Raw genomic sequence first — 72,089 nt, forward strand, 5'->3', positions numbered from 1 at the left:
GTCATTGGTTCTGTAGCCCCAAAATGTCATCCAAAAATAGGAAAAAGGAAGGAAAAATAAGTAGATAACTAATATAGATAAAACAAATCCTTACATATAAAAGTAATAAAGATCTGCTGGGAGAGCTGTAATCACTGTCTATGTAGAGGACAGGAGCTTCTTCAGGGTCCTGTACAGTACACACAGGGTCCTTAAAAAAAAAAAAAAAAAAAAAAAAAAAAAATGGACCTCACCTGGTGCCCAAAGGAGCAGCTAACCAAGGTAAAGAGTAGTGCAGAACATGTAGAACAACCCTGTACAGTAGGGGGCACCACTAGACATCAGTTAGTGCGGGCACATCATTAATACAGGGGTTTTACCAGTGAAATGCCCATTCTGATTGGTCAGATCTTTCATCCATTGACACGTTTCACAGATCTGGACTGTCTGTAGAATTGTATGTTGAGTCTGGTTTTAAGTTACAATGGTCCAAAAAGATCATTAAAACTATCATAATCATGCTGAAACTATTGTAAGTTGAGAGATCACTGTACAAACAAAACAGCAAACTTATGGACAGCAGATTTACACACCAGGGGCACCTTGGTTTTGTTCCATGTCCTATGATATATGACGTAGCTACTGCCAACCAAATTGATAGTTGGGATGGGTCACTTTGCCAATTAGGTGAAGCGTTTTCATGATATATGTGTGTCACGATGCCGGCTGGCAGGTAGTGGATCCTCTGTGCCAGAGAGGGATTGGCGTGGACCGTGCTAGTGGACCGGTTCTAAGTCACTACTGGTTTTCACCAGAGCCCGCCGCAAAGCGGGATGGTCTTGCTGCGGCGGTAGTGACCAGGTCGTATCCACTAGCAATGGCTCACCTCTCAGGCTGCTGAAGATAGGCGCGGTACAAGGGAGTAGACAGAAGCAAGGTCGGACGTAGCAGAAGGTCGGGGCAGGCAGCAAGGATCGTAGTCAGGGGCAACGGCAGGAGGTCTGGAACACAGGCTAGGAACACACAAGGAAACGCTTTCACTGGCACAATGGCAACAAGATCCGGCAAGGAAGTGCAGGGGAAGTGAGGTGATATAGGGAAGTGCACAGGTGAAGACACTAATTGGAATCACTGCGCCAATCAGCGGCGCAGTGGCCCTTTAAATCGCAAAGACCCGGCGCGCGCGCGCCCTAGGGAGCGGGGCCGCGCGCGCCGGGACAGGACCGAGGGAGAGCGAGTCAGGTACGGGAGCCGGGGTGCGCATCGCGAGCGGGCGCTACCCGCATCGCGAATCGCATCCCGGCTGGAAGCGGAATCGCAGCGCCCCGGGTCAGTGGATCTGACCGGAGCGCTGCAGCGGGGAGAGTGTAGCGAGCGCTCCGGGGAGGAGCGGGGACCCGGAGCGCTCGGCGTAACAGTACCCCCCCCCTTGGGTCTCCCCCTCTTCTTAGAGCCTGAGAACCTGAGGAGCAGACTTTTGTCTAGGATGTTGTCCTCAGGTTCCCAGGATCTCTCTTCAGGACCACAACCCTCCCAGTCCACTAAAAAAAAAGTTTTCCCTCTGACCTTTTTAGAGGCTAAGATCTCTTTGACAGAGAAGATGTCCGAGGAGCCGGAAACAGGAGTGGGAGGAACAGATTTGGGAGAAAAACGGTTGAGGATGAGTGGTTTAAGAAGAGAGACGTGAAAGGCATTAGGGATACGAAGAGAAGGAGGAAGAAGAAGTTTGTAAGAGACAGGATTAATTTGACACAAAACTTTGAAAGGACCAAGATAGCGTGGTCCCAACTTGTAGCTAGGGACACGGAAGCGGACATATTTAGCGGAGAGCCATACCTTGTCTCCAGGGGAAAAAACGGGAGGAGCTCTTCTTTTCTTATCTGCGAACTTCTTCATGCGTGATGAAGCCTGTAAGAGAGAATTTTGGGTCTCTCTCCATATGATGGAAAGGTCACGAGAAATTTCATCCACAGCGGGTAGACCAGAGGGCAAGGGGGTAGGGAGGGGGGGAAGAGGGTGACGGCCGTACACCACGAAAAATGGGGATTTGGAGGAAGATTCAGAGACTCTGAAGTTATACGAGAATTCGGCCCATGGAAGGAGATCTGCCCAGTCATCCTGGCGGGAGGAAACAAAATGTCGCAAATAATCACCCAAGACCTGGTTAATTCTTTCTACTTGTCCATTGGACTGGGGATGATATGCAGAAGAAAAATTTAATTTAATCTTGAGTTGTTTACAGAGAGCCCTCCAGAATTTAGACACGAATTGGACACCTCTATCCGAGACGATCTGCGTAGGCAACCCGTGAAGACGAAAAATGTGTACAAAAAATTGTTTAGCCAACTGAGGCGCTGAAGGAAGACCAGGAAGAGGGATGAAATGTGCCATTTTGGAGAATCGATCAACGACCACCCAAATAACAGTGTTGCCACGGGAAGGGGGTAAATCAGTAATAAAATCCATACCAATCAGAGACCAAGGCTGTTCGGGGACAGGCAGGGGATGAAGAAAACCAGCGGGCTTCTGGCGAGGAGTCTTATCCCGGGCACAGATAGTGCAGGCTCGCACAAAGTCCACAACATCCGTCTCCAGAGTCGGCCACCAATAGAAGCGGGAGATGAGTTGCAGAGATTTCTTGATGCCCACATGACCTGCGAGATGGGAGGAGTGACCCCATTTGAGGATTCCGAGGCGTTGGCGTGGAGAAACAAAGGTCTTTCCTGGAGGAGTTTGCCTGATGAAGGCAGGAGAAGTGGAGATCAGGCAGTCAGGTGGAATGATGTGTTGCGGAGAGAGTTCAACTTCTGAGGCATCCGAGGAACGAGAGAGAGCATCGGCCCTAATGTTCTTATCGGCAGGACGAAAGTGAATCTCAAAATTAAACCGGGCAAAGAACAGAGACCACCGGGCCTGGCGAGGATTCAGCCGTTGGGCAGACTGGAGGTAGGAGAGGTTCTTGTGGTCGGTGTAAATAATAACTGGAAATCTTGATCCCTCCAGCAGATGCCTCCATTCCTCAAGTGCTAATTTAATGGCTAGAAGCTCTCGATCCCCGATGGAGTAGTTCCTCTCCGCCGGAGAGAAGGTCCTAGAAAAAAAACCACAAGTGACGGCATGCCCGGAAGAATTTTTCTGTAGAAGAACAGCTCCAGCTCCCACTGAGGAGGCATCAACCTCCAGTAGGAAGGGTTTGGAAGGGTCAGGTCTGGAGAGCACGGGAGCCGAAGAAAAGGCAGACTTGAGTCGTTTAAAGGTGTCTTCCGCTTGAGGAGGCCAGGACTTGGGATCGGCATTTTTTTTGGTTAAAGCCACGATAGGAGCCACAAGGGTAGAAAAATGTGGAATAAATTGCCTGTAATAATTGGCGAACCCCAAAAAGCGTTGGATAGCACGGAGTCCGGAGGGGCGTGGCCAATCTAAGACGGCAGAGAGTTTGTCTGGATCCATTTGTAGTCCCTGGCCAGAGACCAAATATCCTAGAAAAGGAAGAGATTGGCATTCAAACAGACATTTCTCAATTTTAGCATAGAGTTGATTGTCACGAAGTCTCTGAAGAACCATACGGACATGCTGGCGGTGTTCTTCTAGATTGGCCGAAAAAATTAGGATATCATCCAGATATACAACAACACAGGAGTATAACAGATCACGAAAAATTTCATTAACAAAGTCTTGGAAGACAGCAGGGGCGTTGCACAGGCCAAAGGGCATGACCAGATACTCAAAGTGTCCATCTCTGGTGTTAAATGCTGTTTTCCACTCATCCCCCTCTCTGATGCGGATGAGGTTATAGGCGCCTCTTAAGTCCAATTTAGTAAAGATGTGGGCACCTTGGAGGCGATCAAAGAGTTCAGAGATGAGGGGTAGGGGGTAGCGGTTCTTAACCGTGATTTTATTAAGACCGCGGTAGTCAATGCAAGGACGTAGGGAGCCATCTTTTTTGGACACAAAGAAAAATCCGGCTCCGGCAGGAGAGGAGGATTTACGGATAAAGCCCTTTTTTAAATTTTCCTGGACGTATTCAGACATGGCAAGAGTCTCTGGGGCAGAGAGAGGATAAATTCTGCCCCGGGGTGGAGTAGTGCCCGGGAGGAGGTCGATAGGACAATCATAAGGCCTGTGAGGAGGTAGAGTCTCCGCTTGTTTTTTGCAGAAAACATCCGCGAAGTCCATATAGGCCTTAGGGAGACCGGTTACTGGAGGAACCACAGAGTCACGGCAAGGGTTACTGGGAACCGGTTTTAGACAGTCCTTGGAACAAGAGGGCCCCCAACTCTTGATCTCCCCAGTGGACCAATCCAGGGTTGGGGAATGAAGTTGAAGCCAGGGAAGTCCAAGGAGAATTTCCGAGGTGCAATTGGGGAGGACCAAAAGTTCAATCCTCTCGTGATGAGATCCGATGCTCATTAGAAGGGGCTCCGTGCGGAAACGTATGGTACAGTCCAATCTTTCATTGTTTACACAATTGATGTAAAGGGGTCTGGCGAGACTGGTCACTGGGATGTTGAACCTGTTGACGAGAGAGGCCAAAATAAAATTTCCTGCAGATCCAGAGTCCAAGAAGGCCACAGTAGAGAAGGAGAAGGCAGAGGCAGACATCCGCACAGGCACAGTAAGACGTGGAGAAGCAGAGTAGACATCAAGGATTGTCTCACCTTTGTGCGGAGTCAGCGTACGTCTTTCCAGGCGGGGAGGACGGATAGGACAATCCCTCAGGAAGTGTTCGGTACTAGCACAGTACAGGCAGAGGTTCTCCATGCGGCGTCGTGTCCTCTCTTGAGGTGTCAGGCGAGACCGGTCGACCTGCATAGCCTCCACGGCGGGAGGCACAGGAACAGATTGCAGGGGACCAGAGGAGAGAGGAGCCGAGGAGAAGAAACGCCTCGTGCGAACAGAGTCCATATCTTGGCGGAGCTCCTGACGCCTTTCGGAAAAACGCATGTCAATGCGAGTGGCTAGGTGAATAAGTTCATGAAGATTAGCAGGCATTTCTCGTGCGGCCAGAACATCTTTAATGTTGCTGGATAGGCCTTTTTTAAAGGTCGCGCAGAGGGCCTCATTGTTCCAGGATAATTCTGAAGCAAGAGTACGGAATTGTACGGCATACTCGCCAACGGAAGAATTACCCTGGACCAGGTTCAACAGGGCAGTCTCAGCAGAAGAGGCTCGGGCAGGTTCCTCAAAGACACTTCGGATTTCCGAGAAGAAGGAATGTACGGAGGCAGTGACGGGGTCATTGCGGTCCCAGAGCGGTGTGGCCCAAGACAGGGCTTTTCCAGACAGAAGGCTGACTACGAAAGCCACCTTAGACCTTTCAGTGGGAAACAGGTCCGACATCATCTCCAGATGCAGGGAACATTGGGAAAGAAAGCCACGGCAAAACTTAGAGTCCCCATCAAATTTATCCGGCAAGGATAGGCGTAGACCAGGAGCGGCCACTCGCTGCGGAGGAGGTGCAGGAGCTGGCGGAGGAGATGACTGCTGAAGCTGTGGTAGTAACTGCTGTAGCATAACGGTCAGTTGAGACAGCTGTTGGCCTTGTTGCGCTATCTGTTGTGACTGCTGGGCGACCACCGTGGTGAGGTCAGCGACAACTGGCAGAGGAACTTCAGCGGGATCCATGGCCGGATCTACTGTCACGATGCCGGCTGGCAGGTAGTGGATCCTCTGTGCCAGAGAGGGATTGGCGTGGACCGTGCTAGTGGATCGGTTCTAAGTCACTACTGGTTTTCACCAGAGCCCGCCGCAAAGCGGGATGGTCTTGCTGCGGCGGTAGTGACCAGGTCGTATCCACTAGCAATGGCTCACCTCTCAGGCTGCTGAAGATAGGCGCGGTACAAGGGAGTAGACAGAAGCAAGGTCGGACGTAGCAGAAGGTCGGGGCAGGCAGCAAGGATCGTAGTCAGGGGCAACGGCAGGAGGTCTGGAACACAGGCTAGGAACACACAAGGAAACGCTTTCACTGGCACAATGGCAACAAGATCCGGCAAGGAAGTGCAGGGGAAGTGAGGTGATATAGGGAAGTGCACAGGTGAAGACACTAATTGGAATCACTGCGCCAATCAGCGGCGCAGTGGCCCTTTAAATCGCAAAGACCCGGCGCGCGCGCGCCCTAGGGAGCGGGGCCTCGCGCGCCGGGACAGGACCGAGGGAGAGCGAGTCAGGTACGGGAGCCGGGGTGCGCATCGCGAGCGGGCGCTACCCGCATCGCGAATCGCATCCCGGCTGGAAGCGGAATCGCAGCGCCCCGGGTCAGTGGATCTGACCGGAGCGCTGCAGCGGGGAGAGTGTAGCGAGCGCTCCGGGGAGGAGCGGGGACCCGGAGCGCTCGGCGTAACAATGTGATTGTTCTATAGAGGCTGTGAAAATGTCTGAGCCCGTTGTATTTAATGCTGAACAGTGTGAGAATAGAAAAAGCAGAGCTGAAACGGGAGTGGAAATTTCCTATACTTCTGTATCCATAATGCATGAGCAAGTGGGTGAAGGGGGCAGGAGAAAGAGCCTGAGAAGAAACAGATGAAGCAATTCTGCAATAAACACGTTTTCTGGAGAGACCCGCCGGCAGCTGGGCGGAATGTGTGTGAGATCGTGCTGGGGAGGTGTTAATAAGGGTCATTTATTAACAAGCACATGGCAATATTGTACTTGGATGTGATATAGAGAGCGTGCTCCTCTGCTGTGGAGGTGCAGGGAATCACTGGTACCGACTTCTGGGCACTAGACACCCTCAGAGACAAATAAGATAAAAAAAAACATGGATTGTACCATTGATCTCTTTATTATGATAGGGATTAAAAGAATGACCCTCCTCCCTATCTCTTAAAGGGGTACTGCCGTGCCTCAGCCTTCTGAACATCAGGTTCAGAAGGCTTGGAGCAGAGGTCACAACGCCAAGGACATGCCCCCTCGTGATGTCATGCCATGCCCCCTCCATTGATGTCTATGGGAGGGGGCGTGACGGCTGTCACGCCCCCTCCCATAGACATCAATGGAGGGGGCATGGCTTGGCGTGACATCACGAGGTGGCGTGACCGTGACGTTGCGACTGCAGCCGCTGCTCCATGCCTTCTGAACTCAATTTCCACTTTTTTGCCTCACATGTGCTTGACATGTCTGCTACATCTTCTGTCGTGCTCCAAGTAAGCTCTTTATACTACCACTACTCCATGTTTTTTTTTTTGCACTGTTCTCCACTGAAGACATCCTGGTAACCCAATGAAAGAAATACGTTGGGAGTAGTGGAGGCTACATTTTTGACACAAACACATTGGGGGAGATTTATCATTATGTGTCTATTGTAGACACAGTTCTACCCCTTAACACTGCTTGTCTATTGTACACTCTTGCTCAGAATGTACTAAGGCTGTGCACTCCTTTGAAAAATCTTGTGCAAATATAGAAACGCCCCCCCCCCCCCCCATCGCTCCAAGCTATTTGACCGCCGGCGGAGACAAATTTGCGAGCTAAGTGCCTCACTATCTCATAGTTTCACATTTGCATTTATTACACCATAGCTGTATAGCTCTCCATGTTTTAACTGCATTTTCATGTTTCACCTATATCCTTGTGCTGGCAGTGTGCTGCTGCATTCTTCTGTTGCTATATATATATATATATATATAAAAACTCATAGGGTTCCCCCTATTTTTAGTATCAGCCAGATACCAACCAAGCAGCAACAGCCTGACGTTACCAGGGCGGGCGAAGACCATTGTTACTGGCCCTCCCCAGCCTAAATAACGCTAGCCTGTTACCGTCTAGGCCCAGGAACACCATTTTTGATGCTCCAGGCCTGTTGGTACCGGCTCTTCCCGACACCTCTGTGGTGGTGGGTACTGAGGTAATAATTAGCGGTTAGCGTTAGGTGATTTTGGGGCTAATGCTAAGCCCTGGCTTAGTATAGTATAATGAAAATTCTATTATAAAAAACACAACACATTGAAAAAATGTGTTCCTAAACATGGAGCCTCCAATTGTTGCTAAACTACAACTCCCATCATGGGGAGGCTGTAGTTAAGCAACAGCTGGAGTCTCCCTGTTTGGTAACACACTGCCAGAAAGGCTCTGTTCCCATTATGAAAAACGCATAATGTGAACAGAGATCTGTCCCTCTGCCCTTGGACTACTACTCCTATCATGGGACATAGCCTGTCCCATGATGGGAGTAGTTGTCATACCGCACCGCTGCTGAGGGATGGCACTTGCACATCCCCCGGCTGCAGACTCTGTCCATGATGGGAGTTATAGTACAGGGGCTGAGGTGCAGATCGCACCGGGTCATTCTGCAGAGACCCGCTGCGATCCGCATTTAAGTAAACAAGCCGGGGGTACATGCGACTACACTGCGCTGCTGCCGACTTCTATATACACTGTAATAATTCATAATCCCCGCCGGGAGATGGGAGCTCTGATTGGTCAATAGCTATTCACCATTCAGAGCTCCTGTCTCCCAGCGGCGGGGATTATGAATTAAGAACTGTATACAGGAGCGCAGTGTAGCTGCATGTACCGCCGGCTTTTTAACTTAAATGCGGATCGCAGCAGATCATTCTCTGGAGATCTGTTGCGATCCGCATTTATTAACTATACAAGCCGGCGGTACATGCATCTACACTGCGCTGCTGCAATATACACTGTCATAATTCATAATCCCCGCCAGAACATGGGAGCTCTGATTGGTGAATAGCTATTGGCCAATAAGAGCTCCCCTCTCCCGGCGGCAGGGATTATGAATTATGACAGTGGATATAGAAGGCTTGGAATCCACACCTTTTTGTCACTTTTGAATGCTGGCGGTGCTTTCACTCTAGTGGTAGCATGAGCCAGAGTCTACAACCCACACAAGTGGCTCAGGTAGTGCAGCTCATCCAGGATGGCACATCAATGCGAGCTGTGGCAAGAAGGTTTGCTGTGTCTGTCAGCGTAGTGTCCAGAGCATGGAGGCGCTACCAGGGGACAGGCCAGTACAACAGGAGACGTGAAAAAGGCCGTAGATGGTCAACAACCCATCAGCAGGACCGTTACATCCGCCTTTGTGCAAGGAGGAGCACTGCCAGAGCCCTGCAAAATGACCTCCAGGAGGCCACAAATGTGCATGCGTCCACTCAATTGGTCAGAAACAGACTCCATGAGGGTGGTATGAGGGCCCAACGTCCACAGGTGGGGGTTGGGCTTACAGCCCAACACCGTGCAGGACGTTTGGCATTTGCCAGAGAACACCAAGATTGACAAATTCACCACTGGCACCCTATGCTCTTCACAGATGAAAGCAGGTTCACACTGAGCACATGTGACAGATATGAGTCTGTAGACGCCATGGAGAACGTTCTGCTGCCTGCAACTTCCTCCAGCATGACCAGTTTGGTGGTGGCTCAGTAATGGTGTGGGGTGGCATTTCTTTGGGGTCCCACACAGCCCTCCATGTGCTTGCCAGAGGTAGCCTGACTGCCATTAGGTACTGAGATGAGATCCTCAGACCCCTTGTGAGACCATATGCTGGTGCTGTTGGCCCTGGGTTCCTCCTAATGCAAGACAATGCTAGACCTCATGTGGCTGGAGTGTGTCAGCAGTTCCTGCAAGAGGTAGACATTGGTGCTATGGACTGGCCCGCCCGTTCCCCAGACCTGAATCTGATTGAGCACATCTGGGACATCATGTCTCTCTCCACCAACGCCACGTTGCAGCACAGACTGTCAAGGAGTAGGCGGATGCTTTAGTCCAGGTCTGGGAGGACATCCCTCAGGAGACCATCCGCCACCTCCTCAGGAGCATGCCCAGGCGTTGTAAGGAGGTCATATGGGCATGTGGAGGCCATACACACTACTGAGCCTCCTTTTGACTTGCTTTAATGACATTACATCAAAGTTGGATCAGCCTGTAGTGTGGTTTTCCACTTAGATTTTGAATCTGACTCCATATCCAGACCTCCATGGGTTGTTAAATTTGATTTCCATTGATCATTTTTGTGTTATTTTGTTGTCAGCAAATTCAACTATGTAAAGAAGAAAGTATTTCATATGATTAGTTCACTCATTCAGATCTAGGATGTGTTATCTTAGTGTTTCCTTTATTTTGTAGTTAAGCAAGTTAAAGGAGAACTCCAGAATATAAAAATTGTCCCCCATACTGCCGGCAGCAAAAACATAAAGATGTACATACCTTCCTCCGCAGTGATCCTCTTCCTGGTTGCCGGTGGTCGGAAAGTCTTACTGCGCTCAGCCAATTACCGGCCGCAGTGAAGTCCCAGCTTGGCCGGCGATAGGCTGAGCGGCAGTGTGACGTTTTCGGCCCCGGCAGCAGGTGCCGGTGTAGTGAAAAATGTTGTATCTTGAAGCGTTCTCACACTGCCGCTCAGCCTATCGCCTGCCGAGTCGGACTTCGCTGTGGCTGGTGATTGGCTGAGCGCAGTATGATTCTCCGACCACCGGCAACCAGGAAGAGGATTGCAGCGGAGACCGGAGCTGGTTACCGGAGGCCCCGGTGGAAGGTATGTAAATCTTAATTTTTTTTTACTGCCGGCAGTATGGGGGACAATTTTTATATTCTGGAGTTATCCTTTAAGCTATATGCTCCAAAGGAAGTTGTGTAGTTCTTTCCCGTCTGACCACAGTGCTCTCTGCTGCCACCTCTGCTCGTTTTAGGAACTGTTTACAACAGGAGAGGTTTGCTATGTGGATTTTCTCCTGCTCTGGACAGTTCCTGACATGGACGGAGGTGGCAGCAGAGAGCATTGTGGTCACACTAGAACTTGGACATATGTTTGTTTGTATTTTTTATAACCCATATTATGTAAGTGTGGTGTCTGGGGTGTTGCAATGGTGTTGCGGGGTCTGGTGGTATTAATGCAGCACAAAAAGACATACAGGGGGGCACTCAGAGAGTCCACTCACGGTTACGGTGCCAGGATCATCATTATTCAGGTGCAGTTAAAACATCAGCTGGACGCCAGGTTCCTGTAGCAGGGTAAGCAGCTTTCGCGCCCGCACAAAGGGCGCTTCTTCAGACCACACCCCCCTGCTGTCACCTGCTCCAGGTAAATACACCTGCCTTAGTCACGTTACCGTAAACCTACGGCCTGTAACTCCCTCCTGCACTTCGAAAGTTACCATCCTGAACACGTTAAGAGGGCTGTCCCATATGGGCCGTTCCTAAGACTCAGAAGGATAAATTCCGAAGAAAGGGATTTCGAGGTGCAGGCGGGAGAATTACATGCCAGACTCTCACTACGCGGATATCCTAAAAATATTCTGGATATGGCCTTGAACAAAGCTAGGAGTAAAAACAGGGATACACTGTTGAGAAAAAATAAGAATAAGAATGAACATAAACATGGTAATGGCAAAGATAATCGGGATCGATTTTCTTTTGCCTTTACATATAGCCCTCTAGCAGAAAAAAAATCAAAAAAGCCATCCAAAATAATTGGAATTGTTTGCAGAACGACGTGGACCTCCAGAATTTTACAAAAAAACCTCCACTCATGACTTTCAAAAAAATGTAAGAATCTAAGTAATGTTTTAGTAAGTAGCTCCCTAAAAAACCCTAAACCCAGTACTAACTGGCTGACTAAGGATATGCCGAAGGGCAATTTCAAATGTGGAGGGTGTAATTGGTGTAGCTTTTACTGTACAGACAAGTACATCAATATAGGAGGTATAGAAGTGACGTGTAAGGATTTTTTCTGTTGCAGAACAAAAAATGCTGTCTATGCCATCCAGTGCCGCTGCAACCGCTTTTACATCGGCTGTACCATAAGGGCAGTCAATGTACGGTTTTGGGAACACGTAAACTCGATCAGGATGGGGAAAGGTTCTCCCCGCCTGATCGAACATGTATGCGAGGTGCACAATAGTGATATTCACACCTTGCGTTTTTTTGTTATAGAGCGCGCTCACCCTAAAGCGGGATTGGATACCAGAAAGACGCTACTACAGAAAGAAGGACGTTGGATCCTTAGGACGAACGCCCAGGGGGGCCTTGGTCTTAATGATAGACTTGATATGAGCGTGTATTTATGATTGCTTAGTAGCATTTTTATAACTTTTTACTCTGCAATTTTGTATGTTGATATACTGGTTTTACGTCCGCATCCCGTGTGTGTGTTTTTAATAAAGTTGTTTGTAAACACGCCCCCCTGCCATCACGTGACTAAGGCAGGTGTATTTACCTGGAGCAGGTGACGGCAGGGGGTGTGGTCTGAAGAAGCGCCCTTTGTGCGGGCGTGAAAGCTGCTTACCCTGCTACAGGAACCTGGCATCCAGCTGATGTTTTAACTCCACCTGAATAAAGATGATCCTGGCACTGTAACCGTGAGTAGACTCTGAGTGCTCCCCTGTATGTCTTCTTGTGCTGCATTTGTACCTATGCTAGTGAAGCTCTTCTTTGGGGGTGTTAGCACCTGAACAGAGGCTACACGGTGCCCCGCTATATCGGGACATTTCTCGTGTATACACAAGTTGGTTACACATACCTAGCTTCTAGTCGTGAAGGGAGTGCCGATCGCTGTATCTGCTGCTGCTATCTGGTGGTATTAACCCTGTGGGGTAAGGTGTTATTAAAGGACATCTGCAGCGTTACAAATACTTATCCCCTATCCCCAAGATAGGGGATAAGTGTTTGATCGCGGGGGGTCCGAACGCTGGGGCCCCCGGCGATCTCCTGTACGGGGCCGCGGCTCTCCCATGCAGGGGGCGTGCCAGCCGCAGCATGACATTGCGGCCAGCACGCCTCCTCCATACATCTCTATGGGAGAGGTGGGGAGGCAGCATTCGTGCCTCCCCGCATCCCCCATAGAACTGTATGGGGACGGGGAGGAGACGGGGCGTCACCGTTGACCTCTAGGTCGACGCTACGCGCCTTCAGCGCTCACCATGAGCGCTAATGGCGGCGCCCCGTTAGGGAGATTGGGGGGGTCCCAGCAGTTGGACCCCCCGCGATCAAACACTTATCCCCTATCCTGTGGATAGGGGATAAGTGTAATGCCGCTGCAGTTGTCCTTTAACCCCTGATTATTCATGACGCCAGGATGTGGTTGTTTTCTGTATACGGCCTTGCCGACAACCAAGCCAAAAACGGCAGGCAATAAAGGAATGTCCACAGCAGGAATTGTGAGATAACTGGAACTTTTACTTAAACTTCTTATGAAACAGTCTTTACAATTATGCAGTTTCTCTAGAGGCAACCGGGATGCAGGATACCTCGCAGACTTGCTGGGACTTGTAGTATTGAGATTTATGCAGACCACTGTGCTGCTAATTGTATGCTTGAGTTGAGTAGTAGTCACTAGAAATTGTAGGTAGAGCTTGATAACTCACGTTTTGAAGTGGCTGCAGGTTCTTTAGGCTTTGGCCTAGATGAAATGAATTTAGTAGATGCAGAGATTGTGCTTCCTTTGTAGCCACGAACTAAGAGAGTGAATTTAGAGACTAAAGCCCCTTAAATACTAAGGAGGCTGGACTAAAGCCAATTGGTTGCAAAGCCTGTAGGTCCTGTACCCAGGAAACTCTGAGTACATCACATGACAGTAGATCACATGACCCAGGAAGGTCCTATACATTTGTACAACTTTATATACAATGAACAATATGCACAATAAATTTACAATGCATTTATATGAAGCAGTAACTGATGAGCAAGGGGGTGAAGCCCTACACTAGAGACCTATGGACTGTTGGGACTCTTCCTGAGGGGACTTAAGGCAGGAACAGGACAAGGTCCTGTACCAGGACACCACAAACCCCCTTACTTAATAAGAGTCGTTCTCGAAGTAGGTCCCCTTAGGGAGAGGAACGAAATGGCCAGAGGGCTGGATGCAGTCCTGAAGCATTAATCCAAATGTCCCAGTTCAGGCTGATGATAACATAAATATATAGAGTCTCTGTGCATTTAAATAATGTCCATACATGCTCTGGAACTTATTCACAAACAGGATGGGATAAGTAAATTTTTTTCTTTTTATAGCTCACTAAATAATACTAGCAATAACACCAATAACATGACAATAGTGTTATATTACATTTTATACCGTTGGATTCTCCACTTTACTTTAGTTTATTATATTATGCATCTCTAATGGCTATGCATGAAATATAATTAGTTATATCCTAGCTATAACATCCGTCTATAGCTGAAAACTTTATCAACACATTGTTTCGGGCCGAGCCGCGTCCCGCTGTCCCTCACGGGGCCGCCTGCGGCTTCTCCCCCGCTCTCGTGTCCCCGGGTCTCAGCGCTCTCCTCCCCGCCACTTACCTTCTACTTCTGGCTCCTCTTCCCGAGTTCTCACCGCTGGGTTGCCACCTCGTCCCTCTCGCACGGGTGCCGCGTCCCTGGGCTCCTCTCTGCGCACCTCCCGTGCTTCCTCCAGCAGTGCTGGTGCGCGCGCGTCTCTCCCCTAGGGCGCGCGCACACCACTCAGTATGATTTAAAGGGACAGTAATCATTTTCTATTCATCACCTGTTTATGCCCAACCCTATTTAAGTGTGTCATTTCCTTTGTTCCCTGCCGGATCTTTGTGCTATTGCCCTAGAGAAAGCGTACTCTTTATACTGTTCTGACTAACCGTGCTATCTGACCTTTGCTACATCCCCGACTACGAATCTGTGCTGCCTGCCCTTGACCTACCTTATGTTCCTGACTTCTTACCTGTGCCACCTGACTTACTCTCAGGCTATCCTCCTGCTCCCTCCATCCGCCTGGCCGGTTGCCTGGCTTCTACCTCGGTGCCATCTCCTAGTGCCAAGTATCACCTCAGCAGCCCGCGTGGTTGAGTCGTGCCAGCGGTAGTGACCTGGACTTCGCCTGCCGCAACAAGTCCAACCTGCTTTGCGGCGGGCTCTGGCGAAGACCAGCGGCGTCTTAGACTCCGCTCCCTGGGGCGACTCTCTACACCTGCCACGCGGGTCCAGCGGATCCACCTCCAGTCTCCTCCGGTGAGTGTCACCATGATCCGGCCATGGATCCCGCCAAGGTGCCTCTTCCCAGCATTTCGGATCTCTCCACAATAGTGGCTCAGCAGTCCCAGCAATTGGCACAACAAGCACAACAGCTGAACCAGTTATCCACCATGATGGAGCAGCTCCTCTCCATACAGCAGCAGCTTCAGCAGCCGCAACCACATCTACCTGTCCCCGAGCCTGCTCCAGGACCTGAGCCCTCTGCCTCAACTCTCGGCCCGAAGTTGCGTCTCTCTCTACCCAACAAGTTTAAGGGAGATTCCAAGGCATGCAGGGGCTTTATATCCCAGTGCTCCTTGCACATTGAACTGATGGCCGATCAGTTCCGATCAGAACGGGCCAAGGTGGCATTTGTTCTCAGCCTTCTTTCGGGAAAAGCCTTGGCTTGGGCTACTCCTCTTTGGGATAAGGGAGACCCCATTACTTTGGACCTGCAGTCCTTCTTCACTGAATTCCGGGGCGTCTTTGAGGAACCTGCCCGAGCCTCTTCTGCCGAGTCTGCTCTGCTGAACCTTCGTCAGGGAAATTACGCCATCCAGTTTCGCACCCATGCATCAGAATTGGACTGGAATGAGGCTGCCCTGTGTGCCACCTTCAAGAGGGGTTTGTCTAGTAGGATCAAGGATGCCCTGGCGACCCGCGACTCCCCTTCTTCTCTCTTGGATTTAATCCATTTGGCTACCCGTATTGACGTCTGCTTTGCAGAGAGACAAGAAGAACTCTGTCAGGAACGCCAGCAGCCGAAGACCCGTCGCTTCCCTAGGCCGGCTCCGGTCTTTCAACATCCTCCGGAGGCCCCTTTTCCTCCTGCTGTAGATGAGCCCATGCAAGTGGACCGGGCCCGTCTTACCCCACAGGAGAGAGCCCGCCGCAGGGAGGAGAACCTTTGCCTCTATTGTGTCAGCTCGGAGCACTACTTGAGTCGGTGTCCCCTCCGTCCTCCATGCCAGGGAAACGCCCGCGCCTAGGAGACGTTGGAGAGGCGACCCTAGGTGAGAAGAACTCCTCTCCTCGCCTAAACATTCCAGTACAGCTCACCTCCCCTTCGGGGAGTACCTTTACTGTTCCTGCTCTTGTGGACTCTGGATCTGCCGGCAATTTTTTGGCCGCCCACCTGGTTACAAGGTACCGCTTGCCTGTCTCTTGGCTCCCTAAGCCTATGTACATTTCCTCCATCAACGGGGAATGTCTTAATTCCGCTGTGCTTGATGTGACGGCACCTCTCGAGATGCAAGTTGGGGCCCTTCATAAGGAAAGGATCGTCTTCTATGTCTTACCTCTCTGCACTTCTCTTGCTCTTCTGGGACTTCCTTGGTTGCAGCGTCACGCCCCACTTCTGGATTGGCGTTCCGGAGAGGTCTTTCGTTGGGGTCCAGACTGCCAGTCCCGTTGCATGAAGTCGGTTCAACCCAGAATTCCGTCTCTCAGTCCTTTCCTACCTGGCCTTCCTGCCCCTTATCAAGAGTTTGCAGATGTGTTTTGCGAACAGCAAGCGGAGTGTCTCCCTCCTCATCGTCCCTATGACTGTCCAATTGATCTTCTAGCAGGCACCTCCCCTCCTCGGGGCAGGATTTACCCTCTCTCCGCGCCCGAGACCAAGGCTATGTCGGATTATATCCGGGAGTACCTACAGAGGAGTTTTATCTGAAAGTCCTCCTCTCCTGCAGGAGCCGGATTCTTCTTTGTGGGTAAGAAGGACGGCTCGCTTCGCCCCTGTATAGACTATCGTGGGTTGAATAAGATCACGATTAAGAATAGTTATCCTCTACCTCTCATCTCCGAGCTTTTTGATCGCTTACGTGGAGCCAAGATCTTCTCCAAGTTGGATCTTCGAGGCGCCTATAACTTGATTAGGATCAGGAGGGGCGACGAACGGAAGACAGCGTTTAATACTAGAGATGGACACTATGAATACCTTGTGATGCCTTTCGGGCTGTGCAACGCCCCAGCGGTGTTTCAGGAATTCGTCAATGACATATTCCGGGACCTCCTATACTCCTGTGTCGTCGTCTATCTCGATGACATTCTCATCTACTCCCCCAACCTGGAGGTTCACCAGACTCAGGTACGCCAAGTTCTTCGTCGGCTGAGAAGTAACCATCTGTATGCCAAGCTCGAGAAGTGTCTCTTTGAACAAACCAGCCTTCCATTTCTCGGTTATGTCATCTCTGGCCAAGGTCTGCCGTTCTGAACTGGCCCCAACCATCTGGTCTAAAAGCAATTCAACGCTTCCAAGGATTTGCCAACTATTACCGGCAGTTCATCTCTCATTCTTCTACTCTTGTAGCACCTCTAGTGGCTCTGACTAAAAAGGGAGCGGACTCCAAATCTTGGCCTCCTCCTGCCATAGAAGCCTTCTCCCGACTCAAGACAGCCTTTGCTTCTGCTCGGGTCCTGACCCGGCCTGATCCAGATAAACCTTTCTCTCTAGAGGTAGATGCCTCCTCCGTTGGAGCTGGAGCAGTCCTAATGCAGCAATCCTCCAAAGGCAAGATGGCCACTTGCGGTTTCTTCTCGAAGACGTTTTCTCCTGCTGAGAAGAATTATACCATCGGGGATCGGGAGCTCTTGGCTATTAAGTTAGCTTTGGAGGAGTGGCGACATTGGCTGGAGGGGACAATCCTCCCAATTACCATTTACACAGATCACAAAAACCTTCTCTACCTGCAATCCGCACAACGACTGAACCCCCGACAAGCCAGGTGGTCCCTGTTCTTCTCTCATTTTAACTTCCAGATCCGCTTCCATCCAGCCCACAAGAATCTCAGAGCAGATGCTCTCTTCAGGGTCTCTGATGTTTCGGGACTAGACTCACAGCCTCAACATATCCCTCATGATTGCCTTATTTCAGCAGCACCGGCCTCACTTCTTCAGGTACCCTCCGGGAAGACCTTCGTACCCCCTCGCCTCAGAACCAAGATCTTGCACTGGGGTCACTCTTCCTTCCTAGCAGGACATCCTGGAGTCCAAAAGTCCATCTCTCTCATTTCCCGTCACTACTGGTGGCCCAGCCTGGTCCGTGACATCTCCGATTTTGTCCGTGCTTGTGTCACCTGTGCTCTGAATAAAACTACTCGCCTGAAACCCACTGGCTTACTGCAACCTCTTCCCATTCCAGAATCTCCGTGGGATCATATAGGCATGGATTTTATCATGGACCTACCACCATCCTCCGATTGCACAGTAATATGGGTCGTAGTGGACAGATTCTCTAAAATGGCCCACTTCATCCCTCTTTCCAGTCTTCCATCTGCTACTCAATTGGCGGGGGTTATTCTTTCATCACATCTTCCGGCTCCATGGTCTCCCTCTCCATATTGTGTCCGACAGGGGTGTGCAATTTGTCTCCAAGTTCTGGCGCGCTCTGTGTAGTCGCCTCAAGGTTAAGCTGGATTTCTCCTCCGCATACCATCCTCAAACCAACGGTCAAGCGGAACGAGTGAATCAGATCCTTGGTACTTACCTTCGCCACATCGTCTCTGCACGACAGGATGATTGGTCCTCCCTCCTAACCTGGGCCGAATTTTCCTACAATCATCATGTTTCTGGTTCCACCGGCAGCTCCCCGTTCTTCATTGTTTATGGTCAACATCCCCGCCCTCCTCTCCCACTGCCCGCCTCCTCCGAGGTCCCTGCGGTTGACTCCTTGGTGTCACGATGCCGGCTGGCAGGTAGTGGATCCTCTGTGCCAGAGAGGGATGGCGAGGACCGCGCTAGTGGACCGGTTCTAAGCCACTACAGGTTTTCACCAGAGCCCGCCGCAAAGCGGGATGGTCTTGCTGCGGCGGTAGTGACCAGGTCGTATCCACTAGCAACGGCTCACCTCTCTGGCTGCTGAAGATGCTGAAGATAGGCGCGGTACAAGGGAGTAGGCAGAAGCAAGGTCGGACGTAGCAGAAGGTCGGGGGCAGGCGGCAAGGATCGTAGTCAGGGGCAACGGCAGGAGGTCAGGAACACGGACTAGGAACAGACAAGGGAACGCTTTCACTAGGCACAAGTGCAACAAGATCCGGCAAGGGAGTGCAAGGGAAGTGAGGTGATATAGGGAAGTGCACAGGTGGGAGCCAATTAAGCTAATTGGGAAGATTGGGCCAGGCACCATCATTGGTGCACTGGCCCTTTAAATCGCAGAGACCCGGCGCGCGCGCGCCCTAGGGAGCGGGGCCGCGCGCGCCGGGACAGGACCGAGGGAGAGCGAGTCAGGTACGGGGGCCGGGGTGCGCATCGCGAGCGGGCGCTATCCGCATCGCGAATCGCATCCCGGCTGAAGGCGGGACCGCAGCGCACCCGGTCAGTGGATCTGACCGGGGCGCTGCAACAACGAAGATGAGGCGAGCGCTCCGGGGAGGAACGGGGACCCGGAGCGCTCGGCGTAACAGTACCCCCCCCCTTGGGTCTCCCCCTCCTCCTGGGGCCAAAGAACCTGAGGAAAAAAAACTCAATTTTTCCGTGATGAGGTCCGATGCAAATTAGGAGGGGTTCTGTGTGGAAACGTACGAGACAGTCCAATCTTTTATTGTAAAAACAATAGATGTAGAGGGGTCTGGCGAGACTGGTCACAGGAACGTAGAACCTGTTGATGAGAGAGGCCAAAAAAAATTTTCCTGCAGATCCGGAATCCAAGAAGAGCATAGTAGAGAAGGAGAAGGTAGAGGCAGATATCCGCACAGGCACAGTAAGACGTGGAGAAGCAGAGTTGACATCAAGAACTGTGTCACCTTTGTGCGGAGTCAGCGTACGTCTTTCCAGGCGGGGAGGACGGATAGGACAATCCTTCAGGAAGTGTTCGGTACCGGCATAGTACAGGCAAAGATTCTCCATGCGGCGTCGTGTCCTCTCTTGAGGTGTCAAGCAAGACCGGTCAACTTGCATAGCCTCCGCGGCGGGAAGCACAGGAACAGATTGCAGAGGACCAGAGGAGAGAGGAGCCGGAGAGAAAAAACGCTTCGTGCGAACAAAGTCCATATCCAGGCGGAGCTCCAGACGCCATCCGGAAGAACGCATGTCAATGCGAGTGGCTAGATGAATGAGTTCATGTAGGTCAGCAGGAGTCTCTCGTGCGGCCAGAACATCTTTAATGTTGCTGGATAGGCCTTTTTTAAAGGTCGCGCAGAGAATCTCACTATTCCAGGACAACTCGTAAGCAAGAGCACGGAACTGAATGGCGTACTCGCCAACGGAAGAAACACCCTGGGCCAGGTTCAGCAGGGCAATCTCGGCTGAAGAAGCTCGGGCAGGTTCCTCAAAGACACTTCGAATTTCCGAGAAGAAGGAGTGTACAGAGGCAGTGACGGGGTCATTGCGGTCCCAGAGCGGTGCGGCCCATGACAGGGCTTTTCCAGACAGAAGGCAGAACACGAAAGCCACCTTAGACCTTTCAGTAGGAAACTGGTCCGACATCATCTCCAAGTGCTGGGAACATTGCGAAAGAAAGCCACGGCAATACTTAGAGTCCCCATTAAATTTGTCCGGCAAGGACAGGCGGAGGCTAGGAGTGGCCACTCGCTGCGGAGGAGGTGCAGGAGCTGGCGGAGGAGAAGATTGCTGGAGAAGTTGCGACTGAAGTTGGTGCGAAATGGTGGACATTTCCGACAGCTGACGGGTTAGAAGGGCGATCTGTCGGGCTTGCTGGGCGGCCACCGTGGTGAGGTCAGCGACAACTGGCAGAGGAACATCAGCGGGATCCATGGCCGGATCTATTGTCACGATGCCGGCTGGCAGGTAGTGGATCCTCTGTGCCAGAGAGGGATGGCGAGGACCGCGCTAGTGGACCGGTTCTAAGCCACTACAGGTTTTCACCAGAGCCCGCCGCAAAGCGGGATGGTCTTGCTGCGGCGGTAGTGACCAGGTCGTATCCACTAGCAACGGCTCACCTCTCTGGCTGCTGAAGATGCTGAAGATAGGCGCGGTACAAGGGAGTAGGCAGAAGCAAGGTCGGACGTAGCAGAAGGTCGGGGGCAGGCGGCAAGGATCGTAGTCAGGGGCAACGGCAGGAGGTCAGGAACACGGACTAGGAACAGACAAGGGAACGCTTTCACTAGGCACAAGTGCAACAAGATCCGGCAAGGGAGTGCAAGGGAAGTGAGGTGATATAGGGAAGTGCACAGGTGGGAGCCAATTAAGCTAATTGGGAAGATTGGGCCAGGCACCATCATTGGTGCACTGGCCCTTTAAATCGCAGAGACCCGGCGCGCGCGCGCCCTAGGGAGCGGGGCCGCGCGCGCCGGGACAGGACCGAGGGAGAGCGAGTCAGGTACGGGGGCCGGGGTGCGCATCGCGAGCGGGCGCTATCCGCATCGCGAATCGCATCCCGGCTGAAGGCGGGACCGCAGCGCACCCGGTCAGTGGATCTGACCGGGGCGCTGCAACAACGAAGATGAGGCGAGCGCTCCGGGGAGGAACGGGGACCCGGAGCGCTCGGCGTAACACTTGGTACGTGATTTCCAGGCTATTTGGACGGATACCCAACGCTCATTGTCCCATGCCTCTTCCAGCATGAAACTTCAGGCAGACAAGAAAAGGAAGCCTCCGCCCGTTTTCCATCCCGGTGACAAGGTGTGGCTGTCCGCTAAATATGTCCGTCTTAAACAGCCCAGTTACAAGCTAGGACCTCGTTTCCTGGGTCCATTCAAGGTTCTACGCCAAATCAACCCGGTGGCCTACAAGTTGCTCCTGCCTCCCTCCGTATTCCTAACACCTTCCACGTCTCTCTCCTCAAGCCGTTGGTCCTGAATCGATTCTCCTCCAAGTTGAGCACTCCATCTCCGATTTCTGGTGTCTCCGACATTTTTGAGGTGCAACAAATTCTTGCTTCCAAACTCTCCAGAGGAAGACGGTTCTTTTTAGTAGACTGGAAGGGTTTTGGTCCGGAAGAAAGGTCTTGGGAACCCGAAGAGAATATCTTGGATAAGAACTTAATCCGGAGTTTCCTACAACTCAAGAAGAGGAGGGGGCAAAGGGGGGGTACTGTTACGGGCCACGCCGCGTCTTGCTGTCCCTCACGGGGCCGCCTGCAGCTTCTCCTCCGCTCTCGTGTCCCCGGTCTCAGCGCTCTCCTCCCCGCCACTTACCTTCTACTTCTGGCTCCTCTTCCCGAGTCCTCACCGCTGGGTTGCAACCTCGTCCGTCTCCGTCGGGTGCCGCGTCCCTCGGCTCCTCTCTGCGCGCCTCCTGTGTTTCCTCCAGCAGTGTACAGTATAAAGAGTACGCTTTCTCTAGGGCAATAGCACAAAGATCCGGCAGGGAACAAAGGAAATGACACAGTTAAATAGGGTTGGGCATAAACAGGTGATGAATAGAAAATGATTACTGTCCCTTTAAACCATACTGAGTGGTGCGCGCGCCCTAGGGGAGAGACGCGCGCGCACCACTCAGTATGATTTAAAGGGACAGTAATCATTTTCTATTCATCACCTGTTTATGCCCAACCCTATTTAAGTGTGTCATTTCCTTTGCTCCCTGCCGGATCTTTGTGCTATTGCCCTAGAGAAAGCATACTCTTTATACTGTTCTGACTAACCGTGCTATCTGACCTTTGCTACGTCCCTGACTACGAATCTGTGCTGCCTGCCCTTAACCTACCTTACGTTCCTGACTACTGTGCCACCTGACTTACTCCCAGGCTATCCTCCTGCTCCCTCCATCCGCCTGGCCGGTTGCCTGCCTACTACCTCGGTGCCATCTCATAGTGCCAAGTATCACCTCGGCAGCCCGCGTGGTCGAGTCGTGCCAGCGGTAGCAACCTGGACGTCACCTGCCGCAACAAGTCCAACCTGCTTTGCGGCGGGCTCTGGCGAAGACCAGCGGCGTCTTAGACTCCGCTCCCTGGGGCGACTCTCTACACCTGCCACGCGGGTCCAGCGGATCCACCTCCAGTCTCCTCCGGTGAGTGTCACACACACGTGACATTTGATATTTGATTTATGTCTGACATTTGACTGACTTGTAGATATTTGTCTATGAAATCTCTGACTGACCCTTGACATGAAGTATGTATAATGACTGTAATGCTTCTACATACTGAAATTAATCTCACTGTTACCTTTTTATTGACATATATTTGATATAATACCACATATTTCCCTTGTTATACACTGGTTGCGGATTGGATTGCCTGAGGCTTTCTGCCCAATGCCTTTGCTGCTAGGGTCTATCGCTACTACACACTTACCCTAGAACTCTTGATCTACAGTGTGGGCCATTTATATGGATACACCTTAATAAAATGGGAATGGTTGGTGATATTAACTTCCTGTTTGTGGCACATTAGTATATGTGAGGGGGGAAACTTTTCAAGATGGGTGATGACCGTGGCGGCCATTTTGAATCCAGCTTTTGTTTTTTCAATAGGAAGAGGGTCATGTGACAAATCAAACATATTGGGAATTTCACAAGAAAAACAATGATGTGCTTGGTTTTAACGTAACTTTATTCTTTCATGAGTTATTTACAAGTTTCTGACCACTTATAAAATGTGTTCAATGTGCTGCCCATTGTGTTGGATTGTCAATGCAACCCTCTTCTCCCACTCTTCACACACTGATAGCAACACCCCAGGAGAAATGCTAGCACAGGCTTCCAGTATCCATAGTTTCAGGTGCTGCACATCTCGTATCTTCACAGCATAGACAATTGCCTTCAGATGACCCCAAAGATAAAAGTCTAAGGGGGTCAGATCGGGAGACTTTTGGGGCCATTCAACTGGCCCACGATGACCAATCCACTTTCCAGGAAACTGTTCTTCATCTAGGAATGCTCGGACCTGACACCCATAATGTGGTGGTCACCATCTTGCTGGAAAAATTCAGGGAATATGCCAGGTTCAGTGCATAAAGAGGGAAACACATCACCATGTAGCAATTTCGCATATCCAGTTGAATGGCCCCCAAGGTCTCCCGATCTGACCCCCTTAGAATTTTATCTTTGGGGTCATCTGAAGGCAATTGTCTATGCTGGGAAGATACGAGATGTGCAGCACCTGAAACTGCGGATACTGGAAGCCTGTGCTAGCATTTCTCCGGCGGTGTTGCAATCAGTGTGTGAAGAGTGGGAGAAGAGGGTTGCATTGACAATCCAACACAATAAGCAGCACATTGAAAACATTTTAGAAATTTGTAAATAACTCATGAAAGAATAAAGTTACGTTAAAACCAAGCACATCATTGTTTTTCTTTTGAAATTCCCAATAAGTTTGATGTGTCACATGACCCTCTTCCTATTGAATAAATAAAAGTTGGATTCAAAATGGCCGACTTCAAAATGTCCGCCATGGTCACCACCCATCTTGAAAAGTTTCCCCCTCACATATACTAATGTGTCACAAACAGGAAGTTAATATCACCAACCATTCCCATTTTATTAAGGTGAATCCATATAAATGGCCCACCCTGTAGATAACAATTAAAGGTGTATTCCAGGCCAAAACTTTTTTTTATATATCAACTGGCTCCGGAAAGTTAAACAGATTTGTAAATTACTTCTATTATAAAATCTTAATCCTTCCAATAGTTATTAGCTTCTGAAGTTGAGTTGTTGTTTTCTGTCTAACTGCTCTCTGATGACTCACCTCCCGGGAGCTGTGCAGTTCCTATGGGGATATTCTCCCATCATGCACAGCTCCCGGGACGTGACATCATCATTGAGCGGTTAGACAGAAAACTTCAGAAGCTAATAACTATTGGAAGGATTAAGATTTTTTAATAGAAATAATTTACAAATCTGTTTAACTTTCCGGAGCCAGTTGATATATATATAAAAAAAGGTTTTGCCTGGAATACCCCTTTAAGCATTCTGTTACCTTATTGGATACATGTATATTTTAGTTAGCTACAGGAATACCTTCTGGCCACAAAAGCATCCTGAACACGTAAAGACAAAAGAACATATTAGTATATGACATTTTGTGCATAACAGCGGTATGGACTGATATAGAACATGTTACAGTCCCTAAGACTCATTTTTTGTTTTTTTGTTTGTGAGATATATTCATACACGTATCTTTTCTTATGATTATACTTTATAAGTTATGTGTACTGGCCTTTGAATGTACACTACTGAAGTTTATGTACTGAATTATGTGTAAACTGGATTTTATGAATGAGAAGTCAGTCTTGATATCTGAATGGTATCTGTCTGATTAGGTGCTAGTGAAGGGTGGTGTTTATTGTTACTCCCAGAGGAGCTGGGAGAGCACCTTTAGGCTAAGTTTCTACTTTTTTTTTTTTTTTTTAGGGGGGAACGCCAAGAAAAACGCCAATTCTAATGCATCGCGTTTTTTTTCGGCCAAAAAACGCTGCGGCCAGATGTTAGCTGTAAATCAATGAGAAATCGCAAAATTCTTATTCCACTTTGCGTTTTTCACTTTGGCGTTTTTTTAATTGTGATGTCATGACTAACCCTCCCTAAACCTCCTCCTTTGCACAATGTAAAAACCAACTGTTTTTCCTGAATTAAAAGAGAACTCCCTAGGATCTGTAATGAGAAGGGAACTCATACCAACCTGGCCTGGTGTGAATTTTCTTACGTCGACACTCGGCAAAAATAGTTCAGCGGCAGTCGTACACAGATTAAGGTCGAGCATCTATGCATCCTTAACAGTTCCAGACAAATATGAATATGTGTATATATACGTCAGTGAAGGGGACCATAGAAGAGCGCCGGCCGCATCTATACATTATACAGGAGGATCACAGGGGGTGTCAAGAGTGACATCCGCTGTGATCTTTCCTTAACTGCAGGTACTACTACTCCCAACATGGAGCACACTCTGCTCCATGCTGGGAGCTGTAGTACCTGCATTAATAGACAGATCACAACAGGTGTCAGAAATTACACTCGCTGCAATCTGTCTATTAATGCAGGTACTACAGCTCCCAGCATGGAGCAGAGTGTGCTCAATGTTGGGAGTAGTACCTGCAGGTAAGAACAGATCACAGCGTGTATCACTACTGACACCCGCTTTGATCGTCGTGTCTATAGCAGAGATGGAGCGGCTCTATACAGTGCTCGCATCTCTGCACTATACTCCGGCCGGCTACTCACTCATTCATATTTCCCTCAGAGAGCGGTGATTGGCTGCCGAGGTGATACTTGGCACTATGAAATGGCACCGAGGTAGTAGGCAGGCAACCGGCCAGGCGGATGGAGGGAGCAGGAGGATAGCCTGGGAGTAAGTCAGGTGGCACAGTAGTCAGGAACGTAAGGTAGGTCAAGGGCAGGCAGCACAGATTCGTAGTCAGGGACGTAGCAAAGGTCAGATAGCACGGTTAGTCAGAACAGTATAAAGAGTACGCTTTCTCTAGGGCAATAGCACAAAGATCCGGCAGGGAGCAAAGGAAATGACATACTTAAATAGGGTTGGGTATAAACAGGTGATGAATAGAAAATGATTACTGTCCCTTTAAATCATACTGAGTGGTGCGCACGCATCTCTCCCCTAGGGCGCGCGCACCACTCAGTATGATTTAAAGGGACAGTAATCATTTTCTATTCATCACCTGTTTATGCTCAACCCTATTTAAGTGTGTCATTTCCTTTGTTCCCTGCCGGATCTTTGTGCTATTGCCCTAGAGAAATGGTCACCACTCTGGGCGGAAAATATGAATGAGTGATGCTCTATTCACATCACTGGCCGGAGTACAGAGCAGAGATGCTGTATAGAGCCGCTCGCATCTCTGCTATATTATGGACGATCGCATCGGGTGTCACAACAGACACCCGGGGCGATATGTCTATCAGTACAGGTACTACTACTCCCATCATGGAACAATCTGTTCCATGCTGGGAGTAGAGGTACTACCTAAAAAATTTATTAAATAATAATTAAAATTTAGTATAAAATATATACATTTCGTTAAATAAAAAATTTTCCATCACTACTGCATCCTTTATTTATATTTTGGTACCCGAAAAACTTTGGGTACCCAAAAAAAATGCCAAGGTGCAATTTTCACACAAATGAAAAAACGGCAGAAAAAACGCCTGACGCAGGAAATTGCACTGGCATTTTTTCCGGCGTTTTTTTCAACCCAAAAAACGCAGGACAAACAACAAGTAGAAACTTAGCCTTAAGAAAACACTATAACACCTATAAGGAAATATATATTATTTTTTCTCTTTACTTCTGTACAGGAATTAAGTACTTCTGTACAGGAATTTTATACTTATGTACAGTAAACCATTTACATAAATTCCATTTGCTTTGCAGCACAAAGGTTACATAGCAGCAGCCCAACATTTGAGATATTCGGATTACATTTACCTCCTGTTGAAGTGCAAAATTTGTGCACATAAATATATTACTATTATAGCATTTACATTAACAGTCATGTAAGGCTCTACAGTCCACCTACATTATGGAGTCCTGAATGAAAACACGGCTATGCCGGGCACAAACTTACTAGGATCTCCTCAGGCAGGGAGTCTCTCGGCCAGGGGCCGGGCACAAACTTATGAAGGTGGTCATGTTGCAAACAGGAGAACTTCTTGGCATAGTCCTGCCAGGCGCTTTATCTTGAACTTGTTGCAGCACTAAAGAAAACCTGTAACAACAAGAGGGTACTAGAGTTAGTGAATGAAAAACAATTTCAGAAGTTGGATCTTCTTTCCTCCCAACCTCGCCTATCAGCGTGCTTCCTACTTCGCGACATATACCGAGGAGCACAAGGTTTTGCTTCCCTCATGGGGTTTACAGTAGTGTTCCAAGAAACATTTGTGAGTCTGTCTGTGTCTGCTGATTAGGCCACACCTACGGCACTGGAGTAGGCACATCTGTTGGGTCCTGCTGATTAGGCCTCACCTCTTCAGGGGGAGTAGGCCTGTGCACATTACATTTCTCTATGATGCCGGCAATTTTGCCCTCTGCAGGCTCTCTCATCTCGTACTGTGGGGATCGGTGGATGGGACGTCCCTGGCAGGGGAAGGACATGGTCCGACATGTACTGAGTGAGCGCAGGCTCGTCGCCGAACACCCACTGGGGAAGGGGGGGGGGGTGACTGCGGGCATGCGCTAACAGGTGCAGACTTCTGTGCTAGGGGTTCCCTGTCAGGGCTGGAGGAGGATGAAGGAGTAGAAAAAGCGGCTTTGGCCGGCGTACTTAAATCCGACTCCTCGGTTGCAATCTCCGGCCAGGATCCCCAGGATTTGTGGTGAAGGCACAGTCTCACCGGCGATGCAGGTCCTGAAATCTGCAGTGATTCCCCTCTCTTTGGGTGGCTGGCCACTCGTCGTCCTCTGGAAGCGGGGGCATGTTGCAGGCCTCCTCAGCCCCAAGGGACAACTGCTACAAACGGTCAGCAAGTTCTTGGAAAAGTTGCGCTGCGGCCACGGCAACTTTACGCTGCTCTGGCGCCATCTTACTGCTCTCCTCACATGTTGTGGTGGGCTCCGCCATCTCCATACACCTCGCTGCCATCTCCAGACTGTGGAGGTCTGGCCGGGTGGCTTCTTTTATATGAGGCTTCAACAAAATGGCCTCCAGCCGGAAGGACGTTATCGGTGCAGCTCTGACTCCCGGCAAACACCAGAAGATGATAACAGTTCCACTTCGGCATAGGAACAGCTACACGATGTCCACGCCCAGGGGCGGGACACAGACCAGCTCGGGACATTTTGGCACGCTTCTCAGGTTCTGTCTTAACCCTTTCAGTACGGTCTGCAGTGGAGCACGTAGCATGGCTTCGTTCCTGATTTTACACATGGCCACAATACAGTATTCTTCACCTCCCCCCGTACTTTTTCTTGCACCCCGGCAAAGCACAATTTCAGCAGCAATGTCCTGTACACTTTTGGGCGCACTTTCAATCGCTACTTGTGAAAATCCTGGACAGTATTCTATACACATTCCTGCATAGGGGAAGACTATGGCACTTGCAATAATGATGTACACCCGTTTTTCATTGCGGGTGATCAGGGTAGCTGAGATATTAAAGGCACACACCCGTATCCAGTTCGTAGGACGCCAAAAGACATGTGGTGCCGGGGTGTTGCAATGGTGTAGCAGGGTCTGGAGGTATTTACCCTGTGGGGTAAGGTGTTATTAACCCCTGATTAGTCGTGACGCCAGGATGTGGTTGTTTCGTTCGGTATAAGGCCCTGCCGACAACTAACCCAGAAACGTGAAACGCATGCAATAAAGGAATGTCCACAGCAGGTATTGTGAAAATAACTGGAACTTTTATTTGGAATTCTTATTAAACAGTATTTACAAATATGCAGTTTCTCTAGAGGCAAGGATACCTCACAGGCTTGCTGGGACTTGTAGTATTGAGATTTATGCAGGCCACTGTGCTACTAATATTATTCTTGCATTGAGTAGTAGTCACTAGGATTGTAGATAGAGCTTGATAACTCACGTTTTGAAGTGGCTGCAGGTTGTTAAGGCTTTGGCCTAGCGGAGATGAATTTAGATTGAATTTAGTACAGGTATTGTGCTTGTCTAAAATCCAGGAGATAAGAAAGCAAGAGAGTGCAGGAACAAGAGCCAAGAGAGCTAACTGAGAGACTACAGCCCCTTATATACTAAGGAGGCTGGACTAAAGCCCATTGGTTGCTAAGCCTGTGGTTCAAGGCACTCTGGGTAGTGTCACATGACAGTGGTTCACATGACTAACCTCTATACATTTGTACAACTTTATGTATAATGAACACTATGTACACAACACATTTACAGAAGGTGAGCAAGGGGTGAACCCTGCAGGAGAGCCCTATGGACTGCAGGGACTCTTCCGGAGGGGACCTAAAGATGGTACAGGACCATGTCTTGTACCAGGACACCACATGAGAGCCAAGAGAGAGAAGCTAGCTCCACCCAGGCCTTATATGGAGGAGACTAGCAGGGAGCACCTGGTCACTGATACCTCCTGGGTAACAATCACATGACATATCACATATGGTATAACTCTTAAAGCAACATTACATTTTATAACACTTTACATGGTAAAACATGTTTACAATGGGGAAACAAGTACAGGGGACTTTGGGGACACTAAAGGAGGCTGCCTGACAGGACAGCAGGAGCATGTGGTAGCACCTCCCGTACTGGGCCACCACACCTTGAAATAAATGGAGAAAGTGCCGTCTACAGAATGTGTTTCTGAGCATTGGGTCCCGTTCCAGAGATCGTGGGGGTCCCATCAGTCTGATCCTCTGGAATGCGCTACTTATGCCCTATGCTCTGGAATTCTCCTTTAACGTTTTGCTTGGCCAAATGTGGTGTCCCAGCACCAGAACCTGTCCTGTGGTTTTGGACTGTCTTGGGCAGCTTGGCAGCATAGGGCGTTGGGCCTACTGGAATGCTACAGTTGTATTATTTTGTGAGAATGATAACAACAGATAAAATATTTTTCTACATTAATTTTTTTTATTCTTATGTGTATATATGTTTTATATGTGATTGTGCCTTTAAGGGTGCTACCCATGAGACCCTGCAGTGAATCCCATGTGAGCCTGCCTGCCAATGAGACCCCAAAGTCTCCCCTCTATAGTGTAGTGCAGGGGAGGAGTTAGTCAGTCCAGTGCTAGACATTGTTCAGTCTAGTTTCAACAAGGCTCTTGAGCAGCAGCTTGGCTCAGGTGTGCTGTGGGTCGTGTGCTCTGAGGAGAGGCCTGCCTCAAAACTAATCTCTTAACTGGTCATCCTGCAAGGATTACTCGCAAGGAGGAAATCCATGCCTCTGCGAAACAGTCTCCAGTACCTTGGCAGGCCCTAGCAACCAGGAATTAATCTTCAGTCTCAAGTCAGTATAATTCTGTCCGGTGAAAGCACTACAAGTCTCAGCAAGGCAACAGGGCTCCCAAGGGGTTACGTTGCACTCTTACACCAAGGCCAGCTGTTCGTGTCTCACCATCTGCACCAGCTCAGTAAAGACAGTTACCCGTAGCCTGACGTCAGTGTTTTCATTTACTGTCTGGCCCAGGAGAAGCTGTCTCCAACCTCGGACTGTGTATAGGATAACAGTGTCCTGGCGTCACAAATAGTGTTGCTCGCGAATATTCGCAATTCGAATATTATTCGCGAATATCGCATATGCGCGAATTCGCGAATTTCGCGAATATAGCGCTATATATTCGTAATTATGAATATTCGTTTATTTTATTTTTTTTTTTTTTTCTTCACAGTACACATCACAGTGATCACCCCTCTCTGCTTCCAGCTTGTGTGGTGTAAAGAAGGCTGTAATACTACTGTGTGAGACTGGCTCGCGCAAATTAGCATATGCGAATTTTCGCATATATGAATTTTCGCGTATGCTAATTTTTAATATGCTAATATTCACATATGTTAATTTTCGCATACGCGAATGTTCGCATATGCGAAAATAAAACGAGAATATAACGAATATGCGAATATTCGCGAATATATGACGAATATTCGTCCATATATTCGCGAATATTCGCGAATTCGAATATGGCCTATGCCGCTCAACACTAGTCACAAAGTGATATGGTTGTTTCCACCAACACCACACCATGTCACCACACAACCATTCATATGTTCTGAATGGAGAGAGAAGGGTAAGCCACTGCCAGACTCTTCTAGTGGTGGCTAATCTGTTTGAGGCCAAAAAGGTCAAGCAGTTGAAATCCAACATGCCTGATCCTTCTCTACCCGACTCCATCAATCAAGGCACAGTTGGGAGGCCTTCATACATATAAGACAAATACAGCACTGCTACATCTGTCTAAATCAGTGTTTCCCAACCGTTGTGCCTCCAGCTGTTGCAAAACTACCACTCCCAGCATGCTGGGAGTTGTATTTTTTTTTATTTTTTTTATTTTTTATTTTTTTAACAACGAGATGCACCCTCGTTAGGAAACACTGGTCTAAATCTATGAGCAGGCCCAGTATTACTTCTCTTTCTCTTGCTGGCATCTACTCCTTCTTACATAACCATTGCTTTCCCTACAGTTTGTATATAAACCCATTGTACTATTAGTAAAAATAAAATATTTATTTAGAGGCCGGAGGCTGTTTATGACCTAAACAAGGGACCGTGTCTCCATCATGGAAATCTGGCAAGCCATTGTAAGTTGGACGTTTGCTAGAAACAGAGCGAAATTTATTAGGGTTTAGGCTTTCATGAGCTCGCGCGCCAAATAATGTGCTGCAATACTGAACTGCATTATGCCCATTGTAAGTGCTAAATAAATAAGCTCTGGATAAGAAACACATGCCACCGATGGATTTACAGTGCTGGGAGGATTAACTCTTATTACAGCTAATAAATGAGCGCTGTAATGTTACGTGGGGAAACGGGAACTTGCTCTTTATATTCATTTTAGATCATTATGGGAGACGCTTCGAAAAACGTGATTCTGATCCTTGTCGGAGATCAGCAGCGCCAGAAGTGACTGGTAGCTACTTCTCTTTCTATCACCATAACTATGGAGCAGTGTTTTCCCAATCACGGTGCTTCCAGGTGGTGCAAAACTACAACTCCCAGCATGCCCAGACAGCCTTCGGCTGTCTGGGCATGCTGGGAGTTGTAGTTTTGCAACACCTGCAAGCACCGTGATTGAGAAACACTACTATGAAAAAATAGTAGCCAGGCTTAAGAGAAGCTGACAGCTAGCCTATATCTATGGCCATTATAATGCTATTTATTATTATTATTATTTATAATAATAATAATAATAATAATAATTTATTTTTATTATTAAAAAAATGATCACAGAGAAAAATAATAATATTTTTTATATATGCTGCGCACTAGGTAGATTCTTGGTCTCCGGTAGAGATGAGCGAACTTACAGTAAATTCGATTCGTCACGAACTTCTCGGCTCGGCAGTGGATGACTTATCCTGCGTAAATTAGTTCAGCTTTCAGGTGCTCCCGTGGGCTGGAAAAGGTGGATACAGTCCTAGGAGACTCTTTCCTAGGACTGTATCCACCTTTTCCAGCCCACCGGAGCACCGGAAAGCTGAACTAATTTATGCAGGAAAAGTCAGCAACCGCCGAGCCGAGAAGTTCGTGACGAATCGAATTTACTATAAGTTCGCTCATCTCTAGTCTCCGGTATATGCAAATGTGGAGCTCGGCGTTTCCAAGCCATGGGAGCAAGGTGACGTCCGGTCAGCATCTTCTGGGTAGGTTCACACTACGTAATTCCCTCGGAATTCAGCGAACGGAATTACTTGCTGTGAACATAAACATCAGTGTGAATGGGTTTCCCGCGAGACCCGTCCACACTGCGGAATTTCAGCGGCGGACAATTCCGCTGTTGAAATTGTTCCGGGCAAAGAAAGAACATGTTCATTCTTTGCGCGGAAGTCCGCGAACAGTGCATAGCCGTCAATGGTGACGGCGCAGTGCGGCACGGTCCTACCGCCGAAGTATTGCGTTACCTCCTGTCCTACCTCCTGTCCACACTTGACCTATGGACGCAGCACGCTAGCACCTCCTCACGCCTTCTTGCCGTTGCTGACAATGGGTGGCGCTCTATCCGGAATTTAGCAGGTAAATACTGTACTTTGGTTGAATAGAAGATAGCACTTACCACAGTTGCAGTTAGGGGGAGATTTATCAAAACCTGTCCAGAGGAAAAGTTGCTGAGTTGCCCATAGCAACCAATCAGATCGCTACTTTCATTTTCAAAAAGGCCTCTGAAAAATGAAAGAAGCGATCTGATTGGTTGCTATGGGCAACTCGTCAACTATTCCTCTGGACAGATTTTGATCTCCCCCATAGTTCTTTTCAGTGAGCCATGGATGGTGAACGGGCTGTTTTTACACCTCACAAGGTTCTTAATCGTGACCTCTGACATCACAGGTGATACCCCTCCCTTTTATGCTTAAAGGGGTACTCCGGTGAAAAACATTTTGTTTTAAATCAACTGATTCCAGAAAGTGAAACAAATTAGTAAATTACTTCTGTTTAAAAAATCTTAATCCTTCCAGTACTTATGAGCTGCTGTATGCTCCAGAGGAAGTCCTTTTCTTTTTGAATTTATTTTCTGTCACGACCACAGTGCTCTCTGCTGACACCTCTGTTCATGTCAGGAACTGTCCAGAGCGGGGTTAATGCCATCTGCCCCTAGGGTAATTCCATCTGCCCTGCATCAAACCTTCCACCACAATAGATTATAATTTGATTAAAAAAGAAGGGTCATATAGCACAGATCATAAAGTGTTAGCATCTGAACCCGTCTTCTCCGCATGTGCAGTAGCAGTAGCCACAGGCATTATGCTGCAGGGTGAAGCTTCATTCTATAGCAGCGGAGGAGGCTCAGCACGGGGGAATAGGTGTTACAAAAGATGCTGGGCGAATGTCACTGTACACCTGGGGCTTGGGAACACTTCCTGTACACCCAGCAAAATCATAAGCATATGCTGAAGACTGGGAAATACCGAAGAATGGAGGCATGGAGAGAGGAATGGTAAGTATAATTTTCATCATTACACTGATGACTGATTCCCTTTCACTGGCACATGTCACAAAAGTCTGCTTTTGATGCTATAGCCTTCTGGAGTACACTTCCATCTGAGGGGCAGGGTCCTCTCGGCTTTACTAACACATTAACTTCCAGTTTTAGTTTGTACACCCAGTGACCAGGTGTCTTCAGCACCTGTGCTGATCTGGGCTTGTCTGAAAACTTGGAATGGCCCAGGAAGTGGAATGAAAGACCCCACTTCCAACCTGCCTTTTATCCTATAAAAATTCAGACCCAAAAATAGGACTTGCTGGGACCCACCACGATCTCCTGTAACAGGCAATTTACAAATCCTTGGCATGCTCAGGTGGTTACCTTCCTTCCGTCCTGCTCAGCCAGTCGCTGGCTGCATCAATGTCCCGCTGCCGCGGTCGGACCCCCTGCCGCGGTCGGACCCCCTGCAATCAGACACTTGTCCCCCATCCTGTGATCAGGGGCATGTGTCTGATGAGTTCATTTCTCTGGACTACCTCTTTAATGGATCCACTAAATGTATGGTACAGTCTTAAAGGGATGCAACAGCTTTTCTTTCTACTATTCATACAACAGAACCTATGCTCCTGTTCTTATGTAAACAGAAATGAATTTCAATTTTATTCTCTAGCAGCTTGAAATTTCCACCTCATGCTCTGACAGTCCAGACTTTTCACCTCATAAAACCCTAACCTATTACAGTATTGGGCTTTACAGCTAGTACTGGACCATTTGTGAGGAGAAAAATGAAAAAATGTTGTACTGTCCCGGCCCAATTAGAAGAAACACATGGAGGAGGCCATATAGTGAAACAAAAGTTCATATTCATTTTTGTCCCGGAATGTCTACATTTCTGAGTTTTAGTCACTTGGGGTGAGGTGGTGGAATAATTGACAGGTAAATGAAACCACACTGAGGCCTTTAGTGTCTGACACTAGGGACATCCATGGTTGGAAAAAGGACCTCAGCGGAGGTTTCTCTACACCGTGACCTATTCTTAATAATATTGGGCCAATGGAAAATCCTATGAAGTTTAAAATTTTTTATTTTTTTTATTTACTGTGGCGCCGATTTGAAATTAATTTCCCCCTGTCCTCTAAATGCATTATGTCATGCAAAAGGAATATGTTCTCTTAGGTTTAACTTAAAGGGGTACTCCGCAGCTAGCCATCTTATCCCCTATCCAAAGGATAAGGGATAAGGTGTCTGATTGCGGGGATCCCACTGCTGGGGACCCCCACGATCTCCCTGCTGCACCCGGCGTTCGTTTAGGTGCAGCTCCGGAGGCTTGTGACATCATGGCACGTCTCCTCAATCCTTTTCTGACGTTACTGCGATCCTTTTCTATGAGAAATACTTTTTTTTTTAGAAAAATTTCAGGGGTACCAACATTTATGGCCATGACTGTATATATATTTTTTTACACTTTATTAGTCCCCTAAGGGACATATGTGATTGATCATTGATCAGTAAGATCTGAGCTCAATTGATAAAGCCTACCGTAGGCACGCTCTATTCACAGAAAGCCAGGTAAGGACTCCACTGTATTTACCAAGGAAAGTCCACTGTATTCACCAAGGAAAATGAAATGCCAGGTGAAATACAGCGAGATAAGGTAAACTCCCCAGTTCAGGTCACCTGTCTAACCCAGGAAGAAGTACAGTGCCGCCTACAAAAAATCAAAATAGACAAATCACAAGGTCCAGATGGCATTCACCCCCGAGTTCTAAAGGAATTAAATATTGTAATAGACAGACCTCTATTTTTAATATTCAGGGACTCTATATGGACAGGGACTGTTCCCCAGGACTGGCACATGGCAAATGTGGTGCCAATATTTAAAAAGGGGACAAAAGGTGACCCCGGGAATTATAGACCTGTTAGTTTAACCTCTGTTGCATGTAAATTGTTTGAGGGTTTTCTATTTTGGAGTATCTTGATAAAAATAAATATATGACTCCATATCAGCATGAATATGAGGGATCAGTCCTGTCAAACTAACCTGGTCAGCTTTTATGAGGAGGTGAGCTCCAGACTGGACCAGGGGCAATCGCTGGATGTCGTATATCTGGATTTTTCCAAAGCATTTGATACAGTGCCACATAAAAGATTGGTGCATAAAATGAGAAGGATTGGGCTGGGGGAGAATGTATGCAAGTGGGTAAGTAACTGGCTGAGTGATAGGAAACAGAGGGTGGTTATCAATGGTACTTATTCTGATTGGGTGACTGTTACTAGTGGGGTACCACAGGGGTCCGTCTTGGGTCCTGTTCTATTTAATATATTTAAATTGTAGAGGGGTTGAATAGTAAAGTAACAATCTTTGCAGATGATACTAAACTCTGTAAAGCGGTAAACACTATAGAGGACAGTGCACTGTTACAAATAGATCTGGATAGGTTGGAGGTTTGGGCTGGGAAGTGGCAGATGAGGTTCAGCACTAATAAATGTAAGGTAATGCACATGGGGAGGAAAAATCCGGGACGGGGTTATATATTAAATGGGAGAACACTTGGGATGACTGATGTGGAAAAGGACTTAGGAGTCTTAGTTAACAGTAAATTTAGCGGTGGTGACCAGTGTCGGGCAGCTGCTGCCAAGGCAAATAAAATCATGGGGTGCATCAATAGGGGCATAGATGCCCATGACAAGGAAATAATTCTACCGCTGTACAAATCACTAGTCAGACCACACATAGAATACTGTGTACAGTACTGGGCACCAGTGTACAAGAAAGATATAGTGGAGCTGGAGAGGGTTCAAAGACGGGCAACCAGGGTAATACGGGGAATGGGAGGACTACAGTACCCAGAAAGATTATCAGAATTAGGGTTATTTAGTTTAGAGAAAAGAAGGCTTAGGGGAGACCTAATAACTATGTATAAATATATCAGGTGACAGTACAGAGATCTCTCCCATGATATATTTATACCCAGGACTGTATCTATAACAATGGGCATCCTCTACGTCTAGAGGAAAGAAGGTTTCTACACCAGCACAGACGGGGGTTCTTTACTGTAAGAGCAGTGAGACTGTGGAATTCTCTCCTGGAGGAGGTGGTCATGGTGAACTCTGTAAAAGAGTTCAAAAAGGGGCTGGATGGATTTTTTGAGAATAATAACACTGCTGGTTATGTATACTAGATTTATAGGGACAGAACGTTGATCCATGGATTTATTCTGATGCCATATTTGGAGTTGGGAAGGAATTTTAACCTCTATTATGAGGGTTTTTTGCCTTCCTCTGGATCAACTCAGTAGGGACTGATAGTATTTTTTTATTAAATTTTTGTGGACATTATTACAGAGGTGGTCAGATATGCTTTATGGCAAGCCCCATGGACATATTCAACAATCAACAGAAGCTGTCTCTTTGATATGGATGGTAATGGTGTGTAAGCATGCTACGAATCCTTTGATGAAGTCTTTCTGGAGGGAGGGGGAGGCTGAGCTGTGAGCAACAGCTCTGTTATTTATACTCTGCTCCTGTTTGTGATAAGTAGGAGACTGCTTAGAAGTGATCTGTTTAACCTTATGTGCTACCTACAGCACTATTTCCAAACCAGAGTGCCTCTAGCTGTTGCAAAACTACAACTCCCAGCATACCCGAACAGCGCTGGGAATTGCAGTTTTGCAACAGCTGGAGGCACCCTGGTTTGAAAACATTGGCATACAGTATATAGCACACATAAAAAATACTTGGGTAATAAAGATTTGTTATGCACATGAATGCTGCCATAATAAGAAGTGAGCGTCCAGAGTTATAGGAATGTGCGGTGTGTACAATAGAGCCTTTCAATGCGCTGCCATGGAGCAGAAAGTCACAGAACATTTCTTACATCAGATGTATCACAGCAATAAATGAGAAAAAGAAAAAAAAGACATTATATAATCCCAGAGCCACGTCCAGTCTCAGCTGGGGGGCCCTTAGGGGTATGGTGTGGCTACGCGAGTCCGCTACTATTAACCTCCTGCAGCGGAGGGACGCCAACACTGGATTATACAACACATGCTTTTTGTTATTTTCTGGGTCCAACATAAAAAATAGAAAATAAATTATATAACAATTTACAATAAAAAATCCCTGTATCATAAAAAAAAATTGTGCAGCTTCTTTGGTCAGTTGTACAAGACCTTTACACTATTATTGCTTTACCTGCCTCAGTATGGTAATATTAATACTATCGGTACCTTATGTTTTTATTATTAGCTTTGCATATATATGGGAGAATACCTCCATATATGACATCCAAAGGAGCATGTTTGAGCCATGGAGTGGTATCACATACATATATATCATATGTGTATATATATATATATATATATATATATATATATATATATATATATACAGTATTTGGTAGAGGGTGTGATGCAGGGCAGATGGAATTGCCTTAGGGGCAGATGGCATTAACCACTTGTATTCGTGACACCAGGGTGTGGTTTATTCTCAATACCACCCGTAGGTATACCGCTGGATCCTTGGCTAGGCACGGGGGCAATAATGACTCCAACGCCAAGTTACGGACAACGGTAGCTTTACTGAGAGACAGATGGAACAGTCTATACAGTCCAGCCAGGCCCACGGAGGTGACAAGTGACTTCAGAGACCTTAAGGGTATGGGGGGACTTGCAGTAGATTTGGACAATTTTAGTACAGGCCACTCTGACTTGACAATAGATGACTGTGACTGACTTGACTTGAGTTGAGACTGACTAAGCTGTGACTGTGACTTATTGTAGACTTGAAGGCTTGTGGCTGCGTGGTTGACATGTGGCCTCCTCTGGACTCCAGACACAATCTAGGACTTGACTGCACTGGACCTCAGCAAAGACTTAACTGGAAATCAAGAGCATAAGAGAGTGAGCTAGCTCCACCCAGGGCTTATATGGGGGAGACTAGGAGGGTCCCATAGGTCACTCTTAGGTCACATGGTCACTGATACCTCACTAGATTACACTCACATGACAACTCACATGACAACTGGTGATCACATGTTAACTTTTCTTAAAGCAATAACACTCATATATATATTTTACAGTATAACATGACAGAAAATACAGGGTGGGTCATTTCTATGGATACACCTTAATAAAATGGTTGGTGATATTAACTTCCTGTTTGTGGCACATTAGTATATGTGAGGGGGGAAACTTTTCAAGATGGGTAGTGACCATGGCGGCCATTTTGAAGTCGGACATTTTGAATCCAACTTTTGTTTTTTCAATAGGAAGAGGGTCATGTGACACATCAAACTTACTGGGAATTTCGCAAGAAAAACAAAGATGTGCTTGGTTTTAGCGTAACTTTATTCTTTCAAGGAGTTATTTACAAGTTTCTGACCACTTATAAAATGTGTTCAATGTGCTGCCCATTGTGTTGGATTGTCAATGCAACCCTCTTCTCTATATACTGCTATATACTACTCTATACACCGCAGGAGAAATGCTAGCACAGGCTTCCAGTATCCGTATACACTGCTATATACTACTATATACACCACAGGAGAAATGCTAGCACAGGCTTCCAGTATCCGTATACACTGCTATATACTACTATATACACCGCAGGAGAAATGCTAGCACAGGCTTCTAGTATCCGTATACACTGCTATATACTACTATATACACCGCAGGAGAAATGCTAGCACAGGCTTCCAGTATTCGTATACACTGCTATATACTACTATATACATCACAGGAGAAATGCTAGCACAGGCTTCCAGTATCCGTATACACTGCTATATACTACTATATACACCGCAGGAGAAATGCTAGCACAGGCTTCTAGTATCCGTATACACTGCTATATACTACTATATACACCGCAGGAGAAATGCTAGCACAGGCTTCCAGTATCCGTATACACTGCTATATACTACTATATACACCACAGGAGAAATGCTAGCACAGGCTTCCAGTATCCGTATACACTGCTATATACTACTATATACACTGCAGGAGAAATGCTAGCACAGGCTTCTAGTATCCGTATACACTGCTATATACTACTATATACACCGCAGGAGAAATGCTAGCACAGGCTTCCAGTATCCGTATACACTGCTATATACTACTATATACACCGCAGGAGAAATGCTAGCACCGGCTTCCAGTATCCGTATACACTGCTATATACTACTATATACACCGCAGGAGAAATGCTAGCACAGGCTTCCAGTATCTGTATACACTGCTATATACTACTATATATGCCGCAGGAGAAATGCTAGCACAGGCTTCCAGTATCCGTAGTTAATATCACCAACCATTCCCATTTTATTAAGGTGTATCCATGTAAATGGCCCACCCTGTATATATACATAAGGGGACAGGTGTTGGGGGCCCAGGGGACACTGCCGGGAGGCTGCCTGACAGGGCAGCAAGGGTACAGGGGTATAACTCTTGTACTGGGCCACCACATATACAGTATAGATTGCAATGCTTGGAAAAGGCTTGCTAGCCGAAACGTCGCACTTTATGCTCTCATGTAAATAAAGACCTTTTAGCCTGCATAATACCTGGACTTCGTGTTGGGTGCTGTTTTCTAGAGGAGGAAGTTATATATATGGGATTTAGGGCCTACACATTTTTTGTGCAACTCGGAAATTGAAGGCATTTGCATGCACAAAGTTATTTTAGTCACTGACATACCTGCTTCGCTTCTACTCAGTTATCCATCCTCCTAAGAACACAATGTAAGTGGAAACCTGTACAGGGAGTTTTTACTGCACTACCTCTGGTTCTTGCATTTCCCAGTTTCCTGTCTGTCATATCTGTGGATCAGGTTGTGTACTATATATTTGTACTTGACAGAGAGTTTTTGTGATAATACATGCAGACTGTATAGATATACGGATATCTTTGTGTTATTTGGATATATTCAGAGGTGGTGTTAGAACTTTACTATAGATACAGGTGTCCTGGGAGGAGTCCAAGGGCCAGCCCCCTCCCCCCCCCCCTTGTTGTGGGAGGGCATGCTTATGCCTTTTTAAATGTTTTTATAGGGGTTTGTTTGTTGTCTGATTATACATATTTTAAGTTTATTGTGTATTTTCTAATAAAGATTTTGTGTATATTTATTCGGTAGTACGCTTTATGGTGTACTGTTTTGTTCTTTGTGCTTTGATTGCTAGTTGGTACCCATGGCAGCACCCCCCACTTATCATTTGGATACATATATAGCTGAGCCTGCTAGGGTTTTAAAGTATCCATCCTCCTAAGAACACAATGTAAGTGTGGTTTCCTAGAGCGGGCTCACCTTTTGCTACTCTGAATACAGTTCGGGTGCCTGTTGCCTCAAAGGTCCCCAGGTCATTTTCTGGTCTATTTCTATAAATGTTCAGCTATGCAAGTGTATTTTTTTTATATATGTGTCATGACCAGGGGTGGACAGGGAGAGTGAGCCCTAAACTGACCCTAGAAAAACTCTCTCTGCCTACTTGTCCATCCACCCTAAACGGTGGATCGACAACTTGGAGACAGTCCCTCCATGCGCTAAAGTGCAGTGGCATAAAAAGACAAATAATAAATACTGTCAGTCATAGGACAGAAACAGAACAGGAATAAGAAAACCAGAACAGATAAACCAGACAAATACTAACAGGGCAGAATATAGTGTAACAGTTCATAAACAAACAGTTCATAAACCGGAATCCAGATAAACGGTAGACAAGATTAAATAAACAATACTAGGTATGCAACATGTATACAGCAGAATCCAAGTGATGCAGGGGATGAACGGAAGAACTGAATGCTAAAACAGTAAACTGATAAGGAACATAGAACATTGTTCACACTGGGACACAAAACAGAAACAAACTGGACACCCCACTCCACAAAAGGAGCAGACAGCTTAATAGAGCCAAATAGACTACTAGCCAGCGGACACACTCCACCGTGTGATCAGGAGGCTGACCTAGTAGGAAACAAAAATATAAAACATAGAACAAACGACTAGAACCAAATGAGTCTGAATAGACTCAAGGATACCAAACAGGAATTATAACATACAGAGCACTGGTAACAAGCAAGACTAACACAGAATGAACACAAACTAAACAGAACGGACATTTATAATCCTAAAAAAACGACAGATGTAACACAGACTAAAATCTACAATAAACAAAACTATTTAACCAGGCTAAATGAGATAATATCACAAGATAAATACAAGGTGCATACTCAAGCAGAAATGGAAGTGTATTGAAAAAATAACCAGTACAGAAAGCAGGGGAACTCTGGTTTAAATAACCCCACCCGAGTTCTCATAGGTTCAGAGCATTAACTATTCCCTATCCAGGGAGAATAGCAAACTGATCAGAACATCCTAGTGTGTGAATATACACCTAAACAGAAAAATACAAAAACAAATAAATGGATATTACAATATGTATATGTCTTCTGCATGCACTGAGCCAATACAAGTGCAATGGGTTAACTGTCTGTACCCCAAAATCCTTATCTTTACTGTGTAAATCTGGCAACATGTCACATGTCTACCCTCCAGCCAATTAAGGGCTAAGGGCTGTCCTTTCTCAACCCTAGTCCCCCCGGGTCACGGGAGGGATCTAAAGCACATGTTAGTTAGCCTGGCCTTAACCAGAGAAGGAGTAACATCACCCAGCAGCAGCTCACACGCCTTAAGTAGGGTTTTGCCTCCAACTACAATATTCCAGATCTAGACAACAAGCTGCAAACTTCTGGTGTGTACCGCTACAGTGGTAGTGCCAACACAAGTGGATGCTTTAGGGACAGTAGCAAAGCTGATGGGCCCTCCAACAAAGGAAGGACTAGGTTCGAGTATCCTCTGACATCTGAGGTCTCCCTTCTGGATGTCCTCAGGTCATTGACGTCTAAGATTAACCCAAAGAAAAGTAGGCGAGGTAGGAAGACTAGGGTACAAAGGTTACTGTTACGCCGAGCGCTCCGGGTCCCCGCTCCTCCCCGGAGCGCTCGCTTCACTCTCCCCGCTGCAGCGCTCCGGTCACATCCTCTGACCCGGGGCGCTGCGATTCCGCTGCCAGCCGGGATGCGATTCGCGATGCGGGTAGCGCCCGCTCGCGATGCGCACCCCGGCTCCCGTACCTGACTCGCTCTCCGTCTGTCCTGTCCCGGCGCGCGCGGCCCCGCTCCCTAGGGCGCGCGCGCGCCGGGTCTCTGCGATTTAAAGGGCCACTGCGCCGCTGATTGGCGCAGTGGTTCCTATTAGTGTGTTCACCTGTGCACTTCCCTATATCACCTCACTTCCCCTGCACTCCCTTGCCGGATCTTGTTGCCATTGTGCCAGTGAAAGCGTTCCTTGTGTGTTCCTAGCCTGTGTTCCAGACCTTCTGCCGTTGCCCCCGACTACGATCCTTGCTGCCTGCCCCGACCTTCTGCTACGTCCGACCTTGCTTCTGCCTACTCCCTTGTACCGCGCCCATCTTCAGCAGCCAGAGAGGTGAGCCGTTGCTAGTGGATACGACCTGGTCACTACCGCCGCAGCAAGACCATCCCGCTTTGCGGCGGGCTCTGGTGAAAACCAGTAGTGGCTTAGAAACGGTCCACTAGCACGGTCCACGCCAATCCCTCTCTGGCACAGAGGATCCACTACCTGCCAGCCGGCATCGTGACAGTAGATCCGGCCATGGATCCCGCTGAAGTTCCTCTGCCAGTTGTCGCTGACCTCACCACGGTGGTCGCCCAGCAGTCACAACAGATAGCGCAACAAGGCCAACAGCTGTCTCAACTGACCGTTATGCTACAACAGTTACTACCACAGCTTCAGCAGTCATCTCCTCCGCCAGCTCCTGCACCTCCTCCGCAGCGAGTGGCCGCTCCTGGGTTACGCCTATCCTTGCCGGATAAATTTGATGGGGACTCTAAGTTTTGCCGTGGCTTTCTTTCCCAATGTTCCCTGCATCTGGAGATGATGTCGGACCTGTTTCCCACTGAAAGGTCTAAGGTGGCTTTCGTAGTCAGCCTTCTGTCCGGAAAAGCCCTGTCATGGGCCACACCGCTCTGGGACCGCAATGACCCCGTCACTGCCTCTGTACACTCCTTCTTCTCGGAAATCCGAAGTGTCTTTGAGGAACCTGCCCGAGCCTCTTCTGCTGAGACTGCCCTGTTGAACCTGGTCCAGGGTAATTCTTCCGTTGGCGAGTATGCCGTACAATTCCGTACTCTTGCTTCAGAATTGTCCTGGAATAATGAGGCCCTCTGCGCGACCTTCAAAAAAGGCCTATCCAGCAACATTAAAGATGTTCTGGCCGCACGAGAAATTCCTGCTAATCTACATGAACTTATTCACCTAGCCACTCGCATTGACATGCGTTTTTCCGAAAGGCGTCAGGAACTCCGCCAAGATATGGACTCTGTTCGCACGAGGCGTTTCTTCTCCTCGGCTCCTCTCTCCTCTGGTCCCCTGCAATCTGTTCCTGTGCCTCCCGCCGTGGAGGCTATGCAGGTCGACCGGTCTCGCCTGACACCTCAAGAGAGGACACGACGCCGTATGGAGAACCTCTGCCTGTACTGTGCTAGTACCGAACACTTCCTGAGGGATTGTCCTATCCGTCCTCCCCGCCTGGAAAGACGTACGCTGACTCCGCACAAAGGTGAGACAGTCCTTGATGTCTACTCTGCTTCTCCACGTCTTACTGTGCCTGTGCGGATGTCTGCCTCTGCCTTCTCCTTCTCTACTGTGGCCTTCTTGGACTCTGGATCTGCAGGAAATTTTATTTTGGCCTCTCTCGTCAACAAGTTCAACATCCCGGTGACCAGTCTCGCCAGACCCCTCTACATCAATTGTGTAAATAATGAAAGATTGGACTGTACCATACGTTTCCGCACGGAGCCCCTTCTTATGAGCATCGGATCTCATCACGAGAGGATTGAACTTTTGGTCCTCCCCAATTGCACCTCGGAAATTCTCCTTGGACTTCCCTGGCTTCAACTTCATTCCCCAACCCTGGATTGGTCCACTGGGGAGATCAAGAGTTGGGGGTCCTCTTGTTCCAAGAACTGTCTAAAACCGGTTCCCAGTAACCCTTGCCGTAACTCTGTGGTTCCTCCAGTAACCGGTCTCCCTAAGGCCTACATGGACTTCGCGGATGTTTTCTGCAAAAAACAAGCTGAGACTCTACCTCCTCACAGGCCTTATGATTGTCCTATCGACCTCCTCCCGGGCACTACTCCACCCCGGGGCAGAATTTATCCTCTCTCTGCCCCAGAGACTCTTGCCATGTCTGAATACGTCCAGGAGAATCTAAAAAAGGGCTTTATCCGTAAATCCTCCTCTCCTGCCGGAGCCGGATTTTTCTTTGTGTCCAAAAAAGATGGCTCCCTACGTCCTTGCATTGACTACCGCGGTCTTAATAAAATCACGGTTAAGAACCGCTACCCCTTACCCCTCATCTCTGAACTCTTTGATCGCCTCCAAGGTGCCCACATCTTTACTAAATTGGACTTAAGAGGCGCCTATAACCTCATCCGCATCAGAGAGGGGGATGAGTGGAAAACGGCATTTAACACCAGAGATGGACACTTTGAGTATCTGGTCATGCCCTTTGGCCTGTGCAACGCCCCTGCCGTCTTCCAAGACTTTGTCAATGAAATTTTTCGTGATCTGTTATACTCCTGTGTTGTTGTATATCTGGACGATATCCTAATTTTTTCTGCCAATCTAGAAGAACACCGCCAGCATGTCCGTATGGTTCTTCAGAGACTTCGTGACAATCAACTCTATGCCAAAATTGAGAAATGTCTGTTTGAATGCCAATCTCTTCCTTTTCTTGGATATTTGGTCTCTGGCCAGGGACTACAGATGGATCCAGACAAACTCTCTGCCGTCTTAGATTGGCCACGCCCCTCCGGACTCCGTGCTATCCAACGCTTTTTGGGGTTCGCCAATTATTACAGGCTTCATCACGCATGAAGAAGTTCGCGGATAAGAAAAGAAGAGCTCCTCCCGTTTTTTCCCCTGGAGACAAGGTATGGCTCTCCGCTAAATATGTCCGCTTCCGTGTCCCTAGCTACAAGTTGGGACCACGCTATCTTGGTCCTTTCAAAATTTTGTGTCAAATTAATCCTGTCTCTTATAAACTTCTTCTTCCTCCTTCTCTTCGTATCCCTAATGCCTTTCACGTCTCTCTTCTCAAACCACTCATCCTCAACCGTTTTTCTCCCAAATCTGTTCCTCCCACTCCTGTTTCCGGCTCCTCGGACATCTTCTCTGTCAAAGAAATCTTAGCTTCCAAAAAGGTCAGAGGGAAAACTTTTTTTTTAGTGGACTGGGAGGGTTGTGGTCCTGAAGAGAGATCCTGGGAACCTGAGGACAACATCCTAGACAAAAGTCTGCTCCTCAGGTTCTCAGGCTCTAAGAAGAGGGGGAGACCCAAGGGGGGGGGTACTGTTACGCCGAGCGCTCCGGGTCCCCGCTCCTCCCCGGAGCGCTCGCTTCACTCTCCCCGCTGCAGCGCTCCGGTCACATCCTCTGACCCGGGGCGCTGCGATTCCGCTGCCAGCCGGGATGCGATTCGCGATGCGGGTAGCGCCCGCTCGCGATGCGCACCCCGGCTCCCGTACCTGACTCGCTCTCCGTCTGTCCTGTCCCGGCGCGCGCGGCCCCGCTCCCTAGGGCGCGCGCGCGCCGGGTCTCTGCGATTTAAAGGGCCACTGCGCCGCTGATTGGCGCAGTGGTTCCTATTAGTGTGTTCACCTGTGCACTTCCCTATATCACCTCACTTCCCCTGCACTCCCTTGCCGGATCTTGTTGCCATTGTGCCAGTGAAAGCGTTCCTTGTGTGTTCCTAGCCTGTGTTCCAGACCTTCTGCCGTTGCCCCCGACTACGATCCTTGCTGCCTGCCCCGACCTTCTGCTACGTCCGACCTTGCTTCTGCCTACTCCCTTGTACCGCGCCCATCTTCAGCAGCCAGAGAGGTGAGCCGTTGCTAGTGGATACGACCTGGTCACTACCGCCGCAGCAAGACCATCCCGCTTTGCGGCGGGCTCTGGTGAAAACCAGTAGTGGCTTAGAAACGGTCCACTAGCACGGTCCACGCCAATCCCTCTCTGGCACAGAGGATCCACTACCTGCCAGCCGGCATCGTGACAGTTACCACTAAACACTCCCCTGTGAAGACCCCTTACGTACACACGCATACTTGGATAGCTGCCAGAACAGAAGTACAGCCAAGTTAAATCAGCCTCAAGTCATGTCACTCACAAGTCACGTCTGTCTAAAGTAAAGTCAGTTTAAAGTCTCAAGTGTCTAATCTAATCCTGCAAGCGCAGAGTAGTAAAGACCAGAATCACTGCAGGTTTCTGATTCAGCATGAACCACCAAGGATAGAGAACCAGTCTAGTCAGGAGACTACAAGTCAAACCATTCCCAGGTCTATATTCTTTACATTGTTCACGTACTGTGTTAGTGACATACTATCAGCTATCTCTACCTAATGTGTTTATCAAAAGTGATATTCCCAGCCTGTATCATCATCAATGTTTTTAGTTATATTTGACAGTATCTAAAATATCAGTAATACATTAATCCTGGCTTTTGAGATATGTATTCCTGGGGCTTTGATATGGATAGCTGCTGTAATAGTGGTAGTAGTTGATGTAGTGGTTAGTGGGAACTGTCTGCTAACTACAATGATCCCTTAATTTACAATGGCCTCAGGTTACAATATTTTAAACCTACAATGGTCTTTTCTGGAAACCATGCTCACCATACAATGCTACCGACAGCCCATATCTGTGAAATGTGTCAATGGCTGGAAGATCTGACCAATCAGAATGGGCATTTCACTGGTACTACTGAAGTGCATGCACTAACTGGCTGCTGAGCAGCGCCCCCTACAGTACAGGGATTAGCTCCATTTTACTTTTTTGGGACACTGTGTGTACTGTACAGGACCCTGAAGAAGCTCCCATCCTCTACATAGACAGTGATTACAGCTCCCAGCACATCTTACTTACTTTTATATGTAAGGATTTGCTTTATCTCTATTAGTTTTCTACTTATTTTTCTTTAATCCTCCCTTTTTCCTATTTTTTGGATGACATTGGGTGTCCTTTGGCCTTTATCTTAGTGGTTCACTAACTTCTGGGCCCCAGCGCAAAATCTTTAACAATGCCCCCACCTACCATGGTCCATAAGGCTGTGTTCACACAGGTTTTTAATTGCGATTATTGAACAGGAAGCCAGGAATGGAATAAAAAAAGAGGTGAAGACTCGGTCTTTGCTTTTAAATGTCTCCCATTTATGATCCATTCCTGGTTTCAAACTCAAAAATTGCAATTAAAAACCTGAACGTGTGAACACAGTCTTAGGGCCCTTTCACACTACGGGAATTATTTTTAGAAATTCCGGGTGGATTCCGTTTGCAGCAGCCTCCCATTGATTTTTTTGGATTCTGCTGGTCAGCGCAGTTCATCGGAAGTTCAGTCACGGAACTTCCAACTAGGAAACTGACTATTCTGGCAGAATCCACAGGAGAAGTCCTGGGGATGGCGCTTAAAGGGGTGCTCTACTGCCCCAGCGTCCAAAACATTTAGTTCCGAATGTTGGGTGCAGGCTGTACGAGTCGTGACGTCACACCACGCCCCCTCAATGCAAGTCTATGGGAAGGGGCGTGACGCCCCTCCCATAGACTTGCATTTAGGGGGTGTGGTGTGATGTCACGAGGGGCATGGCCGTGACATCACAACCCCCGTAGCAGTGGATTACCCCTTTAATGTCTGAATGATTCCAGAAGATAGAGCGGAATCCTCCCTGAATTTCCTCTTGGGAATTCTGGGCAAAATTTCTGTAGTGTGAACGAGGCCTCATACTGGTGTCTCCCTATGAGGCAAATGGGAGTTGGGGCTCCTCAGGCACTAGGGCCCTGATGCAACTGCTACTTCTGTACCCAGTATAGTTATTTCCATGGTGGTATACTGTACGCTGGCATGCTACTGTTCAGCAGACCCCACTTTTCTGTCTGATGTACAGTATTATTTGTGATGAACTGCACGTGGTTTGTGCCACATGGTACTTGGCTATTGGCCCTGTGGGGTAAATGCTTAGTAGTACAACTGCACACAAATAAATTCTCACAGTGAATTCACATTCTGTGGAATAGTTGTGTACTTTTCAGTATAGATTCTGTATACAGTCTGGAGTTTTAAATCCTCATTGGCATGAAGCAAATCGATCCAAACAGGAGATGAGGCTGATTCTCCGATTCAGAGTAAGTCAAATCGGTTGTGGATTTTCAGCATTGATTTCACACCAACAAAATTCTGATTTTAGTATTAAAGGGGTACTCCGGTGGGAAACATTTTTTTTTTAGGTCGTTATAAGTCAACTGGTGCCAGAAAGTTAAACTAAATTACGTCTATAATTAGTAAATTACGTCTATAAAAAAAAATCTTTACCCTTCCAGTACTTTTTAGCAGCTGTATGCTACAGAGGAAATTCTGTTCTTTTTGAATTTCTGTTTTGTCTTGTCCACAGTGCTCTCTGCTGGAACTGTCCAGAGCAGCATAGGTTTGCTATGGGGATTTTCTCCTGCTCTGGACAGTTACTGATACGGACATCAGTTGTAAGCAGAGAGCACTGTAGACAAGACAAAAAAGAAATTCAAAAAGAACAGAATTTCCTCTGTAGCATACAGCTGCTAAAAGGTACTGGAAGGGTAAAGTTGTTTTTAATAGAAGTAATTTACAAATCTATTTAACTTTCTGGCACCAGTTCATTGAAAAAAAAATGTTTTCCACCGGAGTACCCCTTTTGTGCATTTACTGTGAGACCAACAGTAGAGGGTTCTATACATGCTGGCTAACAGCCTATTGGTCAAGTCCATACTATAAGGCAGGAATCATATTGAGAAATCTCTGACTGTAAAAACTAAGTCCGGAGATTCCCATGGGGCCCTGCGCCGATTGAAACTGTCTGTGTTAGGACTGTGTTCAGACATTGCCGTTCCCATAGCCAGAAATGTTTCCAGTGTGGATTCTGCCAAAATAATAAGCAAGATCATTCATTCTGGGGTGGAATTTCATCAAAAGCTGAAATTACATGATGTACATTGCTTAGCAGAATCCCATTGACTACAATGGGATTCTGCTGCAGTGGAATTTCCAAGCGGAATTTCAAAACAAAATTCTGCTCAGAAATTCTGTACCATGTACCCGGCCTTAGATTGGGCTACAAAATCATCACTTTTCTTCTGGTTTTCACTGTTGTTGCTACACAACTTAAATGGGCACTGCCAGAATTTAAGTTTTTATATGTTGTACATCTTTGTAAAACATTAACCTTTCTAAGCAAACACAAATTCTCAGCTCTCTCCCTCAAAGCCCAAAGCGCCCGAACTGGCGTGGGCTGCACTTAGTGCTAGTAGATGGAAGAGAACAGGATGCCAGTGCAAAGAGGTGCAGATCGAAGCAGTTTATTGCAAAATATAACCTTAGTACAAGGACATAGTAGACAGTGGTGACGCGTTTCGGCCCACCAACTGGGCCTTATGACTAAGGCCCAGTTGGTGGGCCGAAACGCATTACCACTGTCTACTATGTCCTTGTACAAAGGATATATTTTGCAATAAACTGCTCCATTCCACACCTCTTTGCGCTGGACATTCTGTTCTCTTTCCTCTATTAACCTTTCTAATATGCTTTTTTGAAAAAAAATATAATAATGTTATCTCCTTTTTATAGAAATCATGGCTTACAAAAAGATCACTAGGTGTCCCCATACCATCCAGAACATAATCCTGTCTGGCTGCAGCATCATCTTTGTCCCAGCTGAAGCACAGGCAGGGGACAAAGTCCAGAAAGTGAGGGCGGGACTAGTACTCCTCTGTGCTCACTCCTGTCCTATCAGACTGAAGCATAAAAACAGAGAGGATGGATTTAAAGAGCAGCCTGCAGGGATTGTATGAAGAGACCAGACACAGCACAGCAGACTTGTGGAGAAACTGAATGCATGGTGAGTGAGGGCTGACTCAGTGCTTTACTCGGACACGCCCCTTCCTGATCAGTGGATGTCAGTGTAAGAACCCGAAGGGTTAGTCTGCACTGAGGTCTTTTGTTATTCTGGTTACTGTGGAAACGCACTGTTCTCTTAATGGTCAGCTGACCTCGTTGGCTTTTCACCTGTTCTGGCTCCTATATTAGCTGTCAGTCTGCTGTCACACCCTGCCTGCTCATACTCCTAGCTAGAGTTTGAACTGTATCTTGTATTTCTGCCATATTTGACCCATTGGTTCCGCTCTCTGACTCTTCTCCTGTTTCTGCGATTTGGCATATCTGTTATATCTTGGTACTGTGTCGGCTTGTGGACTGTGACATTTTGTGTGGGTATGTTTAGTTATTATTTCTGTTAGTGTGTGTGATTCCATACAGTATCCTGACCTCCGTCTGTATTATATATAGTTTATTTTGTTGACGTTTTACTCCCTGCACTTATTCAGGCAGGGACTGTCACCGTGGTTGTGGACCCATCGCCTAGAGTGGGTATGCAAGTAGGCAGGGCTAGTGGGAGCAGGTGAGTTTAGGGCTTCACTCTTCCCTGCCCTGACGTGAAAGTCAGAATGAGTGAGTAGCAGAAAATAGGGATTTGTGAGCCAAATTCAGAAGTTAGATTCATAAAACAGGACATGTAAAGCATCTGTATGACCTATGAGTGAAATATAGAAACATTTTTCCTGTGATTTGACAGTTATACTTAAAGGGGTACTCCAGTGAAAACCTTTTTTCTTTTAAGTCAACTGGTGGCAGAAAGATAAACATATTCGTAAATTACTTCTATTAAAAAATCTTAATCCTTCCTGTCCTTATTAGCTGCTGAATACTACTGAGGAAATTATTTTCTTTTTGGAATGCTCTCTGATGACATCACGAGCACAGTTCCTCTGCTGACGTTATTATAATAATAATAAGGCTTTATTTATTGTTTTCCTTAGTGGGATTTGAGCCAAAGTCCCCAGCGATGCAAGGCAGCAGTACTAACCACTGAGCCACCATGCTGCCCTTAGCATACATCTGCTATGCATCTGCTATGCATGGTTGCTAAAATGGACAGAGATGTCAGCAGAGAGCACTGTGTTCGTGATGTCATCAGTGTTCGAAAAAGAAAGGAATTTCCTCTGTAGCATTCAGCAGCTAATAAGTACTGGAAGGATTAAGATTTTTTAATAGAAGTAATTTACAAATATGTTTAACTTTCTGCCACCAGTTGATTTAAAAGAAAAAAGGTTTTCACCAGAGTACCCCTTTAAAGCAAATAAGTCCCCGAAGCCTGTTGGACTTACAAAGGCACCAAAAGAGTTCCCGTGTGGTAGAACCATGTGCAGATAAACCTCTATATTCTTTGTTTGGTGAAGAATTTCTGCAAAGAGATCTCCCCGGCATCAGAACTTTATTTTAAGAAAAACAGAGAAGGAACATGGCAATGAATGACTGCTTCCAAACGGCTATTTCTCTATTGGCTCCATTGGGGGACACAGACCATGGGTGTATGCTGCTATCACTAGGAGGCTTGACACGACTAGGAGGCTTGGCAACAAGAAAAGTCGGCTCCTCCCAGCAGGGTATACCCGCCCACAGGCACCTGAGGTAATCAGTTTTAGCTTAGTGTCTTAAGGAGGTGGACATGGTCTGGAGTTCTCCCCAGACTAGGTCTCATATTTTTTATTTTCCTAGGATTAGCAGACGTGTTAGTTTTTTATTCCTTTTTTCTTTCCTGTTTTGAGGTGGGGACTCAGGAACTGGGGCTCACTGTTTCCCCATTGCGATTGAGGGGGCACAGACATCGCGTTTATGTACTGTTAACCCCCTCTCGCCAACAGTCAGCGCCTGGGGTTGTACCTCATGGGTCCGGGTCCCCCTATCTCACTGCTCGCCTCGCTCGCACATGGTAGCCCGGCATGATGCAGGTGACTAAAGCTGGCTGAAGACTTCATTGGGAAGACTTCATGAGGAGGACTTTCAACATCTGGAGACCCCCAGTTTTTGGCCCACTTTTCTATATGGGGACTGTTGGGGCTGGCCAGGAGGGATTTCCCTCCTTTCCTTTATTGGGGGTTCTTTATTATATCTCGGGCTAAGCAAGCTCATGTATGTTTCAGTTTATCATGTGTGTGTGGTGTGTGGTGTTTCACAGTATTACCGCGGCTGCAAGAGGCAGCCGCGGCGCATATCTTTCTTTTCGGGCGCTCGGCACCTGTTCTTACTTCCGTTTTGGCAGCGCAGCTGCCGACAGTATCTCGCCCGCTCCCTCCCTTCCCCCGCTGACGCATATGCGCTCTCATATGCGCTCGGGGCCGGGAGCGGACACCATTAGGGACCGGGCTGCATATCTTTCATTGCGGGCGCTCGGCGCCGTTCTTACTTTCGTTTTGGCAGCGCGGCTGCCAACAGTGTCCCGGGCTGTATATTACTTCGGTGGCCCGGTGCGCGTTGGCTCCGCCCACCCAGGGCCGCTGAAGCCTGCATAAGGGCGCGAACTGCACCCCAATCAGCGCTGTGTGCACGCATAGGGGATTATTGCAGGGCCAATCACAGAGCCCTTGTGTTTAGCACAGACCCCTCTTTCTTCATCAGCCGCAGTTCTCAATGGGCAAAAATGCTACTCACAGCAGCTGCCTTAGGGACAGAATTGGGAGATGTGGTCCATGCCCAGAACTGTTCCTCTCTCCCAACAGATAACTAGCCCTTAGTTACTTATTACACTTGTAAAGCTGTAACTCAAAAATTTCTGGTTCTACTGAACCCTCTTTTTCTGCTTGCACCACTGCTCCCCCAGACCCCCCTGCTATTTCTACCCCCGATGCTCTTCCAGACCCGGTGGGTTCGGCCGCCCCTCCAGCCTGGGTTTCCTCGCTCTCCCAGTCTATATCCGACTTGGCTCAGGTCTCCCGTTCTGTGGTGACTGCCTTGGAGAGGTCCTCCTTACACCGGCCCGGCAGGCACGGGCGCTCCCCTCACAGGCATCGCCCCGTTACTCCAGCTTGTAGCAAGCGTCACTCCCCTAGAGGACGCTCCCATGGTCACCGCACTGGCTCTCCAGACCCGCGCACCAGGTCAGGCTCTCTCTCTTCCAGGGCCGCCTCACACGTTCCCATTCACCTGGAGAACTTGTGGATGAAGTTTCCACTTGGGACTCTGGTTCACCAGCGGACAAGAAGAGGACCGCACGGGTATGTCGAACATGGTGCACTCATTGGTTTCGGCCATAAGAGACACCTTCCATCTAGAGGATCCAGGAACTTCGGATGTGGTTCCAGAAGTTTCCTTTCATCGTGCCCAACCTCCAGGGCTGCCTCACCTCGTTCCCATTCACCCGGAGAACTTGTGGATGAGGTTTCTTATTCGGCCTCCGACTCAGAGGACCGCACGGATATGCCTGATGTGGTGTACTCATTGGTTTCGGCCATAAAAGAGACCTTCCAGCTAAAGGACCCAGGAACTTCGGACGTGGTCCAGAAGTTTCCTCTCATCGTGCCCGACCTCTTCCAGGGCTGCCTCACCTCGTTCCCATTCACCTGGAGAACTTGTGGATGAGGTTTCTGATTCAGCCTCCGACTCAAAGGAACGCACGGATGCCTGATGTGGTGTACTCATTGGTTTCGGCCATAAGAGACACCTTCCATCTAAAGGACCCAGGAACTTCGGACATGGCTCCAGAAGTCTCCTTTTTCGTACCCGACCGGCACCCAAGACCTTCAGCTCTCACGCTGAATTTTACGCCCTGCTGGTATCCGCCTGGAGGCATCCTGACAAGAAGTTTCATGAAACGAAGAAGGTTCAAGCACGGTATCCCTTCGCCAAGGACCTCATTGCTTGGTGGACCTCCTCTCCAACTGTGGATCTGTCGGTCTCCCGCCTCTTTAAGGCGCCTACCTGGTCGTAGGCTGATGCGGCTGCCTTCAAGGATCCAGCGGACATGAAGGTGGAGACTTTGGCAAACTTTGCCTTTGAAACAGCAGGATCTTCCTGCTTTTGCTTCGGCCTGGGTGTCAAGGGCCCTTTCAGTATGGTCTACCAACTCTGCCAGGGTAGTCTTCAAGATCCCTCTGGAGGATTTATTTAATCTAGCTCTCCGATGCTCCGCAGCTGGAGATTTTCTGTGTTCCGCTTCCATGTACAGCCACTGTGCTGCCTTTGCCACAAGCTACCTGGTAGCTATTGTCCCTCCATGTGGCTTAAAGCCTGGAATGTGGACGCCGCCTTCAGGAAGTGAGGCGACAGGCGGAAAAGAGTTCTTTACTACCTCTGGATAAGGCTCACAGAAACGCTTTCCATCGTAAGTCCTCCTTCGGGTTCTGCGGACCTTTGGTGCCACCAAAGGGTACCAACAAAGGGTCCAGCCGGGCGCCTTCAAAGGAAGAGGGCTCCCTCCTTCCGGACCTGTCCCTCCCGGAGGTAGGCAATCCATTCCGGCTGTTTTGTGGCCCCATCAGACACCGTAGGCCTGAAGAGTCGCCCCACCTGCCGACCTTTCTCGGGTGGTTGGTCGCCTCTTACTCTTCTGGGATGACTGGACCACGCACATTCAGGATCCAGCTCCTTTTTTATCCAGGGAGTAATTGTCCCGGTTCCTTCAGGGGAACGTTTTCGAGGTTTATTCCAACCTCTTTGTGGTCCCCAAGAAAGGCGTTTCTGTTCGCCCAATCTTCGAATGGAGTCTCTCCGTTCGGTGTTGGCGTCCCTGGTTCATGGGGAATTTTCGTTCCTCGGTGGACATCAAGGATGTCTGCCTCCACATCTCATTGTTCCGGTCATCATCGGTACCTCCGCTTTGCAGTTCTGGACGGTCATTTTCTATTGTTGCTCTCCATTTCGGTCTGACCCCTTCTCCGCGGACCTTTACCAAAGTCCTAGCACCTGTGATAGCCCTTTTACGGACAACAGTTGTTTCCGTGATTCCTTACTTGGACGACCTCCTAATCAGAGCTCCAGCCAGTGCCCAGATCCTGGAGAGCCTTAGTCTCAACCTCCAGACCTTGTCTCACTTCGGTTGGATGGTCAATCGGGACAAGTCCAACCGCTCTCCTGGGGCTCCAGTTCGACGCGGCCTCTGCCAGCTTCGACTCCGCCGACCAATCGGCTGACTCTCTTATCAAGAGTCTGATGACATCGGCACCCTGCTCCAGTTTCCATTCGCTTTTGCATGGATGTCCTGGGTCGGTTAGCGGCGGCCGTGGAGGCCATGCCATTTGCCCAGTTTCATCACCAACCTCTTCAACTGGTGATTCTCTTCCGGTGGGACAGGTCTCCATTGTCTCTCGAGCGCAAGATCGTTCTCTCTCGATAGTCTTGTCGGTCCCTTCTATGGTGTCTTCGTTTCCCCCCTGCTTTTTTGGGGGCGCTCCTTCCTGCCCCTCCCTGCCAGTCTGTCGGGCTGGGGAGGTGATTTCAAGGACCGGCCGGTCTGGGGCCTTGGTCCCTCGAGAAGCCCTTTTCGCCTTCAACATGTTGGGGCCTAGGGCAATCCTTTCTTTGCTTGCTTCTTGGAAAATTCCCTTCTGGGCGGAACTCAGGTTTCCGGCCATCTCAGCGCTCTACATTCCGGGTGTCTAAGGCGAGTGGTCCCTACATCCGGAGGTGTTTGCAGTGATCTGCAACCTCTGGGGCGCTCCAGACGTGGACCTCTGCACGTTCCGCCACAACCAAGCGTTCCTCTCTTTTGGTCGGGCTTTGCCCTACCTTATCTGTTTATTGGTTGGGCTTTGCCCTACCTTTTCTGTTTCCTCTCTTTTTGGAGTCCTGAGGAAACTCACAGCAGAGGGCGTTCCCGCCATTCTCGTGGCCCAGACTGGCCCCAGCGGGCTAGTACGTCGTCGTGGTCAGGCTCCTGAACTACTTACCTCTGCACCTTCCCTATCGTCCAGACCTCCTATATCAGGTCTCCTGTGACACCCCTATTTGCCGTCTCTGCTTTTAACGGCGTGGCGGTTGAGACAGCGGTTCTGAGGACCCACGGTTTCTCTTCCCAAGTGGTTCGCACCATGCTGAGGGCTCACAAGCCTTCCTCTGCAAAGATTTACCACCATACCACCATACCTGGCGGTCTTATTTCTGTTGGGGTGAAACTCTCTGGTCGTGGTTGGCTTTCTCCGGTCATGGTTGGCTTTCAGCTCCGTTTCCATTCTTTTTCAACATTCTCTGGCGCTCAATTATCATGTCCGAACCTAGTTCAGGGAGTGGCACAAGCTGCCCCTCCTTATCAGTCCCCTTTTTTTCCTTGGGACTTACACTTGCTCTTAGATGCCCTGCAAGGCCCCCTTTTGAACCTCTCAGGGACATTTCTGTACGCCTCCTTCCCCGGAAGGTGGCGTTCCTTATTGCTCTTCCCTCTGTTAGGAGGGTGTCAGAGCTGGCAGCTCTCTCCTGCCATTCTCCCTTCCTGGTTGTATACCAGGACAAGTTGTTTTGTTTTCCGTCCAGGTCCGTCCTTCGTACCTGATTATGGTTTTGGCTGTTACGCCTAGCGCTCCGGGTCCCCGCTCCTCCCCGGAGCGCTCACGGCGTCTTTCTCCCTGCAGCTCCCCGGTCAGTCCCGCTGACCGGGAGCGCTGCACTGTCATGGCCGTTGGGGATGCGATTCGCACAGCGGGACGCGCCCGCTCGCGAATCGCATCCCAGGTCACTTACCTGTTCCTGTCCCCTGCTGTCATGTGCTGGCGCGCGCGGCTCCGCTCTCTAGGGCGCGCGCGCGCCAGCTCCCTGAGACTTAAAGGGCCAGTGCACCAATGATTGGTGCCTGGCCCAATTAGCTTAATTGGCTTCCACCTGGTCCCTGACTATATCTAACCTCCTCCCATGCACTCCCCTGCCGGATCTTGTTGCCCTTGTGCCTAGTGAAAGCGTTTTGTGTGTCCTAAGCCTGTGTACCAGTACTTCTGCTATCCACCCTGACTACGAACCTTGCTGCCTGCCCCGACCTTCTGCTACGTCCGACCTTGCTTCTGTCTACTCCCTTGTACCGCGCCTATCTTCAGCAGCCAGAGAGGTTGAGCCGTTGCTAGTGGATACGACCTGGTCACTACCGCCGCAGCAAGACCATCCCGCTTTGCGGCGGGCTCTGGTGAAAACCTGTAGTGACTTAGAACCGGTCCACTAGCACGGTCCCCGCCAATCCCTCTCTGGCACAGAGGATCCACCTCCTGCCAGCCGGCATCGTGACAGTAGATCCGGCCATGGATCCCGCTGAGGTCCCTCTGCCTTATATCTCTGATCTCACCACGGTGGTCGCCCAGCAATCCCGACAGATCGCCCATCTAACCCACCAGCTGTCGGAAGTGTCCACCATTGTGCAGCAACTTCAGTCGCAACTTCAGCAGCAATCATCTCCTCCGCCAGCTCCTGCACCCCTTCCGCAGCGAGTGGCCACTCCTAGCCTCCGCCTGTCCTTGCCGGACAAATTTAATGGGGACTCTAAGTTTTGCCGTGGCTTTCTTTCGCAATGTTCCCTGCACATGGAGATGATGTCGGACCAGTTTCCTACTGAAAGGTCTAAGGTGGCTTTCGTAGTCAGCCTTCTGTCTGGAAAAGCCCTGTCATGGGCCACACCGCTCTGGGACCGCAATGACCCCGTCACTGCCTCTGTACACTCCTTCTTCTCGGAAATTCGAAGTGTCTTTGAGGAACCTGCCCGAGCCTCTTCTGCTGAAACTGCCCTGCTGAACCTGGTCCAGGGTAATTCTTCCGTTGGCGAGTACGCCATACAATTCCGCACTCTTGCTTCTGAACTATCCTGGAATAATGAGGCCCTCTGCGCGACCTTTAAAAAAGGCCTATCCAGCAACATTAAAGATGTTCTGGCCGCACGAGAAACTCCTGCTAACCTGCATGAACTCATTCATCTAGCCACTCGCATTGACATGCGTTTTTCTGAGAGGCATCAAGAGCTCCGCCAGGAAAAAGACTTAGATCTCTGGACACCTCTCCCACAGTCTCCACTGCAATCTGCGCCTAGGCCTCCCGCCGAGGAAGCCATGCAAGTGGACCGGTCTCGCCTGACCCTGGAAGAGAGGAATCGCCGTAAGGAAGAGAATCTTTGTCTGTACTGTGCCAGTACCGAACATTTTTTGGTGGATTGCCCTATCCGTCCTCCACGTCTGGGAAACGCACGCTCGCACCCAGCTCTCGTGGGTGTGGCGTCTCTTGATGCTAAGTCGGCTTCTCCACGTCTCACGGTGCCTGTACGGATTTCTACTTCAGCCAGCTCTTCCCTCTCAGCCGTGGCCTGCCTGGACTCTGGTGCTTCTGGGAATTTTATTCGGGAGTTCTTGGTGAATAAATTCCGCATTCCGGTGACCCGTCTTGTCAAGCCACTCCACATTTCCGCGGTCAACGGAGCCAGGTTGGATTGCACCATGCGTTACCGCACGGAGCCCCTCCTAATGTGCATCGGACCTCATCACGAGAAAATTGAATTTTTGGTCCTTCCCAATTGCACTTCCGAAATTCTCCTTGGACTACCCTGGCTTCTACACCATTCCCCAACCCTGGACTGGTCCACTGGGGAGATCAAGAGTTGGGGTCCCTCTTGTTCCAAGGACTGCCTTAAACCAGTTCCCAGTACTCCCTGCCGTGACCCTGTGGTTCCTCCTGTATCCGGTCCCCCTAAGGTCGTTAGGGACTCTGCCTGCCACAGAAAATGCCTCTCCCCCCCTCCCAGTCCCTTCAGGCAAGCCTCTGTGTCCCCTCATGGCTCCCGTCCTTGTGTCGCCCTGCCCCGTGCCAAGCTTCACCCTCTGCCCTCCCTCCCCATTCCTACTCCTGCTGTACTGCCTGCCATTGAGGAAACCATCCATTCCTTCCCGGTGTCCTCATCCCAGGGGAGGCAGTCACCGGACAAAAAAAAGGGGAGACCTAAGGGGGGGGGGTACTGTTACGCCTAGCGCTCCGGGTCCCCGCTCCTCCCCGGAGCGCTCACGGCGTCTTTCTCCCTGCAGCTCCCCGGTCAGTCCCGCTGACCGGGAGCGCTGCACTGTCATGGCCGTTGGGGATGCGATTCGCACAGCGGGACGCGCCCGCTCGCGAATCGCATCCCAGGTCACTTACCCGTTCCTGTCCCCTGCTGTCATGTGCTGGCGCGCGCGGCTCCGCTCTCTAGGGCGCGCGCGCGCCAGCTCCCTGAGACTTAAAGGGCCAGTGCACCAATGATTGGTGCCTGGCCCAATTAGCTTAATTGGCTTCCACCTGGTCCCTGACTATATCTAACCTCCTCCCATGCACTCCCCTGCCGGATCTTGTTGCCCTTGTGCCTAGTGAAAGCGTTTTGTGTGTCCTAAGCCTGTGTACCAGTACTTCTGCTATCCACCCTGACTACGAACCTTGCTGCCTGCCCCGACCTTCTGCTACGTCCGACCTTGCTTCTGTCTACTCCCTTGTACCGCGCCTATCTTCAGCAGCCAGAGAGGTTGAGCCGTTGCTAGTGGATACGACCTGGTCACTACCGCCGCAGCAAGACCATCCCGCTTTGCGGCGGGCTCTGGTGAAAACCTGTAGTGACTTAGAACCGGTCCACTAGCACGGTCCCCGCCAATCCCTCTCTGGCACAGAGGATCCACCTCCTGCCAGCCGGCATCGTGACATTGGCTTTTTCATCTCAATGAGAACATCGTCCTACCGTCCTTTTGTCCGGCCCCTTCTCATCCCTGGAAGCGTTTGTTCCACAACCTGTTGGGGTCGTTGGACAAGACAACCATTTTGGCAGCTTACCGCTGCAAGGGGAAGAACCCACCCTTCAGGGTTTTGGCTCATTCCACCCATTTTTCGGGGCATCCTGGGCCCTCCGCTACGTGGCTTCGGCCTTGCAGTTCTGTAAGGCGTCCACATGGTCGTCTTTGCACTCTTTCTCAAGGTGCTACCAGTTTCATATCTTCGCATCAGTTGATGCTACTCTGGGCTGTAAGATGTTGCAGACGGAGATGGTCCAACCGTCCACCTGTCTGATTCCTTACCCACACAAGGGACGGCTTTGGTACGTCCCATGGTCTGTGTCCCCCAATGGAGCCGATAGAGAAAAGGAGATATTTTTATGCTTACCGTAAAATCTCTTTCTCGAAGGATCCATTGGGGGACACATCTCCCACCCTTTTTTCTGGTGTTCCTATTTCAGTTATCTGTCCGAAGGTGTGTTCAGTTGCCTTTTCTTCTGATTGCTCGGACAGTTTGTGGTTTTATCTTGACCTGTCGGTCTTCTCCTATTGCTCTGGGACTAAAACTGATTACCTCAGGTGCCTGTGGGCAGGTATACCCTGCTGGGAGGAGCCGACTTTTCTTGTTGCCATAGTGTCAAGCCTCCTAGTGACAGCAGCATACACCCATGGTCTGTGTCCCCCAATGAATCCTTCGAGAAAGAGATTTTACGGTAAGCATGAAAAATCTCATTTTCCCTTCTTCTGTCAGCAAAATGCCCACCTCATGCCATCAATAGTGACCAGCCTATCTGAGACCAAATTACCTTGAAAACAGGAGAATGTAAATAATCAAAGAAGCCTGGTCATAATCCATCTACGAATCAGAGAGAAGACTATATAAAGGTACATATTACGGCTCTGCACAACTCGGACTTTACAGACGCCTATGTACATGAAACCAAATAGAATACGCCTGTCAGGCCTATATCTATTAATACACTTACAATTTTATGAACTTTCTTGGAATTAATAACAAGCATTAATTTGACTCAATAAAGAAAGGTTGGTGATCAGCAATTTAAACACAATGAACATGACCCAGAATCTAAATATTTATTAGCCAAGTCAAACAACAGTGGAAGAGTTTATTATTTATTTGAGATGGACCAGTTCCAAGTATGTTGGAATATCATATATAAAAGTGATTCAAGGCAAGGGAATCCAGAGTGGTCTAATTACATTTTTTGACCTGTAGGGTTCTGTTCACATTGCTGTCTGGCACCTCTGTTTGGAGTTCTATCATTTGAATTAAATTTTATTGTTAAAATTACAGGAATCTTGACAAAAGCCACACCGTATTTCAAATGGGCCCATTGGGAATCGCTTAAATCTATCATGCATTGTGAATGGAAGTCATGCTGCAAAATGTGATCCTCAGCCAAAGACATACTGTACCTGAGGTTTTTAAGGGCAGCCTGAGTTTATTGAAAGAGCTTGGGCAACCATACAGTCGTCATTACACATCATACAATAAATTACAATCATACACAGCATGACAGTACAATATACAGCACAGGTTCCCTACACTATACACAGTTCCACATGCTGCACTAACATTCCTCTCCATCACTCATTATCGAAAACCAAAGTGAAAGAAAACAATGCATTATAATCTGATCGGGGAGGAGTGTTGGGTCTATGGGGGTAGGGAGGGGCGGATCACAGGGCCAAACTACTTAGCAAACCTCTGGGGAGATGGGGAAGTAGAGGGGCCTTAGTCCTCGTCTTCATCGAAGTCCAGACTGTCCAAGATTGAATAGTCTCTAAGCAGGCTATGGATGAACCTGCGGCAGTCCTGGACGTACATGTCCTCCCTGTTGAAGATGAGGCGGTTCCTGGCAAACCATATAGCGTCCTTAAAACAGTTCATAAGGCGCCAGGCCTCCTGGATGGGCTCCACGTCGTGAACCCCAGGAAAAAGTCAATATAGTACCGAATGGTACGATAAGTTATTCCTGGGTACTGAGCCTCTAAGTTCAAGTTCCAAGACATTCAATATACCTTGCGCAAAGGGGCACTGCCAAAAGACATGCACAGATGTTTCCAGCACATAGAGGCACCTTGGGCAGTACCTGGTTCTGCTAAGGCCATGGGCATGCATGAATGATCTCAGAGACAGACCTCTTTGAATGGCCATCCATGACAAGTCCTTATGTCCATGGGTTAGCCTTGCAGAGGCTACATTGTCCCAAACAGTCTCTGCAGTGGCCTTAGGGAGCCCTGGAACGAGCTCCTGCAAGTCCTTAGCTTTGATGAGCTTGTAAACAGTCTTAGGCTTCCACAGGTCGAGCTTAAGTCCCTCTAGTTGATTTTCCCTTAGGAACCTGATGACATCCCCGTAGAACCAGGGAGTATACCAGTTGTAAGGAATGGAGCTGTCCCACTTGTCCCAGCCAAGCCTCTTCCAGAGGGGCAGGAGAAACAGGCGAGACATGGACCTGCCCACAGAGTCCTCTGCATGCTGTCAACACAAATGAAGGATAAACCCTCGGACTAATATCCCCAAACTAAGATACCCCCCACTACTTTTTATGTTTAAACTTTATTAAAGGAGTAGTCCAGTGGTGAACCCAGTGGTGAACAACTTATCCCCTATCCTAAGGATAGAGGATAAGTTTGAGATCGCGGGGGTCCGACCGCTGGGGCCCCCTGCGATCTCCTGTACGGAGCCCCGACAGCCCACGGGAAGGGGGCGTGTCGACCTCCGCACGAAGCAGCGGCCGACACGCCCCCTCAATACAACTCTATGGCAGAGCCGAAGCGCTGCCTTCGGCAATCTACGGCTCTGCCATAGAGATGTATTGAGGGGGCGTGTCGGCCACCGCTTCGTGCGGTGGTCGACACACGCTATTTGGCCAGAGAGCCTGGCCCCCGTACAGAGAGATCGCAGGGGTCCCAGCGGACGGACCCCCAGTGAACTCAAACTTATCCCCTATCCTAAGGATAGGGGATACGTTTTTCACCACTGGACTACCCCTTTAAGCTCTGTAGATCATAAAACCCATTATGTGCGAACTAATTAAAAACACAGAGTGCTTCCAATCCTGTGCTGCTGCACTTCTAGTTAGGTATTTGACACATTTGACACATCTGACAAATGCAAAAGAGGCCCACAGCAGAGTGGGGATATCGGGGATATCCTACCCTTGCTGGACTCCTTGTACATCAAAGTCAGCTTAACTCTGTCCATTTTGCCCCAGATGAAGCGAAACACAGTCCGAGTGATGGCCCTACAAACGGTGGTATGGGGGGAGGGGGGGCAGGCCTGTGTGGTGTACTGTAGCACAGGCAAAACTTCACTTTGCAGGACAAGTATTTTTCCCTCAATCAAGAGCTGTCTGTTACTCCAAAGTGCGATCTTTGAGTTCATCTTAGCCAGTTAGTCTTGCAGGGACTTGAGGGCCACGCTTTCCTTCCCGAACCAGACTCCGAGGATTTTTATGAAGTCTGGTTTTACAGTAAAAGGGAAGGGGGCGGAAGAAGCCAGGTGCCACTTCCCAAAGAACATAGCTTCTGACTTCCCGCATTTGACTTTTGCCCCCGAAGCTCTGCCGAAGTCCTCCCAGGTCTGGATGAGTGCAGTCACTGAATGCAGATCAGCGCAGAAGACGGAAATGTCGATCATGTAGAGCAAGTACTTGACCTCGTAGCGATCTGGTCCCGGTGCGGTGATCCCTCTGATCTCTCCATTCTGATGGATAGACTCCGCAAATAGCTCTATAACACAAGCAAAAAGAAGAGGTGAAAGGGCAGGCTTGCCTGACCCCAGAAAGGATAGGAAAGGGGTCAGTCTTCAAGCCAGTCACCAGCACCGTGCAACAAATGTCAAGACACATCACATTAACATACGAGCAAAACATCTTCCCCATACCCAGCTTGCACAAAGCCCTGCCCATGAATTCATGAGAGACCCGATCAAACACCTTCTCCTGATCCTGACTGACCAGGGCGGCGTGGGCATGACGGTCCTGGATCTAATGGACTGAGTCTCAAGGGCAAGGCTGTCGGCAATCCTGCGACCGGAAATGCTGCAGGTCTGGTCCGGGTGGAAGATCTGCCTGATTACAGACTTTAGCCTGTTGGCCAGCACCTTGGCGAGGATCTTGTAGTCTACGTTCAAGAGAGAGATGGAACGCCAATTTTTCAAGTTACATCTCTCCCCCTTGCGCTTACACAAGATCATCCCTTCCCTCAACAACAAAGGCATTCTGCCCCCCATCTCCTTGTACACCTCCAACAGGTCTGGACAGATCAGGTCTCCCAGCGCTACACAGAGCTCGGCCGGGAGAATGTCACTGCCCAGGGTCCTGTCCAACTATACCCCTTAAGGACCCAGGGCGTACAGGTACGCCCTGACGCCCTGGTACTTAAGGACCCAGGGCGTACCTGTACGTCCGTGGGAATTCCGGTCCTCGCCGGGCGGGGACCGGACCAGGATGTCTGCTGAAATCGTTCACCAGGCACCCCGTGCAAACCCCGACATGTCGGCAATTTCCGCAAATCGCCAATCAGTTTCTCGCTGTGAGTTTCTTGCAGCAAGTTTGAGATGCAGCAAAATTTCCGCTGCAGCTCAAACTCCCAGCGGGAAACTCTCTGTGAACCCCCGCCTGTGTGAATGTACCCTAAAAACACTAAACTACACTACACTACACCTACACAAAATAAAGGGTAAAACACTACATATGCACATACCCCTACACAGTTACCTCCCCCTCCCCCCCCCCAATAAAAATGAAAAACATCTCGTACGGCACTGTTTCCAAAACGGAGCCTCCAGCTGTTGCAAAACAACAACTCCCAGTATTGCCGGACAGCCATTGACTGTCCAGGCATGCTGGGAGTTTTGCAACAACTAGAGGCACCCTGTTTGGGAAACACTGCCATCAGTGGCGTTGCGACCCGGGTGCGGGGGGTGACACCAACCTAATGGGGTGACACCAAGATGCTCCGCAGCACCCCCCCTCCCCAGCTACACCAACACCCCACATCTGTGCCCGACCGGCCTCCCGTCCGTCAGAACCCGCCGCCCCCCCCCCCCGCCATCACCTGCGCTGTGCGGTGCACCTGTTCGTCAGCACCCCCCCCCGGCCTTCACCTGCACTGTGCGCCCGTCCGTCAGTACCCCCCTCCTGGCCTTCATCACCGCTGTGCACCCGTCCGTCAGCAACCCCCCCCCCCCTCTCCCAGCACCCCCCCGGCCTTCACCTGCACTGTGTGCCCGTCCATCATCACCCCCCCCCCCCCGCCTTCACCAGCATTGTGCCCGGCCTCCGCTCCCACGTCTTTGGTTGCGCCGGCCTGGCGTCCCACCGCATGGCCGCGCAGGAGGACGTCAGTGACGTCACTCGCAGGGCGCCCGGAGAGAATGATCGCTGTGCTGGATGGGTGAGTGTGTGTGTCTGTCTCTCTGTCTGTCTCTATCTCTGTCTGTGTGTCTCAGTCTGTGTGTGACTGTCTGTGTGTGACTCTGTGTGTGTGTGTGTGTGTGTGTTTGTGTGTGTGACTCTGTGTGTGTGTATGTGACTCTGTGTGTGTGTGACTGTGTGACTTTGTGTGTGTGTGTGTGACTCTGTGTGTGTGTGTTTTTGTGACTCTGTGTGTGTGTGTGACTCTGTGTGTGTGTTTGTGCGACTCTGTGTGTGTTTGTGTGACTGTGTGTGTGACTGTTTGACTGTGTGTGTGACTCTGTGTGTGTGTCTGTCTGTGAGTGTGTGTCTCTCTGACTGTGTGTGTGTTTGTGTGTGTGTCTCTCTGTGTTGTATGTTTTTTTTCGGTGGAGGGGGGGGGGAGGGGGGGTTGAACCAGCAATCTAATGTTGGGAGACTTTGAGCCATTGTGGGGAACCTGCAGCCTAATGTGAAACTACAACCAAATGTGCGGAGTCTATGCTACCTAATGTGGGGAGTCTGTGCTACCTAATGTGGGGAAATTGCTACCTAATGTGGGGAATCTGCGCTACCAAATGTGGGGAGTCTATGCTACCGAATGTGGGGAATCTATGCTACCTAATGTGGGGAAAGAGCTACCTAATGTGGGGAATCTGTGCTACCTAATGTGGGGAAATTGCTACCTAATGTGGGGTAACTGGTACCTACCTAATGTGGGGGAGCTGCTGCTTACCTAAAGTGGGGGAACTGCTGCCTACCTAATGCTCTCCCCCTGGCAGTAGCACCCTCATCATCCACCAGCAACACCCCCCCCCCCCCAGCAGTAGCACCTCCATCAGCAGATCCTGATGGTGGATGATGGCAGTGCTCCTGCCAGTAGGATGATACTGCCGATGGATGATGGGGGTGATACTGCCAGGGGGGATGGCCAGTAGGACCCTCATCATCCTCCAGCAACACCCCCCCTGTAGTAGCACCCCCATCATCCACTAGCAACACCACCAATACCCCCCTCCCGTGGTAATAGCATCAGCTAACGGATGTTGAGGGGTGTTACTGCGGTTGTGGTATTATATTCAGAGGGTGCACTGTATGGCAACGTTATATTCAGAGGGCGCAGTTTGTGGTAGTATTATATTCAGAGGGTGCAGTGGGTGGTAGTATTATATTCAGAGGGTACAGTGTGTGGTGGTATTATATTCAGGGATACAGGATGTGGCAGATTTATATTCAGAGTGTACAGTATGTGTTGGTATTATATTCAGAATGTACAGTGTGTGGTAGTATTATATTCAGTGGGTACGGTGTATGGAAGGTTTATAATCAAAGAGTATAGTGTATAGTAGTATTATATTTAGAGGATACAGTGTCTGGCAGGTTTATAATAACTTGTTTTCATATAGAGGATGAGAATGCGCTGACATAGTGAGGAGACGTCTGGTCGTCACATTCTACAGAGAGAAGTTTTAGCTGGACCAGGCGGTATGTACCATCTGAATTAGATAAGGAAATACTATAGAGAAGACATGACCTGTAGTCACTGATATCATTGTACATTCTCCTCATTATGTCCTATCAGAGCTGTAGTCGCTTGCCAGTTCTACAGTTATGGTGAGTGAAACTACAACTCCCAGCATAACCTCACCACTGCTCAAAGGGGTACTCTACTGGAAAATATTTTTTTTTAATCAACTGGTGCTACAAAGTTAAACAGATTTGTAAATTACTTCTATTTAAAAATCTTAATCCTTCCAGTACTTATTAGCTGCTGTATAAGCGATTCACAGGAAGTTCTTTTCTTTTTAATTTCTTTTCTGTCTGACCACAGTGCTCTGTGCTGACACCTCTGTCCATGTCAAGAACTGTCCATAGTAGGAGCAAATCCCCATAGCAAACCTATCCTGCTCTGGACAGTTCCTGGCATGGACAGAGGTGTCAGTAAATAGCACTGTGGTCAGACTGGAAAGAACTACACAACTTCCTGTGGAGCATACACCAGCTTATAAGTACTGTAAGGATTAAGATTTTAAATAGAAGTAATTTAAAAATCTGTTTAACTTTCTGGCACCAGTTGATATAAAAGAAAATGTTTTCCAGTGGAGTACCCCTTTAAGTAATTCTAGGAGCTGTATATTTAAATGGTGAAAACTTCTTTAACACTTTCCTATTCTGCGGCAACTGGTATATCTGATTATTATACTGTAATTTCTCACAATACGCTACAACAGTGGTGTCTGTCACAACAGGCAAAAAATTTACTGGGGGGAGGGGGTAGGTATGGGGGTGACACCATTTTCTACCGCACCGGGTGACACCATCCCTATCAATGCCACTGACTGCCATAAGGTAATTTTGGTATCGGAGACAAGTGTAATTCTTGCCTTCGGGTCCGTTCAATGCAAATCCCTTATTTAGGCCTCAAATGCGCATGGCGCTCTCTCACTTCGGAGCCCTATCGTATTTCAAGGCAACAGTTTAGGGCCATATATGGGGTATCTCTATACTCGGGAGAAATTGCCTAACACATTTTGATGGGCTGTTATAGCAGGTGACGGCAATCAGGCACTGCAGCTCTGTATATGACAGCAGGCTCCACACAATAGAAATACCCGGCTGAACATTAATAGAGGTGCTAGCTTCTGAAGTAAGGATACTCAAAGAAACAGCAAAATGTAGAAATGAATGAAGCTGCACTCACCACGTTTGAATTTTGCCTAGCTAAGCTTTAATGTTCAGTGTCCATACAGCAAGCGGCATGCAGGTAGCTGCTTGTGCAGGAAGCAAGAGTCGAAGCTCTCAGGTGAGGGGGGCGTACCACAAGACAACTAGTTTCACATCTCCTTTTACCCCTTATGAAAAGGTAAAGTTGGGGTCCACTCCAGCATGTAATTGTAAAAATATGCTATTTTTTACACTAACATGCTGGTGTTGCCCCATACTTTTCATTTTCACAAGAGGTAAAAGGAAAAAAAGACCCCCAAAATTTGTAACGCAATTTCTACTGAGTACGAAAAAAAACCATATGTGGACGTAAAATGCTCTGCGGGCACACAACAAGGCTCAGGAGTGAGAGCACCATGTATATTTGAGGTGATTTGCACAGGGGTGGCTGATCGTTACACCGGTTCACACAAAAATGCAAAAAAACACCCACATGTCACCCCATTTTGGAAACTACACCACTCACGGAACGTAACAAGGGGCATATTGAGCATTAACACCCCACAGGTGTTTGAAGAATTTTCGTTAAAATTGTACTTGAAAATGAATTTTTTTTTATTTTTTCACAAAAATGCTGGTGGTATCCCAAATGTTTCATTTTCACAAGGGGTAATAGGAAAAAAGCCCTCCAAAATTTCAAAATTTGTAGCCCCATTTCTTCGGAGTATATAAATACCCCATATGTGTATGTAAAGTGCTCTGCTGGCGCACTACAATGCTCAGAAGAGAAGGAGCGCCATTGGGCTTTTGGAGAGAGAATGTGTCTGGAATTGAAGGCCATGTGCGTTTACAAAGCCCCCATGGTGCCAGAACAGTGCCCCCCCCTCACATGTGACTTCATTTTGGAAACTACACAGCCCACTGTTCCAAAGATCTGTCAAACGCCAGTGGGGTGTAAATGCTCACTCCAACCCTTATTACATTCTGTGAGGGGTGTAGTTTCCAAAATGGGGTCACATGTGGGGGGGTCCACTGTGCTGGCACCATGGGGGCTTTGTAAACACACATGGTCCCCGACTTCCATTCCAAGCACATTCTCTCGCCAAAAGCTCAATGGCGCTCTTTCTCTTCTGAGCATTGTAGTTCGCCCGCAGAGCACTTTACATCCACATATGGGGTATTTCCATACTCAAAAGAAACAGGGTTAAAATTTTTGGGAGGCTCTTTCTCCTATTACCCCTTGTGAAAATGAAAAATTTGGGGTAACACCATCATTTTAGTGAAATAATTCTAATTTTTCATTTTCACATCCAACTTTAGCGGAAATTTGTCAAACGCCTGTGGGGTGTAAAGGCTCATGGTACCCCTTGTTATGTTTCTTGAGGGGTATTGTTTCCAAAATAGTGTGCCATGTGGGGCTTATTTTTGCTGTTCTGGCACCACTGGGGCTTTCAAAATGCGACATGTCTCCCCAAAACCTTTTCAGAAAAATTTGCTTTCCAAAAGCCAAATGTGACTCCTTCTATTCTGAGCATTGTAGTGCGCCCGCAGTGCACTTGAATTCCACTCATGGGGTATTTCCATAACCAGAAGAAATGGGATTACAAATTTGGGGAGGCATTTTCTCCTATTACCCCTTGTAAAATGTAAAATTAGGTGGAGCATTTTACTGGGGAAAAGAAATTCATTTACACATCCGACTTTAATGAAAAGTCGTCAAACACCTGTGGGGGGTTAAGGCTCACTGTACCCCTTGTTACTTTCCTTGAGGGGTGTAGTTTCCAAAATAGGATGCCATGTTGTTGTTTTTTTTTTTTTTGCTTTTCTGGCACCATAGGGGCTTCCTAAATGGGACTTGCCCCCCACGGAGCCGCTTCTGATAGAACCAACAATGTCCTGCAAGGATGCCTCTGTCACCATCTCGATCAGCAGCTTGGAGGAAGTGTCTAGTCTGGCAGATGTGCTGGTACTGCGAACGTCCGCTTCAATGGTGAAGTTGTCCCCAGCCATCACCACAGCCCTAGTGGTTTCGATTCGAGCTGGGCCCGCGGGGGGGGGGGGCATACACATTGATGAGCCTTATGGGCTCCCCCTACGCCCAGGAGCCATCTGCAACACGAAGTCTGCTACATATAAGCTCCCGGACGGAGTCAAGTGCAAAACTACCTCCCCCCCTTACCAGGATGGCCACCGCTGCAGACCTGCTGTCGCCCCCACCAGAGCAGTAGGATGGGCCGTGGGACCACTGCCTGGCTAGACTGTTGTAGGACCTAGAAGAGGGCAAAGAAGATTCCTGCAACATGTACACATCACACATCTGAGAATCTAAAAAGGTAGGCACAGTCTGACATCTAATCCTCTCTCGAATACTCCTTACATTAATGCTAAAGATGTTGAGATTAGTCATGGGGAATAAAAAGAATGTTAGTGCAGATGATACTAGTTACCACTAGTCCCATCAGCTCCCATGGGTTCTCCAGACATCCTTCCAAAAACTCATTGTAGATGGGGTTCTGTGGCGCGTCGAACAGCTGGTGGACCTCTGGGACAGTGAATAGCTGCTCCACCAACTGTGCTATGGCATGCTCCATCTCCTCTCCCTCATTATCTGAATGTAGGGGAGTCTTGCAGGCCTTGATGATCTTCTTTTTGTAGGACTAGGCTTCTGGGTTGGCCTTTCATTTTCCTCTGTTTGGTACCTGGGGGAGGAAGCAGAGGATATTCCTCCAAAGACGGGGCATCAGCAGCTGAAGATGGGTTAGGTGCTGCTGGGCAAGGAGAGAAAGGAGGAAGGGTGGGCGAGAGACAGCGGCCCTGAGTTCAGGGGGGGGATAGTGGAAAGCTTTCTCCTTGGTGGGAGAGGTCAGAGCAGAGGGGCTGCGGACAGGAAGGGCTGGGGCCAGGGTGGGGGAAGCAGGAGTGGGAAGGGCCGGGCCTGGGCGGGGGTGGGCCTGGTAGGGGCTGGGTTGGTGGCTTTCGCTTTCTTACTCTCCTTCTTAACAGGTTTTTCTATGGCCTTCTGTG

Source organism: Hyla sarda, chromosome 2, assembly GCF_029499605.1.
Source record: "Hyla sarda isolate aHylSar1 chromosome 2, aHylSar1.hap1, whole genome shotgun sequence".
NCBI lineage: Eukaryota > Metazoa > Chordata > Amphibia > Anura > Hylidae > Hyla > Hyla sarda.